We start from the raw sequence: 52,520 nt of genomic DNA, 5'->3' as shown, positions 1-52,520 counted from the left end.
TCACTGGGTTTCTATAATATACCTCACAGATTGACCTATAAAAAGTTCGCTATAAGAACTGGGATCGAAGTTATTCGGTTTCTGAGGGCATGAATAAATTGGATACGACTTGGAAATATACTCGCACCCGCCTCTGTACAGCCTAAAATGCACGTCAACAAATACAAGAAAGGTTTGACGTCGAAAAGCTGCAAACACAGCGGACAGCCGAACGCAAAACCTCCTGCCCTCTGAGAACACTCGTCAGCAACTCGGTATAGGGTAACTGTGGAACGGCATTTAAAGCGCAGTGGAGAGAAAACAGTTACAGTCGACCACAACACGTGCGGGATGGGATAGATACCAAGAGTTGAAGAGGAAAGCGAGACGCATTTACAGATAAAAAAAGAAAGAAGCCGAAACGAGCTGGCCGAGAGGGATAATACTCGAAAATTCTACGCAAAGATGCGGCGACTAACAGAACCCCCCGAGGTAATCTAGTGACTGATGCCCTGAGCATACAAAAATTATGGAGAGAACACTTCTCCAGCCTTCTGAATGAAAGTGAATCATAACTGTTGAAATCATAACAGTTTAATTATTTCAATCAAGCGATTAAACGTAGTGAGTAAGAATAAAAAACGTTGCTGGGAATAATATTTTTGTCGCGGGAATTTTTAAAATTAGAGAAGCCAACTTTTTTAATATGTGTTAGTTTTTTATTAAGAAACGAAAATTAATTAATAAAATTTTAGTTTAAACGAAAAAAAACGAAAATTCCCATGTAAAATTAATAGGAAACTAAGAAACAAAGAGACCCCTTAGAGTTAAGCTACAGCGCCGGGCTTGAGGGAGGATTTTTTTGTCAGTCATTAACATTTGAGGGGGTAAGAGTTGAAAAAAAATTAAAATTTTTTTTGAAGCACCCTAATATACATAGACACTTATTGGATCATTCCTTTCATTTATTGCCTTTTGGCTTCTATTTTTACAGGTTTATATGCAATCATATTTATTGATATGAGAATAATTTTGCTAATTTGTATGAATGAATGCAATGTAATATTTATAGCTAATTTATACAAGTCCAAATTGACTATAAATATTACTTTGCATGCATTCATAGAAATCAGCAAAATAATAATTTTGTTTGGTTTTTAAACAAATATTTGGTCCTTCATAAATATTTTTGTATTATATTACTTGCTAATAGAAATTAAATTTATCACAACAATATATGTATATGTACATCAACACACACACCACATCAACTCCACCTCACAACACTCACACGCACCTTCACCACACTCACCATATCACTGCTAACAATCCACACTACTCATGAGAGCACCACACTTCGACACTAACACACAAGTACACCAACCAACCACAATCACACCACCCACATCACGCCATCTGATCCCACATACCAAAGGGAAAAAAGGAACCGACGAGGAGACCCCATCACTTCGCTTGCGACCTCAACAACGATTTGTACACGTGTGCGATAATATCTGCTCTTTTTCGACCTCATTAAGATCGGTGCGCGTTTTCACCCGTTCTATCGCATTTATAATTTAAACTTTTCATAAGCTTTTAATAAAACTCTATTGGGTACATACCGGCTGTGCTATACGCATGTATATATGTACATATACAATCGTTTTTCGTTTATTTCGAAAAATTTGTGGCGGAATAAAAGGTGAGTGCGGAAAATATACATGGTCCTTCGAGCAATAAAGAACGGCACATTGAAGAAAACAAAAAAAAATTGAGCGGAAACAAAAAACCAAAGTTAAGTGCGTGAAAAATACATATTAAGTACATGAAAGAAATAAAGAACAAATATTATAATAATATATAAACAAAAAAGAAATACATGTACATACATATATGCACGTATATAAAAAAATTAAATAAGTGTATGCAAATTGAAAAATAAATTAAAAATAAAAAAAGCTTAAAAGTAAAAGTGAAATAAAGGCATACATACATACTGTGCAGTGAAGTGCATAACAATACAAAACACAAAGACTGTGAAAAATTAACGTCTAAAATAACAAACCTATCGAAATTTCACTACCATAATAAAACGGGCACAAACTCAATAAATATAAATAACTTAAACTAAATACAAAATTAAACAAAAGTAAAAAACCGCAAAAAAGCAACAACACAACAAATTGGAACGCCGGCGTAGGCTTAATTTTAACTCAATACTCATCCTAAAAATCTGTAATTTTGGTTTGTTTACATTCTCATCTGTCAAAATGAGGTTTCTCGCTATTGCCAACTACTTTTTTTTGGGTAAAATCATTATTCCTGGTACAAGCTATGATACATAGCTTATGACAAGTCAACATAATTATGTTGGCTAAGTCTTTCATACAAAATAAGCTAATACATAGCTTAATTTGCTGGTCAAATAAAACACGCCTATTATATGTATATATGTACATAAACGTTTTGTACTAACGGTCAATACCATAGAACCAATATAAATTAAGCCCGTTTAGTAAAATCGGTCAGTAAAGGCTAAATTCAAGTCCCGATAGAAACCAATACGGTAAATACTATATGTGTATATATATATATATATATATATATGTATCCACAGTATACATATATATATCTTCTTCTTCTTAATTGGCGTAGACACCGCTTACGCGATTATAGCCGAGATAACAACAGCGCGCCAGTCGTTTCTCCTTTTCGCTACGTGGCGGAAATTGGATATTCCAAGCGTAGCCAGGTCCTTCTCCACTTGGTCCTTCCAACGGAGAGGAGGTCTTCCTCTTCCTCTGCTTCCCCCGGCGAGTACAGCGTCGAATACTTTCAGAGCTGGAGTGTTTTCGTCCATTCGGACAACATGACCGAGCCAGCGTAGCCTCTGTCTTTTAATTCGCTGAACTATGTCAATGTCATCGTATATCTCGTACAGCTCATCGTTCCATCGAATGCGATATTCGCCGTGGCCAACGCGCAAAGGACCATAAATCTTTCGCAGAACTTTTCTCTCGAAAACTCGCAACGTCGACTCATCAGTTGTTGACATCGTCCAAGCCTCTGCACCATATAGCAGGACAGGAATTATGAGTGACTTATAGAGTTTAGTTTTTGTTCGTCGAGAGAGGACTTTACTTTTCAATTGCCTACTCAGTCCGAAGTAGCACCTGTTGGCAAGAGCAATCCTGCCTTGGATTTCTAGGCTGACATTGTTGGTGGTGTTAATACTGGTTCCAAAATAGACGAAATTATCTACAACTTCAAAGTTATGACTGTCAACAGTGACGTGAGTGCCAAGTCGCGAGTGCGACGACTGTTTGTTTGATGACAGGAGATATTTCGTCTTGCCCTCGTTCACTGCCAGACCCATTTGTTTTGCTTCCTTGTCTAGTCTGCAGAAAGCAGAACTAACAGCGCGGGTGTTAAGGCCGATGATATCAATATCATCAGCATACGCCAGCAGCTGTACACTCTTATAAAAGATGGTACCTTCTCTATTAAGTTCTGCAGCTCGAACTATTTTCTCCAGAAGCAGGTTGAAAAAGTCACACGATAGGGAATCGCCTTGTCTGACACCTCGTTTGGTATCGAACGGCTCGGAGAGGTCCTTCCCGATTCTGACGGAGCTTTTCGTGTTGCTCAGCGTCAGTTTACACAGCCGTATTAGTTTTGCGGGGATACCAAATTCAGACATCGCGGCATAAAGGCAGCTCCTTTTCGTGCTGTCAAAAGCAGCTTTGAAATCGACGAAGAGGTGGTGTGTGCCGATTCTCCTTTCACGGGTCTTTTCCAAGATTTGGCGCATGGTGAATATCTGGTCGGTTGTTGATTTGCCAGGTCTAAAGTCACACTGATAAGGTCCAATCAGTTTGTTGACGGTGGGCTTTAATCTTTCACACAATACGCTCGATAGAACCTTATATGCGATGTTGAGGAGGCTAATCCCACGGTAGTTGGCGCAGATTGTGGGATCTCCTTTTTTATGGATTGGGCATAGCACACTTAAATTCCAATCGTTGGGCATGCTTTCGTCCGACCATATTTTACAAAGAAGCTGATGCATGCTCCTTATCAGTTCTTCGCCGCCGTGTTTGAATAGCTCTGCCGGCAATCCGTCGGCCCCTGCCGCTTTGTTGTTTTTCAGGCGGGCAATTGCTATTCGAACTTCTGCATGATCGGGCAATGGAACGTCTGCTCCATCGTCGTCGATTGGGGAATCGGGTTCGCCTTCTCCTGGCGTTGTCCATTCACTGCCATTTAGCAGGCTGGAAAAGTGTTCCCTCCATAATTTAAGTATGCTCTGGGCATCGGTGACTAGATCACCTTTGGGGGTTCTACAATAGTACGCTCCGGTCTTGAAACCTTCCTTAAGCCGCCGCATTTTTTCGTAAAATTTTCGAGCATTACCCCTGTCGGCCAGCTTATCAAGCTCTTCGTACTCACGCATTTCAGCCTCTTTCTTCTTCTGTCTACAAATGCGTCTCGCTTCCCTCTTCAACTTTCGGTATCTATCCCATCCCGCACGTGTAGTGGTCGATCGTAACGTTGCGAGGTAGGCAGCCTGTTTTCTCTCCGCTGCGACACGGCACTCCTCGTCGTACCAGCTGTTCTTTTGCACTTTCCGAAAACCAATGGTTTCGGTTGCAGCTGTACGTAAGGAGTTTGAAATGCCGTCCCACAGTTCCCTTATACCAAGTTGTTGATGAGTGCTCTCAGAGAGCAGGAGTGCAAGCCGAGTAGAAAATCTGTAGTCTGTTGTGATTGCAGCTTTTCGACGTCGAACCTTCCTTGTGTTTGTTGGCGTGCGTTTTTTGCTGCACAGAGGCGGGTGCGAATCTTAGCTGCAACAAGATAGTGCTCCGAGTCGATGTTAGGACCTCGGAACGCACGCACATCTAAAACACTGGAGACGTGTCTTCCGTCCATCACAACATGATCGATCTGGTTGGTAGTTTTTCGATCCGGAGACAGCCAGGTAGCTTGATGAATCTTTTTGTGCTGGAATCTAGTACTACAGACAATCATATTTATATATATATATATAACTAAATAAATTATTATTTCTTGCCTCTTAAGCTTATCTTCGTTTATACAAATACACACAATTCTCAAAGAGGAAAAGCACTTCAAGTATTTATTTTCAAATCATTCTGACAATACCGCTTCAGCTTATTAACTGTGAGAAGAATTACTTGCAAATCCTAGCAATACCGCTTTTGATTATTAAGCTGTGAGAGGGATTACTTCCAAAAAATAAGCAAAAGGCAGAAAGAAGAATAAAACATAAAAGAGAACAAACACAAACGTACACATATATCCGTACATATCCTTAAACAGATTATACATAACTTAATACTATGTTCGGACCGACAACGAAAACATATTTTCGTGGGAAAAACTGGTTTTCGCACGAAAACTTGTGTTTTCGTCCATGTAAAATCTGTCAAACGAAAACACAGTTTTCGCTGAAAACTACTTGAAAACTTACATTCCACTCATTATAATCGGTGCCTGCTCTAGTTTAATCGATGTTTTTGGAAGACATATTTTGCCGGCCCTAAATTGTCATTTGATATTTGTTTACATTCCATATACAAAAACAGCTATCGCTTGATATTCTCATATTAGGGGGATTCTCTTGCTCTTGCAAAACCTTGCACGGTGCAGAAATTGCAGAATTTTCCTCTTGGTGTAACGGCACAACAACAAACACACGCAGAAAATTATTTGCTATGGCTATAAATATGTCAAACTAAAACCCACGTTTATTTTGCGTGCCGTCATATATTACTAGATTCTGCAATGGGTGCTCTCTTGGCCTTGCATATTTCGGTATAGGATTTTGCATTTTATGTCATCGTGCAATCTTGCAAGAGCAAGAAAATGCCGCTTTTGATAGTTGTCGGTGAAAACTCATCGGAAATACACACTGTCGGTCCGAACGACTTAGATTCCACAACATACAAATGTGTTTTCAAAATGTTTTCAATGTCGGTCCGAACATAGTATAAATTGATATATACATATGTATGTACATATATACATTAGCGCTTTAGGATATATTTCTTAACGCGAATATTTGGCAATACTTGTATACCTATAGAAAAAAACGGTGCGGAAAATCAAACATTGGTTGAACAAATTAAATATTTCACATACTAATTACCTTTGTACATACATACATACATATGTATGTATATAGAAATTCCAATTTGGTGATTTGTAAGCATTGTTCCATATCAAACAAGAACAAGCATACTTGCACATAAAACATCTAACGCACGCTATATGTATATAACGTCCATACGTAAGTATGTACAAAGGATATTGACCTAGTTTCAGTGCGCGCTGATACAAGGGCATACGAACAAAACCGTAAAAAATATTAAAAAAAAAAAAACAAGTAAATACAAACGCGATCAATAAAAACGATAAGCATGTTCTTGAATTATTTTTCGAAAATAACAACTTTAATTTATTGAAATGAGTTTTCGCTACCACATTTCTCTAGTGTAATGATATATATATATATATATATTTTACCAATTTAAATTTTCTGAATGAGCATAGATTCAAAAAAATCTAAAGAAGTATTCTTAAGAATTCCGAAAATGATTACTGACGACAAAATTCCATGTACACCTGCAGAAGCTGCACGCTCAAAGCAAGGTGTTACAAAGCAAAAAAGGGGTAAAGACATTTCGTATAGCAAATTCATTTCTGAGAAAGACAGCTTAATTAGAAACCGGCCCCTATTTGCATCTTTACCGATTCAAGACAACTCTGTCTGGCAATGAGATCAGATAAACTAAAACTTATAAAGTCAATTGTACCTACTACCCACAGTAGAGTAGAGCTGCCACAATTACAAGCCCAAGAGGCAAGTTCAGGCATTCCTCTAAAAGTGCCAGCGTGTGATACGGAAAGGATATACAAAAAAATAGTCAAAACTAAAAATGTTCAAAACGGCCTAAATCGAAGCTTCAATAGACCCCAAGCCGGAAGCAACAATCATTTAAACAGAAGTTTTTTCAAAACACAATCATTCACATCTGAAAAAGATAAATACGCGCCAAGCGAACTACGTACAGGAGTGCATAAGTCAAAAACATGCGAGAAGTTTAAAAAATTGAATGTTAATGAAAGAAACAAGTACTACTACCCACAGCAGTCGTCTTCATCGAACATCGAGGAGAGCTGTTCAAACTTAGAGCGCTAATAAGGAACACAACGATCATTCATATCGTCTAGGGCACAAGACAGGCTACAGTTGCCAACAAAACCAGCCAATTTTGAAATCACGGGAATGCGTGGATGGGTAGTTCAAAACTCAAATAAAATCTGCCCCATTACCCTCATTTTCCCGCAATTAACAAATATGCTGCCCAGCTATCATACAAATAGCAAGCATTGGCAAAAGGTTTCACACCTAAAGCTGGCAGACCCCCCGTTCAAATATATCTTCTATTAGGCAGCGATCTCATACCATAGATAATACAAAAACACTTCTGGCGTAAAATACCATTTTCGTATGGGTCCTAAGTGGACTAGTTGCGGAACCAGTCACAATAATGACAACTCAAGTTGAGGAAATCTCAAAGGAGTACCTCAATTCACAACTGAAAAAATTTTGGGAATTAGAAAAACCATATCAGTCACAACCCCTTAATATCAGTATTGTGAGGACTTTTACAAAGCCACAGCTACTCGATCAGATAAAAAAATAAAACAACAATTTCCACTCGCCTTAGGTCACTCTCGCACCTCTGCAATACAGTAGTTTCTAAGGTGAGCTCAAAATGCATTATGATTGTGTCTTAGAAGAATACCTCCATTTAGATCACATGGAAGAAGGTAGCCCATGCGAAAAACTCATGAAAAGCAAATATTACTCATTCTACTTGCCACATCATGTAGTAAAGCCAGACAAGGAAACAAAAAAAGTGAGAGTTGTCTTCAACGCATCAAGATCCAAAAGCTCGGGGAATTCCCTGAATGGCATTCTATTCACGGGACCCACACTCTAACCAGACTTACTGCTCCTCATATTAAATTGGCGTATATACAAATATGTTTTCAATGGGGATGTCGAAAAGATGTATCGACAAATACTCTAATATTTTCCGAAAATCTCCCAATTGTCCACTACGCGACTTTAAGTGAAACCTTTTCGCTTAGAAAAATAATCCCAGTTCGCTAATAATCTGACCGACATTTCGCAGATACAAATTCCACGGTGGGTAAACTATTCCTCCGAATACAAAGTGGAACTACACGACTTCTGCGAGGCCTCTGAAAAGGCATATTGTGCCACTATACATATATGTGCGATACCGCTACTACAAGCTACCTCCTAGTGGCAAAAGCAAACGTTGCGTCTCCGACGACTTGAACTCTGTGCGCTCTGCTACCAGCAAAACTAGCTTCCATGGTGTATACCCACTTAAACATGGCGAAATACAAATTATATTTATGGTTCGATTCCGAGATAGTTCTAGTCTGGTCGCCTATATGCCCAAGTTCTTAGAGCGGCTGAAACTTAAAGTTAAAAAAGCAACTTACCCCCATTGGGATGCATTGACGCACCAAGTCTTACAAAAGGCAAAGGTCGCACTTATCGCATCCACTCAAACGCGCTACTTCAGCAGCGAAATATCATTACTAAGAGAATCGAAGCCGATTAACAAAAAGAGCTCACTCTTAGTTCTAAACCCATTTCGAGACTCAAAGCCGCTAGACATGCGGCATTTGCTCGCTTCGTCGGACGACGAGGCTTTCCATCAAAAATCATGAGCGATAATGGCAAAACATTTATTGGAGCTCAAAGAGCTACCGAAAGACAGTTTGTGGACTTCATAAAACAAGTCTCACCTGAAATTGTCCAAAAATACGCTCCCTAAGGCATCACTTGGCAGTTTATCCTCCCAAACGCTTCTCATATGGGTGGCTTATGGGAATCAGCTGTAAAAAGCTTCAAATCTCATTTAAAAAAAATAGTTGGCAACCACAAATTTAATTATGAAGAATTCACGACATTGTTAACTAGAATTGAAGCCGTTCTTAACTCACGGCCTCTCGCTGCACCCTCAGACTTTACTGCCCTGACGCCAGGGCATTTTCTTAAAAGAGCGCCCATTCTGGCCCCACCTGAGTCAGGCGTGGAGTCGCTTTACTTATTAAACCGTTGGAAAAGAATTATAATTTTCCAACATGATTTCAGTCGCCGATGGAAAGATGACCCACATGACAACTCACTCGTGCCACTTTACGTGTCACCAACGCCATATGAATATATACATACATATATATATGTGTGACAATTAAAATATTATCTCTTAACAGATCAATACGGATGCCGATTGCAGCGCCGCGAACAACCATAGATCATAATTTGTTCACTTATCAATATGCTACATGCGCGCGATCTATATAGACATACATACATGCATATATGTACATTTGTATACATTGCCGAATAAATAAAGCGCAAGCATACAAACATACATATGCGTACACATGTTAATATGTCACAAACAAAAAATTGAAACATTGTTCTAGAAAAACAAAAATTGTCTCAAATAGCATGAGCATCACAAGTCAATATGGCATCCAAATTGGTGAAGCCCAAATGTAGTAAATCTTACAACCAAACATTTTCATTCATAAACGCAGATGCACATTCAACAAGCGACCTCGCTTCATTCATAAAAACAGACGGCGTAATATCTCCCCGTACATGCCTTTGCCTACAAGCGTCGTTTCGTGACTATGGCAAAAGCTAAAAATCACAAATTGAACAACTTCTTCTGGAAGGGAAAACTGAGAACCCCGCAAACTCGCAAAACAAAGAAAAGAGTGGCAAAATTGGCAACATAGGTCATGGCGAAGTTGTTACAGCGGCAAGGGAAGCGGTGACAATCACTGATCGTTTGTAAGTTTATTTCGGAACAGGTCGGATTTTTTACCAACAACACAAAGCTGTGACGCTTTGTCGTCGCGTCAGTGCTTCGACACAATGACTCTTTGACAAAACGTGAGCTTCGGCCATTGGTTGTCCGTGACAAATGTGATGCGTGCAGCACTTGTCATTCTCTTATGTATGTTTGTACATATGTAAGTATGTAGCTCATATTTGATTTCGTAAACCTACTGACGAATGTGGAAAAGAAAAAATATACCTACATATGTATGTATATAGTCCAGTCATTTAAGCTTAAATTAGGTAAGAATCTCGGAATTCGATATACCCATTTATATGTCTGTAAATACTTGTATATTGTCTGGTAGGTATACCTTACCAGATGTAGGTTTTGAAGTAAATTTTAAAAACTTTATTGAAAATAACATGAATTTGAAGATATATTTATGTATGTATTTTTAAAAAGTTAATTTATTAAATCGATTATTATCGAAACGATTATTAAGCGAAACAAGTCAAAGAAATAGAGATATGCTGACCTCTATACATATGTATCTACACATATTTGTACTTTACATAACTACACAATTCCCTGTTTAAGAAAATATGTTGATTGCACACAGAAAATGCCGACGGCAAACCGTAATTCTATGCCTGTTAGATTCCCTCATGGCGTCATTGCATGAAATACTATATGTGAGGAAATACATACATACATATGTATTTTTCAATTCGTAATTTTTTTAACTCATAATGAAGATAAATTTATAAAAAATAGCAAAAACAAGAAATTAAAAAAAAATATATAAGAAATTCAGAAATCACATGGTATAAATAGAATTCATTCCTCGGTTGGTCTACAATATTCCATGGTTGATAATAAAATTTTATAGATTCCCTTCTGCTAAAATCAAAACAATGTTAACATTTCACGGGGTGAATTCCATGGTTGTGAGGTGAATTCCCCGGTTGAAATTTTACAAACGTTTGATATCGAACATGTACTTTCTTATTTATGTTCCCTGGGTCCTCACCCACCTTGGGAATAGTATGAATCGATAACTGCCATAGAGTTCTCCGTGCTTATAGGTGAACACAATTTCCGATAATATTGTATTTGTTCTTTTAATGTTTACCTATAAATAAAACTACTACACTACACTACACTAATTGTTCCTTTAATAAATTGCTGAAATAATAGAATATAATATCGTTACATATTTTATTTTAAAAGATTTTCTTGTCAACTTCAAAACAACGGCACGATTACGATTCTTTTGGCGCCGCGATTTGAGGGTATAATCTGAAGGAGGATGATCTCTGAATTAAAAAATGTACATATAACCTTTTCAGATTTATAGTTTACGAGATATTTGTATTTAAAGTTCGACAATTTTATATGCATTTCACTCTCATTTTATTTTTATTTACATGACATGACAAATACCAGTGTTATTTAAAAAATAAAGATAAAAAAATAACCTTCGTTGGTCCAACAACGGGGTGTTCATAGTTCTATTGTGTAGAACTACTTTCTGCACTGGCGCCCTCCGGCCGCGCTTCAAAAAAATAACCCTGGTCTTTCAAACACCGGGGTATTCATAGTTCTATTGTGTAGAATTACTTTTGGCACTGGCGGCTTTCGTTCGCGCTTAAAAAAAAAATAACCCTGGTCGGTCCAACACCGGGGTGTTCATAGTTCTTTTGTGTCGAACTACTTTCTGCACTGGTGGCCTTCGGCCGCGCTTAAAAAAAAAAATAATGCTAAATAAAATTTTAGTTAACGAAAATCGTTAAAATGTTAAATCAATTTTTGATTATTTTTTCAGGACACAAAGTATGGCAACACTGCTATTTGTCATAAATGTAAACATACAAATCTCTTGAAAGTTTGAATGTGCAAAATAGTTTTTAAAGTATATTTATTTTCTTAAAAAATACACAATTAGTGTAAATTTTGGATATATTTGAACGTGTAAAGTGTAATTAAATATATATTAATTGAAAAATTTGTGAAAAGTGGGTTAAACATAGGGAAATAACGAGCATTGTTTTTACAAATTTTTGAACTTTAAATAGAAATATCTCGGAAACTATGAGTCTGAGGAGGATAAATGCGTATATATTTTTTAATCCTGAGGACCTCCTCCATCCATCCTTACCATCAAATCGCGGCGCCAAAAGAATCGTAATATTGCCAAAACAAACTATAAACAATAGGGGTATTCTCTTGCTCTTGCAAGATTGCAGATTGCAAAAATACTATACCGAAATATACAAGAGCACGAGAGCACCCATTGCAGAATCTAGTGATATATGAATGGCTAATTCGGTCAATTTGTTGTGAATGACTATTAAGCATGGCTATTGTGAATTGGCGCACCTTCTGCATACATTTTTAAGAAAAAAAACTGTAACAAATCTTTAAAATTTAAATAGAAATAATAAAATCCATTTAAAACTTATCTTCCTCAACAATTTAACGACGTAATATGTCTTTATGTAAAATGGCAACTACAACAGGGTTGCAATTATATTTTTACGTGACATTGCACGCAAATATACATAGGTTTTGGTCTGACATATTTTACAGCCCTTGCAAATATTTTTCTGCGTGTGTTTGTTGTTGTGCCGTTGTAAATCTGCAATTCTTGCACCGTGCACCGGGTCTTGCAAGAGCAAGAGAATACCCCTTATATATTTTTGTCTTTTATAAGCTAACTGAATTTTCAAATATAATTATTGCAGTATTACCTTAAGCCAAGCGTATTATTGTTGAAATAATAGTGATGTGCTTTGACTTTGAATCAGTTAATAAATAAATTCATGAACCATTGAATAAGGGCTGCGAGTTGCTCGCATTTGGACATTACTTCGTAGTAAATACTATTTTTGGGTATGATTAAAAAATTACATACTGATGACTTTATATGACTTCTGCAACATTAGTTTTAGTCACATACATATGTAAGTTAATTTTTACATACATAAATAGAACTTTGATTTATTATTAATGTAACCCTTTTTATATTATATACATGGGATACTTTATTTAAGTAAAATATGTGGCAACAATGTCATTCAGCGACTGTTAAACCTTCCACACTTTGTGTCAGCTGATTCTTCGCTTGCTGTGCTACTTTATATAAATTTCCCTCTTGTGTCTCTGGATCTTCGTATTGTAGTATGTCCACACAATCATTTAGAATAGCAATAACGTCAAGAAGTTTAAGCTTTAATGCATCCGCTGTTAGGACGCCGCTTATGAAACCACTCTTGGCCAATAATACTAATGGTACATGCAACTCGTATAGCATCATAGCACGTGTTCGACTCAACCCCGGTTCAAAGACATTTAAAACATGTAATACTTGTCGACATAGCTCTTCTTTGTGTTCAAGCATAACATCGGGCAATTCAGATAATTCATATTCTGCAACACGACCATACATTTCGATAAGATTTTGACGCAATCCTATTTGTATGAAGTGTAGAGGGTGTACAACTACACGATATTTTCTCATTAGCTTTTCTGTTTCTTGTAATTTCTGAGGACTGGGATCCATTGCTTGTAATGTGGCAACTTCGGATTGCATTACAGATAGTGCTTTCTGTATAGCATTATTAGATGTTTGAAAGGTGCAAAGCGTGCATTTCCAGTAGCAGGAAGGATCTAAAGTCAAGAAAATATTAAAAATGTTATAAATATACAGAAATCAATATTAAACACACTAACCTATTGGATTAGTTGACAGCAACCACCCTTCTTCGCATTTACTACACTTGAACGTGCTAAAATTTGTACCCAACTCGGTGGGGTCTTTGCAACGTTTGCATTCGCAAGTGAAGAATTTACCATTCTTTAAATGTTCCTGTCGTTGGGAAGTGCCATTCAAAGTGTATGTATAAGAGTGCTGCAACTGTTGGCCCTCGTTTAAATTGCACATGGCCCTTAGGCGGATCCTTTGTATTTTAGTAAGTAAATGTCAATATTTATTTATTTAACTTATATATGTACATATAATATGAACATTATAATTACTTGAAGCCTTCACTTGGATGTATTGTACGAAATGTATTTGGTACACAATTATGCGCTAATATTCCAGTGATTGGGTATAAACAACGCAGTGCATATCCCAGTGTTGTTCGCGCTTCAAATGCATTAACTTCCAAAATACCCACTGTTTGCATAATAAGATCTTCAGAAAATCGTTCGGCCAAACGGCATGGTCCTCGAAGGTACTGTGCGATATTTACAAAATCTGCATTCCAAACATCAACAATTTTTCGGCGTTCCTCGTTGTGGTACTCCATTGGTGCGATTTCACGCTCCCATCGATCTGGATCAGATTCCTTGACAAGAAGAACCCTATAGAAAATGGTGGGCAAAACATTTAATCTGAAGTCTTTTCAAATGGTTTATGTGTGTCCGATCCACTTTTCAATGCTAATGATCTGAAGAATTAGTGAATGGTAAAGGTAATATCCAGATGTACATATGTATACTATCGAAAAGTTAAGTTAAGGGGGCATTCAAACCTGCAGGCTCAAACTTGCCGTTTATTTGGCCATTAGTATAAAAATAATAATTGATAGTTTTACTATAAACTTTGTTATCAAGTGTTTATTCATGTTTAAAGAGCACAACAAATGAGACTATCTCCCAAATAAAACAAGAAGAAACGTTAACTGCGGTTGCACCGAAGCTATAATCCTCTAACAAATACAAAATATTCCATACAAAAACGATCGTTCAGTTGGCATGGCAGCTATATGCTATAATGGTCCAATCTAAATAATTTCTTCGGAGATCGCTACAATGCTTCGGATAATAATCTATGCAGATTTCGTGAAGATACATAACCAAATAAAAAAGTTTTCCATACCAGACTCAGGCTGGATCGGTCAGTTCGTATGTCAGCTATATATTATAGTAGTCGGAACTCAAACATTTATTCGGAGCTTATGGCATAGACTTGGCAAAAATCCATGCCAAATTTCGTGAAGAGAGGGTGTACATATTTCCTTTTGGGTTTTACACAATTTGTGGTAAACATAATGTACCCTGCTTGCGATATAAAAACCAAAATTTCGGCTGCACCAACGCCTTAATACCCTCCAATATCCCATGGCAGCTAAATGTAGACCTAAATCTGAACATATAACCGACTAGTGGTTTACATCCAACAAAAAGTACTTGCAACATACATCTTTCTAGTTCTTTTGTGGAGATAACATTATCTTAAATAATAATCCATGCCATATTTCGTGATATAAAAAATAATGCTACACAAGGTGCTGAAAGGCAACACTTTACAAATGCAATTGCCTCAAAACCAACCAACCTCAAGCGTTGAAACAATGATTTTCAACCTTACCCAATGTATGACATAATTTATGTCTACAATGCAAAATATAATTCAAGAGATAATCAAATCACAAAAGCAGATGATGCAAACTTGTTTAAGTAAAAAATGAATGTATTGAACATTTGTATATGGAATGCTAACGGTGTTAACCAACATCAGCATTATTTGATTTCTTGATGTAAATAATATAAATGTTATGCTACTGTCATAAACTCCTCTTACGAATAAAAACAATTTATTTATTCCGCGATTTAGACTCTATGTACAAAGAGCGTTCCAAAGTAAACAGGACTTTCTGAACCTACCACTCCTGGTGGCGCCATCTATGTATATGTCTACTGGTGCGTTAGAATCTGCTATCTTTACCGATTGTCCAGTGAGAATCATGACATTTCATAGATTGGAAGTGAAGTTATTGCGTTTTAAGTGTGCGTATGTTTGTGTTATGGATGGAGTCATGTGCAAAAGTTCACGCAAGTGAGAAAAGTCCTCTGATCGCCATTCACTTGGGAATGGCCAGAAATGATTCTTTTACATATGGCTCAAGCAGCTCACGACTTCTGGTCTTTGACCAAGTATCCTCTGGGTAGCCTAAAAACATCTGTTTGAAGGCGAGCTAAAGTGAGAAGCGAAACATCCCCTACATATTGTTGTGCGCTGGGTTTGGGACCCGCCGTGTAAAAAAACACCCCCAATAAAAATTAACAATCAGTCTCGGATGAGAGACCCCCCTTTTGATGACGACCATGGCAAACGAAATAAGGATTACGAATTGAGGGCATGCACCTTGAATGTCCAGTCCCTTAATTGGGAAGGTGCCCCTGCCCAGCTGGTTGATGTCCTCGTGAGAGTGAAGGCTAACATCACCGCCGTCCAAGAAATGCGATGAACGGGACAAGGACTGAGACGAGTAGATCCTTGTGGCATTTACTACAGTGGCCATATAAAGGAGCGCAAGTTTGGTGTGGGATTTGTGGTGGGAGAGAGACTCCGTCGCCGAGTACTATCATTCACTCCAGTGAATGAACGTCTAGCCACAATCCGCATCAAAGCGAGGTTCTTCAACATATCGCTGATTTGGGCCCACACCCCGACGGAAAAGAAGGACGATGTGACCAAAGCTGCCTTCTATGAGCGCTTGAAGCGCGCCTATGAGAGCGGGGGCAGCTCGATGTCAAAATCGTGCTTGGCGACTTTAACGCCAGGGTGGTCAAACAAGGTATCTTTGGCACTACGGTCTTTAAATTCAGCCTCCACGAGGCAACACCCCCAAATGAGCACATTTGCAGACAGAAAGAGAAAGAGGCCGAAATGAGTGAGTATGTAGAGTTTGATACTCTGGCCGACAAGGGTAATGCTCGAAAATTCTAAGAAAAAATGCGGCGGCTTACAGAAGGTTTCAAGACCGGAGCACACTCTTGTAGAACCCCCCAAAGGTGTACGTACAACTCTAGGAGAAGGCGAAACCGACTCCCCAATCGATGAGGATGGAGCAGACGTTCATGCGTCAAATCTTGGAAACGACCCGTAAGAAGAGAATCGGCACTCTTCGTCGATTTCAATGCTGATTTTGACAGAACGCGAAGGAGCTGCCTTTATGCCGCGATGTCTGAATTTGGTATCCCTGCAAAATTAATACGACTCTAAACTGACGTTGAGCAATACCAAAAGCTCCGTCAGGATCGGGAAGGAGCTTTCCAAGCTTCCAAACGAGGTTTCAGACAAGGCAACTCCCTATCATGCGACTTATTCAATTTGCTATTGGAGAAAATAATTCGAGCTGCAGAACTTTGTCGAGCAAGTACATTACTCGTATAAGAGTGTACAGCTGCTGGCGTATGCCAATGATATTGATATCAAGGCATAGACGATGACAACATCCGATGAGTCGACCTTACGAGTTTTCGAGAGAAAAGTTCTGCGAAAGATTTATGGTTCTTTGCGCATTGGCCACGGAGAATATCGCATTCGATGGAATGACAACATTCATTTAGTTCAGCGAATTAAAAGACAGCGGCTACGCTCTCCAAAGTATTCGACGCAGTACCCGCCGGGGGAAGCAGAGGAAGAGGAAGAGGAAGAGCTTCCCTCCGTTGGAAGGAGCAAGTGGAGAAGGACTTGGCTTCGCTTGGAATATCCAATTGGCGCCACGTAGCGAAAAGAAGAAACGACTGACGCGCTGCTGTTAACTCGGCTATAATCGCGTAAGCGATGTCTACGCCAGTGAACAAGAAGAAGATGTTTGTGTTATCGGTGCGAAAATGTGCTTCGAACAAAGAGCCAATATTAAATTTTGTTTTAAAATTGGTAAGACTTTTACCGAAACGTTTCAATTGATGAAACAAGTTTATGGCAATGATTGCCTATCCCGTAGCACAGTGCACTAGTGGTTTCAACGTTTTCAAAGTAGTCGTGAGGACATAAATGACAATCAACATGTGGGCCAATCAAAATCCGCGATCACCGGAAATTCCATCGAAACTGCGTGAATTCATCAAAAATCAACCGAAATCATCATTGAAATTCATGGAAATGGAATTGAACATCTCCAAATTCCAACGTTCGAAGGACGATTATTTTACCAAAAATCACATTTTAACCATTAACCAATCCCCGTATTTACCTGATATGGCACTGTGCGACTTCTGCATACTTCTACATACCGGCCAACGAGCTAAAACACTCGTTCGACATACTTTTGGACCGTGAAAAAAGCTGTATTGAGCAGAAGGAGACTATTTTGAATAAAATAAATTGATTTTGCCGAAAAAATCATTTGTTCTGTTTTTTTTTAAGTCCTGTTTACTTTAGAACGCTCCTTGTATATTACAAATTACCCAGATGGAAAGGTACACGGTGGAACAGCAGTGTTGGTTAGAAAACGGTTAAATCACCTCGGATTAGATGGCTACAGCGCAGTTACAAGCTACAAAAATATCTATAAACAAGTAAGGAAGGGATAAGTTCGGGTGAAATCGAACATTTTATACTCTTGCAACTTGCAAGAATCAAATGAAGGCAAATACCAATCATGTAGAGTAAAGTCAGCCGAATATTCGAAAATCCTGCTATTAGTTACATAGGGGCTAGGCCAAGTTTTGGCTCAAATGTATCTATTTTAGGCACAAAGATACACTTTTATGAGTAAAACACGCTAGCTTATTTTCATTAGAATAACTCAAATTTTGACCGATATATGCGGTGCAAAGTCACCCGGAAGTTCGAAAATCATTAAGGGAAGTATAGATGGGATTCAACCCATTTTTGACATACATATATACCGTTATAAGAGAGGGATTATCCCTTTATTTCAGTTATATATATCGCACATCGTCCGAAATTTTCGATCAAAAGTCAACTATAGGTACCAGGGTCTACATATTCAGTTCCTAGGGGCTTGAACACTTTTCATTGGATTACAACAATTGGTGGACACAATTTAATGTCTCTGGCTTATTTAGTTATCGATTTATCGCTCTTTTATTAGTTTTTAACAGTACCGTTATATGGGAAGTGAGCGGGGTTATTTTCTGATTTCATCCATTTTCACACTCACACTTTCGGTAGCAGTTCTCATAAAATTTGCACTCAGCAAGTTTGGTTGTTGTAGCTTAAGAAGCTTAGGAGATATGTGCATTAAACTTGTTAGAAGGCGGTTCCACGCCCACTTTTTAAACAAATTTTCCCGACAGGTGCCCCTTGTTACTGCGATCCTCCGTACCAAATTACAGTTTATTATCTTAATTTAGTGCTTAGTTATGGTATTTTATACGTTTTCGATTACTGGCGATTTGTGGGCGTGGCAGTGTTCCGATTACGCCCATCTACGAACTCGAAATTTTTTTTGTACCAAGGAACCTACGCACCAAGTTTAATCAAGATATCTCACTTTTTACTCAAGTACGGACGGACCGACAGACTAATATATAACGCTATATCTATCTCGTTTAGTTTTAAGTGATACGTACAACCGTTAGATGAACAAAAACTAGAATACTCTGTAGAAACTGGTTACAAGAGTATACAAATCGCTGCGGGGACTTAAACTTGACGGCTATATACTGCCCACCCCGGTTTAAAATTACAGACATCCAATTTAAAGAGTTTTTTGAACTTTAGGTCATATATTTCTAACAGGCTATACTACAATTCAAAACACATGTATTGGGGCTCACGACTAATTAAGCCGAAAGGATGACAGCTGTATCAAACTGTTATAAATAGGCACAATAACCTTGAAATAATATCTCTTGACAAGCCGACATGTTGGCCTATGGCAGATAAATCGCCCCCTTCAACTCAGCTTCAATTGAATAATAATAAATTAAAAAAACCGCTTAAACGTGAGGAAGAATTCAACACTGAAATGTGTATAAAGAAGCTGTGTCGAAATTCTAGCAAGCAAAATTACCTTTGGGAAGTCGCCTATGAAGCCACCAACTGACTCCAACATGTCTATACGAGACTCTTTAATGCAATTCTTAGTTTCGGATACTAGATAAACCTGGAAAACACTTAACACAGCCATATTCAATCAGCCAATCAGTCTTCTAACCCGTCTTTTCAAAATATTTGAAAAAGTGTTACTAGCTACGTAGCTCAGGTGTTTGATAAGGTAAGCCCTTTTACATAAGATTAAAAAAATTCTACCTTTAGAATTGTATAAAATATTGGAGTCTTATTTAAATAATAGACAATTTATGGTGAAAGTAAGAGATTTCATATCTGATGAACGACAGATAAGGACTAGTGTTTTAGGCCCAACTCTATGCATCATATATACTGCAGACCTTCCAACAGCTAATAATCTATTGACTTCAACTTCTGCGGATGACACAGCTTTAGTGAGCCGTAACAAATGCCATTTTGTAGCATCAAGAATATTAGCATGTTATATTTTCGCTAAGACCAAAAATATGCCCGGAAGTAAAAATTAACAATATTTTAGTACTCCAAACGAACGAAGTAACTTATCTTGGTATTCACCTAGATAGAAGGCTCAAGTGAAGAAAACATATCTCTAGTAAAATAACTTGCATGAAGATTGAAGCTACTAATTTAAATTGGATTGTAAATAAAAACTCTAAACTTAAAACAATCACATGTTCGTCTTGGTACATGCGTAATGAAAATATCCATAGAGATCTTAGTATTCCTATGGTAAAGACAGAAGTAGAGGACAGCAGAATGAAATATACTTATATCTGAACTCCGAGATCACTTGAGATTGTCTAGTTTTTAAATACACTTATGATTTTATAACTTATTGTTAGGATTAAAAAAAATCAGATCCAATAAATAAAAAAGATATAGAAGATACAGAAGATATTTGATCAAATAAAACAGATACCCAAACAAAAACTTGATTATGATAAGCCAATTTGTATCGCAGTCATATACTATAGTGGTCAAATTTGGCCAAATAAAAAGGTTTTCCATACATTTGGATTTTGATCGATTAATTTATATGGCAGCTACGTACATTCTATGGTGCTCTGATATCAGCAATTTCGACATATAAACTTGAAGCCAAGAAGACGAACAAAATTTTAGATCGATATCTGAAAAATTGAGGGACTAGTTTGCGTACAACTCGACACGCTGGTCATTTACATATATACACTTAATATGACTTATTATGGCTATAAAAACAAAAAATAATAATATATAGCAAAAAAATATAATGTTTAGTTATTTCGAAAATACTTGATACCAATTTTATTCAAGACTTGGTTAAGAAAACGGGAATAACGTAATGCTTACGTAAATATATAGTGTCATAATAAATCAACAGTTAACTCTTCTGCATCGGCGGTGTACATGGCATTTTTGTATAGTAACGCACAGAAGATAATATTATACATACATACATATGTATGTATTCATATACATCAAAGAATTTTCTTTTGCCTCTGTTTTAAAACGTTTGTTCGCACTAGTATTTACATAGCAAGCCTTAAGCATTTACAAAATTTTTGTGAGATTGCCAAAAACCGTTTTACTTATAATTTAGTATATTTATTATTGTTTGTTCAGTTATATATGACGCATATAGTATTAAAAAAGGAAACCATCATTGTCAGTTCATTTATCATTGCATATAGTAAAATAGAGCTCTTTTGATAACATTTACATAAGTTAATCGTCTTTTAGGTAAACGCTTAACATTGGGCTACAAAAGCAGTATGCTATTGAGCATTGCTCTTTCAACCACGGTAAACATGTGTATCGTTGCGATTGTTATTTGATAAAATATGTGATAATTATGAATGTGTACATATCACTCATTTACTAGAAGACCGTCACTATCCAAACAAAATTGTCTTTAAAAAAATATATATTTAAGATTTTTTATAGATTACTACATTTCGACAAAATGACAAAATACTACAATATAAATATGCTTAAGTTAATTGCTTAGATATGTCATACATATGTACATATATATCTTTATATTTATTTCTTTGGCTTCTGGCAAAATATATCTCTATGGGACATTGTTGTTAAAAAGGCTTAATTTGCATTCGTAATCACATTTAACTAAAAAATGCATATTATTTAAAAGATAATAATAATAAGGCAAATTTAATTAAAATGCATTAATATGATGGAAATACAATATTTGACGTAAGGTTAATTGAAAAAAGGTACTTTACAAAGAATCATAAGAATTTTCGAAAAAAGAACCTTGGTGTATAAGATTTTGTTTATATAATCGATCATTTCCAGAGATTTTTTTCCGAATATGCAACTTAATAAAAAGTATAATTTTGGGATTATCGTCGAACTTTAAATCAAGATCATTTCAAACATTTTTAGCAAGCCAATGTCGTTATAAAGTGCTCTTAAGTACCCAAAACAAAAGTCCGATAATTATAATCAAATGGTTTATTTTTAGTTGCCCGACACTGTTATCGGATCCAACTATTACATCGTCTTCTTTAATCCTGTTCAAATCTTCAATACATTAAAACTACAATGATCGTTTTATCCGATTTTATAACGTGCATAAGAGAGTTAAAACAATTTAGAAATTTGTTTTCATGACAAATTAGTGATCAATGTTGTAATAAGGTAATATTTTCTGGAATTTCTTCAAATTACTACCTTAACACTGTTATACAATCCAATTGTGGACACCCCTTTGCATCGCTTTGCACGGGATAAAATTTCGCTTTTGCCTGAGAAAATACTGAACACTCCCAACCGTAATGGTAAAACGCACCTCTATCAGAGCAATTGGAGCACAACGGCCAACTGCATTTCGAACAATATTGATCCGCTATACAGCCTTCTAAATTCACTGGAGCATAGCACTCTAGACACACTGTCGGTCCATTACATTTTGGGCCATGTACCAAAGGTAACTCTTCCACTAACAATTCATTTGCTTTTGTATCACTTTTCGCTATCAAATAACGTCCATAAATTGAATTGCTCCGCACGACTGTACGATTTAGTAAATTGTGAAGTGCTTTTGACGTCTCCATTTCATTGACTAAAATTCTTTTAGGGTGACTAAAAAAATTTGCCAGCAGTTCCGAGCCGCTTTGAGTAGTGAATTTTGTAGCAATGTAGACGGGTATAATGGAGGGATATGTATCTTCATGTGTACGAGTATATGTATGTTTGGCGTAGAGAATAATTTTAATAGATAGATTTTAAGTTGAAACGCCTAGTACGAGCATTAGTATATATATTTATTTTTACTTGTATCAAAAAATTATACACTTATCCTATGTTTAGTATTTTGAGCTATGTACATTAGAGCGGGATGAATTAAAGGGAGCCAAAAAACTGAAAAACCGCGTATGTCGGAAATGCTGTACGGACCATTCTGAATAACTTTGCTTTTTAAGAGACTATGTTGCTTTATAGGAGCAAATGTACAAATTGAACAAAGTTCCCTTAAGACATTTCATCTTACATACTTCCAAAAATTGTTAAAATCGGGTTATAACTTTTCAATGACCTAGACACGAAAGGCAGTATGTGTATTCCAGTGCATATAGCTGACAGAGATAAAGAGATGTCCAACTCATTTCTGATTGGAAGTGAGAGAGCAATTGCTTAACGTCAAAACTTCCTGAACTTTGACCGCTGAAAGTGGTTTAAATAGTTTCTTCATACTATATATTAAACGATCTCTATTTAGTAATTTTTTATAATAATAAATGTTGGCGATTTTTATTTAAATGCTCAAAGCAATTATTTTGTCCGATATAATCATAATGGAAAATGTTAAAAAAACGCTAATTTTGAGGCGCTCTCACACTGGAATAAGTTGGACATCCCTTTAATCCTGTACCTGATTTTTCCCCGAACATTTCGGTCAATCTGTGAGGTCTAGTATTGAAATTTGGGGAAAATATTTTTGTGATGACAGCTTGCCAAGAATGGGTAAAATCGGGTCAAGACTTCTATTATCCTTCATTTAACTAATTTAAATATCTTCGCACTTCCGGTTGATTTCATACCGCATTTATCGGTCAATATTTAAGAAATCTTAATGAAATGTATGCTCTTGTCTAAAATGGAAAAATCAGGTTAATACCTTCTTTAGTTCGTATTTCCTTAATATATGGATTATCAAACATCCGCTTGATTTTTACATTATATGTTGATCAATCTGTGAGATTTCTTAGTGAAATTCAGATACCCTTTATTTCTTGTAATTCCAAAACTGCTAACATTGGATCAAAGTATACATATTTTAATAAGTAGGAAGTGTTATATCTATTATTTACAGTCACTGCAAAATTAAATAGAGAAAAATGCAAACTTGTGTTTTTTATACGCTTATAATCGATTTTATATAAAATGCATTGTAAATATAATGAGAAACTTAAAAAGATATTGTGTTGGACCAAAAATACAAAATTTCATTTTTTAAATCAATATTATTATGTCTAGCTAAACATTAATAAATATTTTCAACTTTAAAAATTATATTATACATATAATTTAAATATTGTATATTTATTTAGGAACATTTATCCAATATACAAGTACATACATTTTATTTGTTTTTAAACCATGTAATTTGTATCTAGTATTTACACAAATTCTTAATCAGCCTTATCGTACACTTCACTAGAATAAATCATTCCCATGTATTTTTATTTTCACGCGAATAAAGAGGTATTAGCTGCATATGCAACTTGAAAATCGTTAGTTACCTTTTTGTACTCTTGCAACCAGTTGCTACAGAGTATTTTAGTTTTTTTTTTACCCAACGATTAGCGAGAAAGATCCTGATCTTTTAGACATATGTAAGTCACATATATAAGTCTAAAAGATCAGGATGACGAGAAAACTTGAAATCCTGTCTGACTATCGGTCCATCCGTCTGTTTGAATAAAAATTGAGATATATTGATGAAACTTGGTAAGTGGGTTCCTTAGTACAAAACAAAAACGAGTTCATAGATAGGAGTAATCAGACCACTGCTGCGCTCACAAATCGCCATTAACCGAAAACATACATATAAAGGGCCATAACTAAGCACTAAATTAAGATATAAGGCTGTAATTTTGTACAGAGGATTGCAGGAGCACGGGCATTTGTGAGCAAACATTTTTGCAAAAGTACCGATAGTACGAAAAGGGATGAAATCGGGACCCGACCAACCGATTCCCACAAAATTTACTACGCGGCATTCCTCTTACATTTTTATATCACGCCTACTTCCCACACTTGATTCGTTCAGTTTCCAGTACACAAATCAAGAAGCTATTAATATAATGTTATAAAACTTTGCAAGAATAATGTTCAACCTATAAACTAGTATCAGGATTTTCGAACATCCGGCAGATTTTGTTTTGGTTTTACACCTTAAAGTATTTCCCTGCCTTTGATTATTGCAAGTTGCAAGAGTATAAAATGTTCGGTTGCACCCGAATTTAGCCCTTCTTTACTTGTTTCATTCTGAAATCGATATTAATGTTGGCGCCTTGCTATTGGAATAATCATCTATATTCATTCAAAACACATGAACTTTCTCGTTGTTTTCTTTTTTAAAACCCTATCCTTTATCCGAATTTTCGACCTTTCTGCTCACCAAATAAGTCAACTGTATTTTGTTAATAATGTTCATACAAGAAGTTTTTAAAATTGAATATATTGTTAATAAAGTACGATAACATTTCATTTTATTTATTGATATTTTTTAAGTAACAATTTTGTGAATAAATTTCATGAATTTTTCAATGGGGAATGGCGTTCGAGCGAAGTTTACGATAAAGCTGAATAACAAATAACCCGAGTGATTTACAGTTTCATAATAAGGATATTTACATATTAATATATTTTATTTTATTACATTTTTCTCAAAAACTGCTGTCAGAATTATGAAGGAAAGGAATGTTGCACTAAATTAACTCGAAATATTAGTAATAGTATGTAAATATTAACATGGTTAGGATCCAATTTAGAGAATGCCCAATCAATTTGTCTAGCTGCTGGTGTAGTGAAATGTTCCACACCGAGGGAATTTATGTTTTTTCTTAACGAAGATATCTAAATTTGTCTAAAGTCTACAAAGACTTCAATACCCTGTAGACTTAAGACAAATGTTAAAATTATCAACAATTATGATATTTTGATTGCGCAACTCAGTAGTAGGGACTTCGTAAAGTTCTGCAATTAAATGTCTGACAGAAAAAGCTGAATATCTGTATAGCACCAGAACATTATTGTTGAAACATTTAAACAAACATATAAAACTTTGCGGTGTAAATAAATTTTCCTTGCAACCTTCGGTCCAATAGAGCTCCCCTTTTAGAACTGCCCAGTGTCTCAGTGTTTTCTACTCTTTTATGTTTTCAACTCTTTTATTGAAGGAAATCCTGGTAGGCAGCAGGGTCCACCAAACTAGAAACAGTTATTTGGGGAGAAATACGTGGAGATTAGGGGAAAAACAAGTTGTGGGTTGTTGAAACTACGTAATACGTATTGAGGAAGATTTCAAGGGTGAAAAAATATATAGAGCGAAATTAACGGATGAACCGATAAAGTCAGACTATCAAAATGCTCAACCATATTCCAAATTGTGAGACATTTTATCAACGGAGTTGATGCAAGACCAATCCGCCAGGCACCTCGAAGCGTTCCATTATCAAAATGTGAAGTTGTAAGGCAGATCACACATGAAATTGACGAAAGCGGTCTAATCGAACCATTAGCGAGTCCACAGGGTTCACGAGTAGTACTTTTGAAGAAGAAAGATTGAAACATCAGTTCCAGTGTAGGCTACAGAATGTTCAATAATGTAACAAAGAAATACATGCTGGACTCGTTGTCAGGTACAAAATGGTTCTCAACACTTGATTTGAAAAGTGGGTACTGGCAAGTGGAGGTAAACGAGGAAGACAAAGAAAAGACGGCTCTCAGCGTTGGAGATGGTCTATGACAATTTACTGTAATGACTTTTGGATTATATAACGCTCCTGCTACCTTTGAGAGACTTATGGCCGAGATATTAAAAGGACTTTTGCACTACAAAACCTGTTGGATATACCTCGACGATATCTTCGTTTTAGGTAAAAGCTTCGTAAACCTAGTGCTGGAATAAAGGTCAGCCCGAGTAAGTGTTCCTTTTTAAAAAAGAAGTAAACTACTTGGATACAAAGTGATAATGGAGAGCATTTGCATATCTATTGAAGAGATAGATATAGTAAACGATTGGTCCACTCCTAAAAATTTAGATGAATAGTGAAGTTTGCTTGGACTGTTTATTTGTTATCGATGATTCGTTCTGAATTTTGCCAACCTAGCCAGTAGCCTCCACGAACGCATGAAAAGGAAGAGAGCCTTTGAGTATAACAAAGAAATTATTGTATAACTCGAAAGGATTTACTGCCCAATAAATTTATATTTGGATTTATTTCTGGAAGTGCCAACCCTTAACTCTTTTTCCACAATAGGCAGTTCATTTTGTCTACCTTTTTCTACGTCTGTTTCATTAAAAAAACATTCGAAGTCATTTTCAAGTTCTCTTTGTTTAAATACATCATATTTGCTTTGATTTTCCTCAATTGAAATGATGCAAAGGCAGCTAAACCAAGAGTTTCTAACTAATCGATTTCAGTCGAACCTGAATGAAGATTCTAAAGTTCTGATATATGTATGTAAGTTTTTTTGAGCACGTTCCTCAGATAAAGGTCTAAATATTTCTGCAGTACTTGCTTTCGAAAGATGGAGCCCAATGCCAAATAAATGTGTGACGATATGTTTTGGTATAATTTCCGCCATTTACTCCTAACATAACTTCATTTAAGAACCTAGAAACTCCTCTGTTATCATTGTTACTAGAATTAACTAACAGATGAACGGCAAGCATATGCATCCAGTAAACATAAAATTTATATCATTATTTGATGTATGGAGTTTTAAAATTAGAGGCTATAAAAGATCTTGTAATTTGAAAAAAAAAATTGGGTTTTTGTAAGCTTGTTCCCAGAGCTAACATCTAACTAAGAAGAACCGCATCTGATCAGAACAGAAGGCTTGCAATTTGAATGGTGTCTAGGGTTAGTATTCACCAGATTTTATGAGGTATAAATTAACAGTTTATCTTAGAAAAACACTTATCTGATAATCTAAGTCGTCACATGTGAACGGCTCCGCGTTCTCTCGTCGAGTCGTCATTTATCATTTGCATTTTCTGGTTCGGAGTCTATTGTTCGAAACTTCTTGCGAAAAAAGGGTTTTTTTGTTTTCCATTTGCATCTTTAATAGTTGTTCTTTTGTTGTAGTATTTCGTCTCTTACTTCTTGGAACTGTGATCTTATATTATTCGACTTCCAGATCGATGTTCTACCCGAAAATCGTATTCTTGCAGAAAAAGGATCCATCTCGTCACTCTAGTATTAAAATTCTTTTTCTCAGGCTTTTTCTTTAAAGCGTTATAACCAGTTTTTAATTTCAGTATATATCAGCGCTTCTGTTACAGCTAATATCTCTAATCCGTAAATGGAATACTTACTTTCAGCATCAGAAGTCTTTTTACTCATATAATATATTGGCGGAGGCGTCTGTTTGAACTTCAGTTTCATACTCTGATTGAATATACCTAACACCGGTTTTTCGCTCAGAATTTTCTTGAGTAAATTAAATGCTGTTATTTCGTCGTGATTCATTTGGTACTTCTTACGTTGTTTAGTCAGATCAGATAATGGTTTGGAAATTAACGCAAATGATGGTACAAACTGTCAAAATATCCGGCTAAACCCAGAATACTTTGTAATTGGTTTAAATTTTTCGACTAAAGCTTAACAAAAATTCTACTCTCTTTTTTAAAAATAGAAATTTTTTCCAATTAATTACAAGTTCATAGCCTTGACACTTATTCAAAACTTCTTCATAATACTACTTTTGGCACACAAACGAGTATTAGTTATTTCGTTCTTATTTTCAACTTGTAGACATTTTTTTGAAATATGCCCAAATTTTTTACACTTTCTTGTGCCGTTTTATATCACAATTATAACAATTTTAATTTCGAATGGTTACACTTCCTTTTTTTGCTTTTTTCGAATCGATTCATACACTTTTAGTTTTTCTGTAAATTGTTTTAAATCTAATATATTGCAACTGTTTTATTTATGTTCAAATCACTTATACCATCGATTACGTACTGTAGCAATGCATTGTTTTCTACGTTACTACGCGTTGTTAACTTTTTCATACACAAAAAAAAATTCTTGAACACTTTCCCTGCCAGCCACGGCCAACCACTTTTCTCAAATAATTCAATACAATTGCACATTTTTTCTCTATGCACTAACACCAACGCACATATTCGGGTTAATTGTCAATTGTGTTAAAATAAAATCCCAAAAAGGGTAATAAAAAAACGATTGAAAGACACGTGCCATTCGCGCTCTTACAACAAGAAGGTAAGTACTATTGTGCCCAAAAAATAAGGTGACATTGTATTTATTTTGAAAATTCTTTATTTATTCTTCCAAATCAATTTCATCCCCTTCAAAGTAATCCCCTCCCGATGCAATGCACTTATGCCAACGGATTTTCCAATCTTCGAAACACTGGTTGTAGTCACTTTCCGGGATGGCCTTCAGTTCCGTCTTTATTTTATGGGATTTTTTTTTAAATAATTTGCAAATAATTACTTCATTTGTTTTTATAGCATTGGAAATCAGGAAAACAGAATTGGAAAAGCAGCAGCAGCAAATAAAAATTGTTAAGTAAGTATGTGAAAATAAGTGTGTGTTGTTTGAAATTGGCCTGCGCAGTCCAACATAATACGCGAAAATAAATACATACATATGTATGTACATTTGTGTTTTATGCGTTTAAGGCGGCCTGCACAATCCAATATATACATATAATATGTAAAAACAAATGTTTGTTTTATATATTAAATGATCAGATAATATTAATCTTTTATTTCAGATATTATTATCATTTTATATAATTAATTCTTTTTCTTTTAGATATTACGAATTCAATTTAATTATTCTCTTTTTTTTCAGATGTTAATTATTTTTTTTAAATTAAATATATTTTTATTACACAATGTTAGCTTTAATATATTTAATTATAATAAATTTTATGTAAATATGTATGACAAATAATAAAATTAATAATTTCAAAATTAAAAAGTTTGGTTTGAAATTTTAAAAAATTTTAAAAGTAGGAATCAAAAAATGAAATGTCAGCTGACGATTAGGGTAATTAGTGCAGTTCAGCTATATTTCTACATAAATAATTTATATGATACTGCTGAATGAGCGCAACAGAGATATATGATCACATGTATACGTACGTACAAATATAAATTAAAACAAGTAAGGAAGGGCTAAGTTCGGGTGTCACCGAACATTTTATACTCTCGCATGATAAAGTGATAATAATTTACATATTTTTTTATTTTGCTGTAAAATCAATTAGATTAGATCAATTTGTGTACTTTGAGTATTGAATTGTATTTTAATTTCCTAATGTGTATATTATACAGAGAAGGCATCAGATGGAATTCAAAATAGCGTTATATTAGAAGAAGGCGTGGTTGTGAACCGATTTCATCTACATATATTTCGAACATGTCATCGGGGTGTTAAGAAAATATTACATTATTACGCCCACTTTTCCAAAAAAATTACGTCCAAATATGCCTCTTCCTAATGCGATCCTTTGTGCCAAATTTCACTTTAATATCTTTATTTATGGCTTAGTTATGACACTTTATAGGTTTCCGGTTTCCGCCATTTTGTGGGCGTGGCAGTGGGCCGATTTTGCCCATCTTCGAACATATCCTTCTTATGGAGCGAAAAAATACGTGTACCAAGTTTCATCATGATATCTCAATTTTTACTCAAGTTACAGCTTGCACGGACGGACGGACAGACGGACGGACGGACAGACAGACATCCGGATTTCGACTCTACTCGTCACCCTGATCACTTTGGTATATATAACCCTATATCTGACTCTTTTAGTTTTAGGACTTACAAACCACCGTTATGTAAACAAAACTATAATACTCTCCTTAGCAACATTGTTGCGAGAGTATAAAAACGAGACATTTGTAGCACTCCAGAAAACGTTGTTGCAGTTGTCTCCCCTCTTCTGCACATTGTAGGTTTATCGTCGTTTCTGTCCGTCATATTTCTTGCAACACGTTCGCTTTCAGCATATCTCCTTTGTTCTCGCCGTTGTTGACATTCAAATGTGATGCTACTTGCGCCAGCGTCGTCAACTGCGCATAACGAAGCACATCGACAGTAAAAAATTTATTATATATCATACAAATTAGTATGCCATATATTGAAAGCAATGAACTGTCACTTCTGAACGCATATACCGACGGTAGTTTCATTTCGGTAATATAAAACATAGTAGAGCGAGTACTAAAAGGGGTTGTGTTAAATAATAAAAATAAATTACCTTCTTAAAATTACTTAATACATTGTTCCAAAAAATTTATATTTAGTTTGATATTGTTAATTTGCCGGTTGAGCGAAGTCTTAAATTACTTATAATAAAACTTATACTTAAAACTAATATTAAATTTATTAGTTTAATTGGAATATAAAATTTATACTACAATTATTATAGTCCAAAAATATGAAATTATTTTTTCAAGAAATACATTTGTAGAAAAAGGTATATTTCTCCTTTTTTATAAATAACATACATTTTTTTCATCCATATAAAAATAATAGAGTTCAAGACCTCAAAATATGCGCTACATCAGCTCGAACCTACCTACCCGACGCCTTTTCGGAAATGATTACGTTATGATAACAAATGCCCACATACAGATTTAGCAACGGCAATGGCAATAGATTTGACAGTTAGTATGCCATAAACTTTAGCCTGTCGAGATGTCCCGTAGCATCACCATCATTTTCGTTATCATTGTCTTCGGCATCTTCGTCGTCACATTCGACATCGTCGTTCTCTGCTGCTGCGCATAGCAACGTAGCGCTTTCCTAATTTCGTATTATGTGCAGTTTCAAATTACTTTCACTACATGTCAAACTTTATACGTTACAGATTGACAACAAATCGGCACCTCTCAAACTGTTTTGTATGTAGATCAATTTCTGAACATAGCGCTCGTCGTATCCAGTAAGTTCCCGTAAGCATTTTCTGTTCAGTCCATCTCCTTCTGTTTTAAAAATGAATCTGTGTAGAGCCGTTATGCATTCTTTTCGGCTTGTTCTCAGCTTCTGACGAACAAATTCGAATTTCTGCACACTCGCCATGGTGTACAATTTTATTGCGTCACATTATTTGTTTTAAACTTTGAGTTTTATGCTTCATTTCTTTTTAACACTATTCACTTCGCAATTATGAAAAATTTACCCTATTTTCTTTGGTTGACCCCCCAAAACATGTGGGGTTTGTAGCCACACGCTTGTATGTGTACTAACTTCTTTTATCAAATTGAATATCCTGTGGTTTAATATTATTTTCCAACAGTTTAAAACATACAAACTTTTATTAGTTAATGAAAATAGTTTTTTATAAAAGTAAAAAGATTAAATAATTAAATTAACAGTTTATTTTGGAAAAAAACTTCGCTGATAATCTAAGTCATCACATGCGTACGGCTACGCGTTCTCTCGTCGAGCCGTTATCTATCATTGGAATTTTCTGGTTTGTAGTCTATTGTTCGAAACTTCTTGTCAAAAAGGGTTTTCGTGTTGCTCAAACCCCACATATAGTATATGTACATTAGGGCGGGTCGATTTAAAAATCGCCTATTGCTCTATGAAAATCATATTCTAGGGATCAAAATAAGAAACTTTGCCGAAGGAACCATACCTTTAAAGCGAATTTTGATGTCCCCCAATTTGGGTTGAACTTTTGGGTAGGGGCAAATTTTGAAAAATCCCACTTTGACCCATTTAGAGTGCTCCAATCGAGTCCAAATGTATGACCGACCCCCACTAACTTTGGACGGTCGATCCACCCATGCCAGTGGCACACCCCCTGGAATTATCCTGGGGGCTTACCCATACAATCATTTCAAAAAATCACCATTTTTGGCCTTTACATGAAAAAATCAGCTAAATGGCTATGTTTTTTTCTTTATTTTTATTTATTTATTTATAATAATATCTATTTTTTCTTTTAAGAAATTTATTTAGTCAGAACATACGTAAATGAAAAAATTAATTTAAGTGAGTTATAGAAAAGAAACTAAAAACAATTATTGTTTGAAGTCTTTTCTTTCAAGTCTGGGCAATTTCGCACGGCTCTGTAATGTCGTCGCCATAACAGCCTCTACATTTTCCGGTATAACCCGTTTGGAAACGCTAGCTAGCAATTGAACATGTCGTTCCGTTCCTTGTGTGTGTGATGGAATTTTTGGATCATTAAACGGTGCATCATCTTGATTTAAATATTCTTTCAATGTATCGTACGAATTGCTTCGCGTGAATGGTGGTTCAAATACGATATTTATATCATTCAAATTGATCATTTCCGTATAACTTGTGCAATTAAAGTTTATATCTGGTTTTTTATAAACTCTAAGTTCCATTGGCTCGTCAACATCGGTTCGATAGCGTAAAATTTTCTTGATGGCACAGTCTCGCTTTTCTTTCCTATCATCAAACAACATTGATAACAAGATATTTTCCGAATGCGCATAATATGAATTATCTTTAATTACTTGATTGACAATTTTGCGTAAACGAGGTTCTAGAAATCGTGACCAACCAATGAACTTGAAAAATAATGCACTGCCGTACACGACAGAGCTGTAATACTTGATATTGAAGTACATTGGTACATAATATTTAATTATACATTCAACCAGAATTCTTAAATTTGCATCTGGATTTTCCGTTGTCACATACATATAATCGCAATAATCTAGCGGCCTTGGTGAGCCACCGAGAATGTACAATTTTCCCTGGTTTGATGTTAGCCAGATCCACCGGAACCACGCCGCTAGAAATTTTATGGGCCATGTCGTATAAGTACTTCGAATCGGTGGAAAATTCTTTTTTTTCTGGAGCAGGGGGCATATTTTGCAATTCAATTTTCTGGAAGCCGTCCACCACCTAAAAAATATAATAATAAAATAATTAAAAATGGTTGACAATTATAATAAATGAGTGATAGCAATAACTTACCGGAAGAGTTTCACAAGTTTCGATTTGACGGCTCAGTTTACCGGCTGCCGATCTTGGTCCAGTGCTGGTTGATTTATCCAAAGCTTCAAACAAATGCCGAAACGGAAGTTCGTTGAAGTGTAGAAGGCAAACAAACCAATGCAATGGTCTTTTTAACAGCAATTCGAATCGTCGTATAATTCCACCGTTTGGGCCAGTGTTTGTTGGCTCACCGTCAGTGCATATTCCAATTAATGTATCTAGTGATATATTTTTATCGTTGAAAAAACCATTTAATTTGGTTGTTTTGTGTTCAGCGGTTTCATGTTCCAGTCTTACGTAACCAATCAATTCAGAATTGGGTTCTCTCAAAATAACAAGATGAGGTTCTTTTACCATCCTAGTATGATACTTCTCATCAATTTTATCTTTCGTTAAAGTATCATCTTTTCTGCCATCGAATGAAAACGCTAACAAATTGGTATCATCTAACCATTTGAGAAGCACTTCTTGTCTGCATTTCTCTTTTTCTCTGCGAACTTTCGATTTATCCATGATGAGAGGTTTCCCATGCTTATCTTTAATTTTAAAATCTTGCAAAAGAGCGGTTCCCAATGCTCACGCTACTCTGTCAGGCACACCAAATCTGTCACATACCAAGGCAAAGTTAAAACAATCGTATCTCTCAAGCAATTTATTCAATTTATTACATACACTTTTTTTCAGCATTATTTCCATACCAAGTTTTTCCCAAGTTCCAATCAACTTATCTTGTACTTGAATAGTGAATGATTTATGGGAAAACTTTTTTGTTCTGTTTTAGCACGTTCGCTTAAGTAAAAATAATATCTCAAGATATCCAGATGGGTTGGTAAATTAAGATCAGTTAAATCAGTAGACACACCAAAAACAGTAACATCATGCTTGGGTATATGACTCATTGGGTTTTCGATAGTTGTTGATGTAGTTGCTTCATCTTGCGGTGTAGAGGATGGTGGATTCATTGTAAACTTTTTGATTTGGAATGGTCACTTCACTTATTATTTTTTTTAAATACCATAGTGGTTATTGCTTTAGTTCTCCTAACTTTCAGAGGTAATAAGAATGAAATGGTAATTTCAATTCTATTTCGAAATTTGCCCCTACCCAAAAGTTCGACCCAAATTGGGGGACATCAGAATTCGTTTCAGAGGTATGGTTCTTTCGGCAAAGTTTCTTATTTTGATCCCTAGAATATGATTTTCATAGAGCAATGGGCGATTTTTTTGCCTCCCCGCAAATCGACCCGGCCTAATGTACATATATTAAACTTATTAGAGGGCGAGGCCACGTCCACTCCTTAAAAAGGATTCATTGTGCCAAAATAAGAGTTTTATATCTTAATTTAGCGCTTAGTTATGGTACTTTATACGATTACGCCCATCTACGGACTCGTCCTTACTTAGTTAATAAGTAAAACACTATTTAAACTGCAACTTATTTATTACTTTATTCACTTACAAGTAAATCCGACTTCAAATATATTATGAATATGAATATAAATGTGCGACAGAACACGTGTGGTCTTGTACGATGATCAAAAGGAATAGGAAGAATTAGAGAAGCTAATGTGAGGTGGTTAATATTGTAACGGGATTAAATGTTTTAGTTTGCTGAATACAGTGTTAACAGATGCAAGTTTTTAATTACAATGTTAGGAATAGTTAATAAGTAGATATATTACAATTTGGGGAGATGCTAATCGCTACATAGACGTAACGCTGTATCTATTTCGATTATTTTGGGTGAACAAAACTATTATACTCTGTCCTGGTAGCCCAAGCGCATGAAGCAACATATGCGAGAACATATAGAGAGTAAAATAATTTGCATGAAGTTAAGTGCAGCAAATTTAAATTGGCTTTGAAACAAAAATTCTAAACTTAGCCTATACAACAAAGTCCTGTTTATAATGCAATCATAAAACAGATTTGGATGTATGGCATTCAACTGTGGGGTACGACCTGTGCAGCCAACATTGATATATATACAAAGGATTTAATCTAAAATGCTTAGAACAATCACGGGTTTATCAGGTACATGCGTAATGAAAACCTTCATAAAGATCTTGATATTCCTATGGTAAAGAAGGAGATAGAGGACAGCAGAAAGAGACATATTTCTAAACTTCGCGAACATCCAAACCCATTAGCCAATGCCTTGGTAAATTCCTTCAATCAAACACGTTTAAAAAGAAGTAATCTACAGGGTTTGTCCGGAAAGTAATTTGGACTGAGTCGATTTAAAACAAATTTATTGAACCAATCGTTACAATTATTTAAAAATTTTCAAAATAGGATCCTTTTGCGACGATGCAGCGCTGCCAGCGCGAGCTCCAAGTATTGAAGGCGTCACGAAAGGCATTCACCAGAATAGCCTTGAGAGCTAAGGTGCATGCTGCTTGGATCCCCTCTCATCGGCCTTTGTTAGGTAGCTGTTCACAAGCCCCGGTGTGAGCCGTGGCGTTCTCGTGGTGCAACTTCCAATCGGCTGCGATGTCTTGTCGGACCCGTTTGACTCTTCGCTTGAGTCTCTTGAGGACTTCCTAGTCAAACTTGGCGTTTACGGTTTGTTCAGGAGGAAGAAATTCATGGTGGAAGATGCCTTTGATGTCAAAAAAGACAATGAGTATCGATTTCATCATGTCAAACGTCTCTGTCGCAGATTTACCGAGTTTTACACAGAATTTAATCGCGTACCTCTGCTCTAACGAACGCTGCATTTTCGGCTTGCACCATTCATAGAAACTCGTCGCGCGAAAATGTTTGTCCTGACTTTCCAGGTGCTCGGAGACAACTGACCAACCGCTCGTTCGTTAGCTAGGAACGCCATCTATTGTATCCAGTCGGTGCGCGAGTTAATTTTTACATTAAGTAAAAATGAGTCAAAAGAATATATTTTGAGCTACACCGAAATGTGTACTCTTTATTTATACTCTTAAGACTAACTTATTACATGGTTCTTACTTCGATTTATACTAACTAGTATGTTTACTTATTATTAGTTGATAGTTTGTTAAGGTACAGATTATATTATTTGTTTAGGTTTGTTTACATACATATATATTGTTTGCTTAGATACATTTGGTTTGTTTTAAGATAAGGTTGTTGTGGTATTCAAACTCAATGTTGTTTTGATACTTGTTTGTTTAGGATTTTTTGTTGTAGTGATAGTGCATTTCAATTGTTCCAACTCAAAGTTGTTTCTGCATTCTGTTTACTGAAACAAAAGGTTGTTTTGATGTTTGTTACTATTATAAGGAATACATTCCTTAACTCGCGCACGCTCCGAACTACAGTCGCGGTGGTGGAAAATCAGTCGTTTGTGATTGCATTGATAGTTCACAAAATATCACAGTTCAAATTTGCTTGTATGCATAAAAAAGGAATTCCCCTAAATTTGTGCTATTTACAATTGCGCCGACCAGTAAACTTACTTGTATCTACAAAAAGGGAATTCGTCTAAATTTGTGAAAAGAACATATTTCGCACAAACTCAATAAAATTTAAACTCAAAAAATTTAGAATCGTGCTAAATGGAATGAAATCGTGTAACAAAAACAAAATTAGGCATACTTATATATACCACAATATCCTTTTCGAATTAATTTTATGTGCAACAAGCTACCATTAGGTGAACCGGTATCGCCGGTATATATGTTGCACTTGCGGTCAAATTAATGATTGATACAAATTCTTAGAGATGATATTAAGTACCAATCATCATATTAGTCGTACGTTCAAGTTTGTAACAAATGAGGTAGATAGGGTATAGCATTAACTACTTTTATAATAACTTATCATATAGTTTTGAAGAAGGCTGTGCGCCAAGAAATTAGAATTGTGACATATAAAAATAAAATTTTGGCATTTTTCGTGGTGAATCCGAATGTCAGAATTTCACCCAGCTAGATACAATTTGGACAACTTGTAAATATGATATGTATTCAGGAATAAACGAATTTAAAATAACCGCTAAATATATAATAATTATGTTATAAAATATGTTATTAATACGTAATTATTCATTTGTTTATTTAATTATTTATTTCATTCAAAACAAAAATGATACTCTAAATAAGGAAAATTCAAGATCCGTTTGAATTTTTGCTGTTTGTCCAAAATATTGTAAACAAAATAAGATGAAAGAACTAAGTAAAAAAATTATTTGAAATAATATTTTTGTAGTTGATTAAAAGATCTTAATGTAAATGTATTTATTTGTATATAATTATATAATTATGTGTGTACATAAGTAAGTGCACCGAATGCATGTAGTTTGTAGCAGCTTCGCACGGCGGCTAAAACTCTCCATTAGTAAAAAACCTTCAAATTAGTGAATTTTTTTAATTTAATTCATATTACGAATATATTTGATATAATTAAGAAAGCAAACATTCAAACGACGCAATTAGGTTTCTTTTGAACTCGAACTGACATTTTAAATATAAAACTTGTTTACGTCATAGGGAAATTTTTCACCACAACTCAGCATAGATAAAAATATTACCATTTCGCACGTAGCCTTATAAAAATTTAAATTTTAGTTTAATATTTTTAGTTTTTCGGTGAATAAAGTTCTTGTTTAATATGTATGTTCCTAGCTGGCACAATTAGCCGCCAAACAAAAGTTGTTGTAAAAAGTAAGCCTTGAAACTTATTTAAAGACACGGGAAAGCTAAAAGAATTGGAAGCTAAAGCCTTCTTAATAGAATTATATATTCTGATGACATCATTGACATATGTGGCAACAAAGGAAACATGTCCTTTGAAATTTCTGTCAAATGGTTGCTCCAAGAATATATTAGATGATCTTTTTTTTATAATGAAATTACTTCCATTGCATTATCTAGGTGGTTTCAAATTACGCAGAAGGTAGAAGATGAACCAATGTTCCACCAACGAGCGGTATTCCGAGTATATTTGTAAGTAAAAAAGTCAGAAATCATTTGGAAAATTTACACTTTTCATTCATAACCGTTTCGATTGATTTAAAAGTTATCAGATCACCAGGCAAGAACTCGGAAAGTTAATTCCTCATGTACATTTTTGGCTGCCAATATAGCTCAATTACTGAACCAGTTAGGATCAAAGTAATTATTTTTCTTTTGTCCTGTAAATACTCTCAATTGATGAATTTTTTTGTGGGAACAACAATGTAGATTTTCTGGCAGAAAGAATCAATTACCAATCGATGTGTCATAAAAATTGTTCATAAAAATAATTGCATTAAATATTCAATCGGAAATCACAACAAATTAGTAACATAGCACCACCTTGTAACTATCGATGATGAGCATGAGTCGATTTAGACATGACCGTTTAACAAGGTATCTTCACGAAATTTGGCACGAATTATTTTCAAAAGCAACGTTATAACCGTACAACTCGAGTTTATAGCTGCCATACAAACTGGACGATCGAAATAAAGTACTTGTATTGAAAAAAGAAAGCTTCACAAAATTAGGCATGGATTACTGTGTAAAGCTACAATCTCCGAAAACGTTTTTGAACTATAGCATATAGCGGACATACAAACTGAACGATCAAGTTCAAGTTGTTATATAGAAAATTTTTTGGCGAAATTTTGGGTGATATTTGACCTTGATCATAGTCGGTATGATGTACTATAAGTAGGTTTGATAGTATAGGTTAGATAGGTATGTACGTAGTAAATTTGAGTGCAAAACTTGAACGTTTTAAGTTTTCTTGTGTGCGTCCTAATAAATTGCCCAGGGGATAGTTTAATTGTTTTAATTTTTTGTCAAATATAAATCAGAAGCAATTAAATAAACTCTTTCACTAACCTCAAAGGTGTTATGCAATCAAGTTGTGTACAAACTCCATCCTCGCTTACATTTCCCGCAAAGTGAACTTTAGCTTTGGTAAATATCTCACACTCACCCAGATGATCGGGTATATCACAGCAGGCACTACACAGTGGCCAATCACACCTTTCACAACGATCCAACGAATCACCATCTTCACCGAAAAATAAATCACGATAACAACCCAGACAAACAATACCGCTGTTCTGTTTGGGGCCAATCGCGAATGGAGACTCCTCTACCACCATTTCACCCTTCTTTACAATTTCTGTAGTCACTAATGAACGACCCATTAGTGGATCCACTACGATACGCCATTTAAGCATAATTTCGGCTGCTCCGCTTTGGGCAGTATATATTGAAGATAATTCGTATAACTCAATTATTATTGAATTTTTCAATCGGAATATTAATATCTATGTAATAGAAAATTTGAAAGTTGTAATCAAAAATAATAATTATATTCGGTTTTGGTTTATTGAACCAATTTGTTAACATTCAAAAAACCTCTCAATGAAAATATTAATAAAGTGTAATTGCTTGTATTAACTGATAGATGTGTTTCCTTGATTAAATACACTTTTCGATTAATACTTTTCTCAGGGAAAATACTCAGTGATGGGTTTTATATGCCAATAGTATTGCAACGACATCATGTAACTTTGTATGTTTCTACAGAATTTTATTTTTAGTTTTGGTGTTTTGTGCTCACATGAACTGTAGCCTAAAGGGAGCTCCGTTCTCTCTGCAACTAAATTTTTCAAAAAAAGATGTTCATTCATTTATTTTTAAGTTTTACATCTACTATATATAATGTTCTGCAAGAAATTTGTTACTTTTTTGTTGACTTCGAACAAAATTATTTTTTCACAATTTAGGAACTTATACATACATACCTGCAATGTAGTTATTAGCGAATTATAGTGGTGGCCGGTAAGAACATTTGTGTAAGTTTAATTTAAGTTAGTTTTCATGTTATTTTCTATATTTAAATATCACTAGAAATCTCTAGCATATTTTCCGAAAAAAAGTAAGTGAAAGTAAACACAACAAAGAAGAGAAGCGGAATTCACAAATATACATATTCTTCTCATACATACATATGTATGTATGTATGTATCACCACCCCAAAATTGAAAGGGTAAAGTCGGTCAAGCACCTAGTAAAGGTGTGTACGACAAATGTAAACATATATTTGTATGTACATATTTGCATTAAATTTTGCATTTAGAAAAAGCATAAATCATGATAGCTTTACGTTGCAAATTTAACTTGAAATATTTAATAATGTGCATGTACTCTTCAACAAAAATTATAATATTATTTGTTAAAAGAAATTTTCGTTATTGTTATATTACTTTGACCACTTATTCTAGAAAATAGATGTTTAGTTGCTTTGCAAATAATAACCGACCGACATATTAAGCATAAAACTTGTTAGAAAAACGAAAATCATTATTAGCAGTATTGCCTAGATTTTATCTATGTTTGCCAGTACTACAATCTACTCATTCAAAGTCAACATAGATACTGGGGTCCACATATTTGATACCTAGTTTTAATTCGACTTGGACAATTTTTATTATTAAATTATTATTAATTGCTTCTTGATTTGTATACTGGAAAATAAAGGTATCAAATAGAACTTAAGATTGTTTATATGAGAAGTAGCCGTTTTTGGTAGTTTTTAACAGTACCTTTATATGGGAATGAGCGGGACTATAATCCGATTTCGTTCATTTTCTCACTGTCGGTGGTGATTTCTTAAGAGTTACCTTGAGCGATTTTTCTTGTTGTAACTTAAATGGTTTGGGAGATATGTACATTAAACCTATTAGGGGACGGCGTCAAGTAGACTTTTTCAAAACTTTTAACCAACAAGTACCACTTGCCATTGCGATCCCCTATGCCAAATGTATATGTGACCTAGGGGATCGGTAAAAATAATCGTCAGTTTCTCGTTATCTCATTAATTGTTCTCCTTTTTTTTTGACACCTAAGCCCACTTTCCGTAGACCAGGTCACATATTAGAGGTGTCAAACTATCGATGGGACTATTGATAGTATCGATAGTTTTTTTTTTTTGACTATCAATGAGTATTGATAGTTTTTTTTTAAATAACTATCGATAGTTTGACATCTCGCCCTTCACTACTCTGCATTGTGAAATAACGACATCGAGTCAGTTTGCTATTTTTCGTGTTTATTATATATAAAAATATATTTGAATACAATATTAGTATTAGTTGCAATAAAATACTAAGCTGTAGATTTAGGTGACGGTTCCTTCCAAAATGGAAATCGGGGACAGCAATTCATAAGGTGGGTACATTTCTTAAAAATAATTTCTCATACTAAGCGCCTTTTCGTACGCAGATGCACCGGCGAACAAAAAACAAAAAATTTCGGATGTTTGGAAGCATTTCCAACGAAATGCTGACAAAAAATATGCAAAATGCATTAAGTGCCAAAAATTATATAAAACTAGTGGAAATACTTCCAACTTAATGGACCACCTTAAGCGTGCTCATCCTCTGCACGCCGAGCAGGCGAAGCCCGGCAGCACATTGACAAATTTTTTTAAAAAAGATGACATCTACGGCAAACTATTTCCACGCGGAAAGCAGACATTGATTTGGCGTTGGCAAGAATGGTTGCTATAGATGTACAACCATTTCGCACTGTCGAAGATCAAGGATTTAGAGAGCTCGTTCGGTGTCTTGATTCTCGATATGAACTACCATCTCGAAATACCATTCTGAATGTTCATATACAAAAGCTTTATGAAAATGGTAAAACTAAATTACAGGCCATTCTTAATGAAATTGAAAGCTGTGCTATAACCACTGATTGTTGGTCGTCGAAGGCAAATGAAAGCTATTTGACCGTTACGTGTCATTTCATTGATGGCGATTTCAAAATACGATCGGCAGTTTTAACGACATCAAAGCTCGCTAATGAACTCAACCATTCAGCTGCAAACATTTCAGTATCGTTGCGTGAGTGCCTGCAAAAATGGAATATATTCCAAAAAGTCAACTGCGAGGTTACAGACAACGCTGCATCAATGATTAAAGCCTGTGAGCTGCTTCAGAAGAGGCATCTGCCGTGCTTTGCTCATTCCATCAATCTTGTAGTACAAGACCTTTTGTGTACTGAAAAAGTAAAAGCATTATTGTCGAATTGCAAACACATTGTAGCATATTTCAAAAGCAGCACTATTGCATATGCAAAATTAAAGAAAGAACAGGGTAGTGAAAAACAGTATAGCCTGATTCAAGAAGTTTCAACAAGATGGAATAGCGCGTTTGCTATGGTTCAGCGAATTTTACTTATTAAGGATGCCATCTTTGCAGTGCTTTTAAGAACACCAAAAGCGCCACCAGTTCTAACAGCAGAGGAAATAGAGCAACTTCAAGACGTATGTTTATTGTTGGAACCATTCAACACATATATAAGTATTTTATCGGGTAATAAATATGTGACGATTTCGCATGTAATTCCCATTGCATGGGGATTGCACTCAACGTTAATGAAGCTTCAATCAAAATTGAAAACTTTTTGGCTGTTTCCATATGAATCCAGAAGTGCAACTAGATTAGCCACCTTGCTAGATCCGAGATTTAAAAAAGAAGGGTTTCAGTCAGGTCAAAATGCGGCCCAAGCGTCTATGTTGCTGGAAAACGAATTGGTTGAAATCGACAGAATTGCAGCATCGTCATCGAATGACAACAGAGAGGGACCGTCGACATCAAAAAGCGTTAAAATTCCACAGATTTATGAATTTTTGAAAGAGAAACTATCCAGCAAAGTCAAATTCAACAGAGCGGATGCTATCATCACACTACGCGAATACACTGAAAAACCCAATGAGCCGCTAGATGTAGACCCATTGGAATACTGGAAGGTAGCAATGGCATTTTGTGTAACGCTTATATAAACAAACATTTATCTCAATTTCTGACTAGATCGACTGAAATGAAGTCAATGCAAATCATGGCATGCAAATATTTGTGCATTCCGGCAACTTTAACGGAGTCTGAGCGTGAGTTCAGCAAAGCTGGAGAATAAGTCTCAGACAGACGAACAGGACTGAAGGAAAAAAATGTCGATATGTTGTTATTTATCAACAAAAACCACGAACTGTGCTAATATTGATCTCTTTAAAACCACTGAGTGGCTCTTTGATCTCCGTTTTAAGCTTTCAACTTATGTTGTAAATAAATTTATTAATGTTTTTTTTTAATATGAAAATAAATATGAGTTATTTTGTTCTTGGAAAGACAGGTTTTTTGTAATGCAATTGATTTTTTTTCAAGATATTTTTTATGAACCTTTGAAGTACGATAGTACTATCGATAGTTTTTTTTTTGACTATCGATGAGTATTGATAGTTTTTTTTAACTTTTGAAACTATCGATGGTGCGACTATCGATAGTTTGACACCTCTATCACATATAGTACTTTATACGTCTTCGCTTAATAGCGTTTTGTGTGCGAGGAGGTCCGATTAAGCCCATCTACGAATTCGTTCTCCGTTTTTTGCCAAGTAATACGTGTCATTACGATATCTCAATTTTTACTAAAGTTACACAGTCAAACGGACGGACGGACAGGCAGACATCCTGATCATTTATATATATGGTATATAACCCTATAGCATACTCTGTAGAAAGCGTCAAAGAGAGGCAAGCTGTTGCATGGATTTTTGAGATGAAGAGTTCCCATATTGCGAAAGGTGTGGTTGACATATCTGGGAACATATCCAATTAATGAGCCAAGAAATGTAAACAGTGAATTTAGCATCTTCTCTTTAGAATTGCGCCAATATCCAGACAAATTGTATGACCACAAGCAGGGCCGGATTTAAATTTTTGCCCTTGGGCACTGGAAAAAATGCCACCCCGTCACTGAAGTTTCACTCAAAATTATTTAGATTTGATAATGGTCGTTTGCACGCAAAGGTTTCAGAATATCGGAAGGTGAGTTTTGTTTTATTAGATTTGATAATGGTCGTTTGCACGCAAAGGTTTCAGAATATCGGAAGGTGAGTTTTGTTCCATCTTTTTTTCAGTGCAAAAAGCATGGAAGTTCACAAATTCGTCCTCCAATGAGGACTCAAGATCTGAAGAATAAACATTTTGTAAACGTTTAGCTCGGTTTTTCGCAATTCAGAATCTAGATTGTCAAGAATGACATTAAAAGTGTTGACTCTAAAGTGGTCTCGACCTGACAGTTGTACATCTCCATCCCGTGATTCATCAGCATGTAATTTTCTCTTTCTTTTTCTAGAAACTGTCGTTTTATATTCTTTTATCTCTGAATTATTTAAAGCAGTTTTTTCATAGATTTTGAATTCATTTCTCGTATCAGCAACAACTTTGATCACACCACGATAATCGTCGATCACGTCAGCAATGCTACAATTCACTTTCTGCAATCTTTGACTAACAGCATTGATTCGTGAGAGTAAAAACTGCCAAAGTATCTGCATAAATGCTGTTTCAAGTCGCTCCAATTGAATTCGTAAACCTTTAGCTTCTTGTCTTGTAATTGCATTTTCTTCTATATTTTCTTCAGTAATAATAAAAGTCTCGATTATTTCGTCGAAATGTTAATTATGTACATGATCAGCTTCATAACGAGCTGACCATCTGGTTGCAGATAAAGATTGTAACGCAATTCTTTTTCCAGTATGAAATTATAAAACTTCCCAGCGGTGCGTCGATGCAGTAAAGAAGTTATACAGTATTAAAGTTTGTACAGTATTAAAGAAAGAAGCAGCTTCCGGCGCGCATTCTACTGCGTGTACTCCAACTAAATTCATAGAATGAACAGCCCAAGGAGCATGTTCTGCAAGATCATTAATTTCATGAATTCTTGCATGTAAACCTGAATAAATTCCTAATACTTTGTTAGCGTTATCATATGATTGACTTCGACAGTCGGTGAGATCAAGATCAAAAAACTCGAGAATCGATAATACAGCAACTAGCAAATCTTCAGCTTTATGTCCAGAATATTCAATTAACATCAGAAAATGTTCAACAGGCGTTCCATCTTTTTGCACGTATCTGATAACAAACGAAAGTAGGTCGACATGAGATATATCAGGTGTGGAATCTACAATAATCGCATAATATTTCCCTGATTTGAATTCTTGAACTATGATAGAAGATACTTTTTTCTGATAAAAGCTGTATACATTCTTCGTAGATAGTTTTTGATAAGTAACTCGTACTGCCAGATGCTTTATTGCCAAATTTTCGAATATGCTGTTCTAGGAATGATACAAAAGAAGCAAGAAATTCAATCAGCATTAAAACATTTCCATTATTTGGTAACCCAAACTTTTCATCACTTCCTGGGAATGGAAGTCCTTGAGAAGCTAAAGCTTTAGTAGCAGCGATTACTCTTCTTAAAACATTTCTCCAATAGGAGATTTCTGTCTCTGTTTGAATGACTAAGTCAAGGTCTATTCTATTCCTAGTATCCGATCTTTGCTTAAGGATTAACATACATTTTTTATGATATTTGGATTTCTTATGCTCACTAACACGAACGCCTGCATGCTTCCAGTCATTAAATCCGTTTTTGCCATTAAATGAACAGTCTCCATCAAAAACAAGACAAGCTGCACAGAACACAGACCCATTTTTAACAGAGTAAATGACCCATGGGCGAGGAACTTTCTCACCGTTGATAAGTTTTCTTACAAATAGTGACTTTGACAGCCACCGTGAAGTTCCATCACTGTAATCACGTTTTGTACTGGAGAAATTCAAATTTTCATATTCTTTACACCCATGGGTAGCTACATAATCTCTTGTGGAATCGTTTATAACCCATTCTCCTGGATCATCACTTATCATAATGTTTCCATGCTCATTATCTTCTATATTTATCGCTGTATCTTGAAGTTCGCTTCCATGACGGATATTCTGTGGCAACGAAGAAGTCGTGGTTCTATCAGCATTATGACTCGTAGACGGAGTTTGTTCTGAAGTTAAAGTAGAACATGCATCATCACCTGTCAAAATTTACTATTATTCTATTAACCTAATAATACCAGTAAATAAAAAAGAGTGAGCTGTCAGTTGACAGCTGGCAGATGTTAAACATCGAAATTATTTTATACAAGTAATAGGTTAAAAAGCACAGATTATGACAGAAAATGATGACAGACAGTTTATTCAAAAACATTTATTTTCTTTATATACAAAATTTTATTCAAATATTTGTTTAAAATCACGTCAACTCAATTATTTTCATCAGTGACTTCCGTAAAAGTTACATTCGAAGTTGCCTCTGACGGTATTACTGTGACAATTGGTCGATGATATCTGAAGTATGTTACAAAAGAATTAGACATCACATTATCAAGATATCTAATAAATACAGCATCTATTGTTGTTCCATATCTTGTAGCACATTCTCTTGGATTGATGTTTGTTTCCAACTAAAATTCTTCTTGGAGGAACGATACTAATGGCATTGATTCATTTTTTGCAAAATTAACATTGAAATCCCCAGCCAAAATTAATGGTAGCTTATCTTTATCTGTTTTAAAAATAATTGAAATTATGTTATTGAAATGCGATGTACGGAAATAACCGCTCATGTAAAAATTAAATAATATCATTTATTTTTTTATTAGGTGAAATGTACACAACAATCATAATTATTTCACATCCATCTTCTAATTTAACATGTGAAGCACACATATCGCCAATGGGTCTTTGAGAGACTTGAATTTCTGTAGCATTTTGGACTGATAAATCCAGGTTAAATGTAGTAGTATGTGAAGTATTGTTGTTTTTATAAATAGCAACTCCAGCTTCTCTAACACACATAGAGCGCGACAGACTGCAAACGACATCTGTCAAACATTAAAATACACAAGTTCTTAGGGACACAGTTATTGAGGCAGCTGCACAACTACATAACTGTATCCATAAGAACGTGTGTATTTAATATTTGACAGATGTCGCTTGCAGTCTGTCGCGCTCTATGTGCTCAGCACTTCAAGCATTGAGTGTACATATTTACATGCATACATATGTTGCATGTTGACAAATTTACAAACATTATGCGTATGGTCTGTCATATTTGTTTACATGCATACATAATTATATATGAGCACATGTGCGACCACTAGATCTTTTAAGATGATATCAAAACTTTTAATGTAAATGTATGAATTTAAAACTAATTACCTTAAACTTACTTATATTAATTACTAGCTGACCCCGCAGTCGTTGTCCTGCGTGAAATTATGTGTTTAGAAATGAAAAAGTTGAATTTATCATTTCACTTTTTTTCAATGTATCGCAGCTTGATAAACAAAATTTTTGGTTTCTGTTCCGGTGTATAGAAAAGATGGTTTTCCAACTCGTGAGCAGGCCACGTATATCTGGCCGAGTGAAAAACATAGCATTTCCAAATGTATACCATACACTATGCGACTATCCTTGTGTCTCAAATGCAATTTTCACTGGAAACTGAATACGTTTGAACTGAAATGGCAAATCGTTAGAACTCAGAGGAATTCGTAGAATCAAGCATTCTGCCCCTTTGTATTCGATAGCTGCGTCACAATCAGTCAGGTTCCATTACTCAGTTTCGGCGCCTGAAGATTGTGGAACATAATAACGACAGATCCAACTTTGAGACGCAAATGATGCGGTGGCATACCAAGCCTATTCAAAGAATTTAGAAATTCCACGATCGATCAATTTGTATGAGCGCAAGTCTCCCCGAATTTGACTTTGAATCTTCCAGTTTAAGTCAACAACATCGGTATTTTTGGCAGCTAACATTGCGCGCGCACTTAAGGAATTGTATTAGTTACGATAATTTGTCCAATGACCGAATATTCGTGATGAGTTCATCTTTGGTGAATTGGTAAAGGGAAGATGGAATTGATATCAAACCACCGGAAGTATCAACCGGAATTTACCCATTTCCAATTCTTAGCGTATACGATGTAAAATGTCTTAGGCAATGTCATTTTTGTTCGTATTCCATAATTGACGCTAATTTGATGGCTGAACATCGCGAAAAGTGTGCGAATTTCATTCCAGTGATTATCATGTTCCAGCAATTGTAATTGTAATTGTATGTATAATATCAAGATATTTCCGAATAGAGGAAGTTCTCGCAAACTGTTCACTGACGAAAGTTGAGAAAAAACTCGTAAATGTTAATTTTGTTGCGGGGGGTGTTTTCTATGGCTGTACTGTATTCTCTGTGTTGAAATAGACAATATGGTCATTCTCCAAATTAACTGCGAGACGCACAACAGTCGGAAAACGTTAATGAATCGCAAAAGTAAATATCATACAATGCGCTTTATTGCAGTTCACGTATCGACCGTATCGTTCAAGATCAGTAACCGCTATGTTGCTTCCTTTGGTGACGTATTTACACACGTATTTTATCGATTACACCGAACTGCAATACGCAACATTGACATGACTTTTGAATGTGAATTAGACAACAGTGGCGAATATGGTACGATCCATATGTTGTCGACTTCGATGTGTTGTTAACTTCGATATCCACGCCTCTAAATTGAATGCTAAATGTTCTGCCATTGTCATCTGATGAGTGACGCTGATACATTGGATATCCATCATTTTTACAAATGACAATTGAAAAACAAAAGGAAAAAAGTTGAAAAAAAAATTTTTGTTCGCTGCACTTAGTTTCTATGTAGTTTGCGGGGTATACTTACTTTGCCTTTAGTTAAATATCTCTTTGCGTATTAATTGAAATAAAAGATTTCCGAATTTTAGTGGGGAAAAAGGTAACAATTTGTAAATAGGTGTTTATTTCCCTTTGCGGGCGAAACTTCAATATTTGTACAATACAAATTCCAAGATTTTCCAGATATGTACAATTCTTTAGGGTTTTTTTTTATTACACTGTTCACTATTCACTATTGATGCTCCTGATGCTCCTGTGTCCTGCACTCACACACGCGACCGGATTGGGAATCCAAATTTGGACCAGAACTTTGAAACGCTTGTAAGTTGGCGGATCAACGGGAACGAGTTGGCGATCAAAAAAGAAGGGCGAAGTGCTTAGATTACCGGCGTAAAACGAATTGTGGGCACCCCGATCTAACCCATCCTTTTTGATAGGTTAGGTGGTGAAAACGATGTATGTTGTGGTATGGTAGTGTTTGGTGCGTGGGGTTGCGTGGTGTGATGCTGTATGTTGTGTTAGATGAATGTTGTGTTGTATGATGAATGTTGTGTTGTATGATGAAGGTTGTGTTGCGGGATGTAAGTTGTGTTGTGGGATGAATGTTGTGTTGTGGGGCGAGATACCATGAAGTCGCATGAACATCCCAGCCTCCCTAGGCGAATTAATTGCCTAGAAGCCTCTGTAGTTTTTGAAGAGTACTCACTACAGCACTGAATCCCGTCGCTTTTCGCTGGTTGCGATGACTATGTTGTGGTGGTGTATGCGAACGTGCACCTCGAGACTGCTTAGCACGATGGGCTCTTCGGCGTTGCACTTGACTGTGCCGCTGTTGATTATGCCGGTGACTGGTGTGCGCTGACTGATCAGCGCGTCGAGGGAAGCGGTGAAATAATGTGTGATGCGGTCGGTGGCAGTACTGACACGACCCGTCTGACATGCACTCCATCGTAGCGTGCGTGTCTGCCAAGCATGTCATGCAGTGGCCGTGGGCTCTAGCGATCTGTTGGCGCTGAGCGGGCGTCATCGTTTTGAAGATCGTACACTTCTTTAAGAAATGGGGTCGACGGCATAGGCTACATCGTGGCGGTACGTATTCCTCGAAGTGCTCCTCGCCTGCTTCCCTGACTGGTGGAACGGAGGATTGTTGCCTCCTTGGTGCGGCGATGGGGGTAGCGGATGCTGCATTTGCGGTGATTGCGGACCTCACCGACTGGGGATTATTGCGTATTTCTTCTACGTCCATTTCTAGTGGAATAGGAATATGTATATTAAATATGGTTTTGCTAGTAGTATGAAGTATGCTACTCATTATATATATGTGTATATATAGATATATGTATTTTTGTCTTTGTATGATACTTTTATTTATATGTATTACATATTATTTATATATAGATTTTATTGTTTATTATTAATCGCGTTCATTATGGTTTTGGTTTGTACGTACGGATTGTAAAACGGTGTATTTTTAATTAATTAGTGTTTGATTTTATGTATGCGTTTGCGTTCGCTTGTTTTCGGTGATCGGTTCTTCGGTATTTGGAAGAAAACACAATTTCACTAGTGGTCAAGTTAGTAGGCCAGTTTGTGGAGTACATCTACTACTCTTATATGACCATCTCGTCCTCGATGTACCTTTTCAATGCGACCTAGTCGCCATTCGGTTGGGGGAAGGCATTCGTCCTGTATGATGACGCATTCGCCTGTACTGCGTTCCTTCTGGATCGTTTTCCATCGATATCTCTTATGGAGATCTTTAAGATAGTCCTGCTTCCATCTGTGGCTGAATTCATGATGGAGAATCTTTCCCATCGATTTATTAAAGTGAGTGAGTCTCCTTCTGTCTCAGGTATGGCGAGAAGAGGAGGTCCTCTGAGGAAGTGTCCAGGTGTAAGAGCTGTGAAATCGGAGGGATCTTGCGAGAGTGGTGATATAGGTCTTGAATTTAATACGGCTTCGATACGAGTGAGTAGTGTAGTAAACTCCTCATAATTGAATTTATGATTACCAGCCGTTTTCTTTAAATGGGACTTAAAGCTTTTCACGTCTGATTCCCAAAGTCCACCCATGTGTGGAGAACATGGAGGTATAAACTGCCAATCGATCCCTTGGGGTGCATACTTTGTAACTATTTCAGGGGATACTTCTTTCATAAAGTTAATGAACTCTTTCTCGGTGGCTCTTTGAGCTCCGATAAAGTTTTTCCCATTGTCGCTCATAATCTATGAGTGAAATCCGCGTCGTCCGACAAAGCGTGCAAATGCTGCGAGGAAAGCCGCAGTTGTCATATCTGAACAAAGCTCGAGGTGTACTGCCTTTGTCGTAAAACATACAAAAACAGCCACATACCCTTTTCTAAAGGAAGAAGATCTTAACATCGAGGCCTTTATCTGGAAAGGTCCAGCAAAATCAACCCCGGTAATAGTAACAGGTAGAGCATAATTGCAGCGTTCAGGTGGTAAAGCTGCCATGATCTGCGTACGCATTTTATGTTTGTACAAGGTACATTGTTTACACATAAAAATCGTCTTTTTAAGTTGTGGCTTTAGTCGCGATATATAAAATTCTTGTCGGACCATTTGCTGCATCAAGCGATGCTCACCATGTAGTGTAAGCTGGTGAAGGTTTATTAAGAATAAATGAGTAAAACGGGATTTCTCAGGTATAATAATGGGATGCCGTTCGTTGTAACTGAGGCTGGAATTCGCTAATCTTCCATTTGCCCTTAGTAATCCCTTAGCGTCCAAGAATGGATTTAAGACGAGAAGAGAGCTTCCCGTTTAAGAGTGGTCGTCTTTCGACCAACTTTGCTTTCTCTCGGCTGAAATAGCGAGTTTGGGTGTAGGTTATGAGACTAACTTTGGCATGTTGCAAATCGGTATGCGTTAGTTGTATGCAAGGATCATTTGGTATCCCTTTCATTTTTTGTTTCAGTCTTTCGGTGAATTTGTGCATGTAAGCGACTACTCTTAGTGCTCTAGGAAATGAAGAAAATCGTATCATACTCTTCTGGAGTGATATGAAAATTTGAAATTCTCCGACTTTCCGGCGGTATTATATTACGAGCGGGAGAC

The 52,520-nt window shown here is 35.8% G+C and overlaps 2 protein-coding genes across 3 annotated transcripts; one reads left to right on the top strand and one right to left on the bottom strand.

The window, feature by feature from the left end:
* Positions 1-12,743: 12,743 nt before the first annotated feature.
* LOC120767908 (SET domain-containing protein SmydA-8) lies at positions 12,744-40,261 on the bottom strand. Of its 2 annotated transcripts, none has more exons than XM_040094260.1 (4): positions 39,715-40,261; positions 13,947-14,276; positions 13,641-13,867; positions 12,744-13,577 (listed from the first exon to the last, which is right to left on the bottom strand). In XM_040094260.1, exons 1-4 carry the CDS (start codon positions 40,059-40,061, stop codon positions 12,982-12,984), a joined length of 1,500 nt encoding a protein of 499 aa, XP_039950194.1. In that variant the 5' UTR covers positions 40,062-40,261; the 3' UTR covers positions 12,744-12,981. The 2 variants fall into 2 exon arrangements, with proteins under 2 accessions (XP_039950194.1, XP_039950193.1); XM_040094259.1 differs by lacking the exon at positions 39,715-40,261 and adding an exon at positions 22,384-23,396.
* A 3,006-nt stretch (positions 40,262-43,267) lies between these two features.
* LOC120767830 lies at positions 43,268-43,923 on the top strand. The gene has a single exon (XM_040094118.1). It carries the CDS (start codon positions 43,268-43,270, stop codon positions 43,673-43,675), a length of 408 nt encoding a protein of 135 aa, XP_039950052.1. The 3' UTR covers positions 43,676-43,923.
* Positions 43,924-52,520: the final 8,597 nt, after the last annotated feature.

This window comes from Bactrocera tryoni, chromosome 2, assembly GCF_016617805.1.
Source record: "Bactrocera tryoni isolate S06 chromosome 2, CSIRO_BtryS06_freeze2, whole genome shotgun sequence".
In the NCBI taxonomy this organism is placed as follows: domain Eukaryota; kingdom Metazoa; phylum Arthropoda; class Insecta; order Diptera; family Tephritidae; genus Bactrocera; species Bactrocera tryoni.
The sequence above is the reverse complement of the archived record's forward strand: the minus strand, read 5'-3'. Positions and strand labels throughout refer to the sequence as shown.

Excerpts from the sequence above, each read along its gene's own strand:
- LOC120767908 (XM_040094259.1), bottom strand. The coding sequence starts at position 22,766 with ATGGAGACGTCAAAAGCACTTCACAATTTACTAAATCGTACAGTCGTG. Across the intron at positions 13,868-13,946 it reads CATCCAAGTGAAGGCTTCAA|GATCCGCCTAAGGGCCATGT; the intron begins GTAATTATAATG and ends TAAAATACAAAG. Across the intron at positions 13,578-13,640 it reads GCTGTCAACTAATCCAATAG|ATCCTTCCTGCTACTGGAAA; the intron begins GTTAGTGTGTTT and ends TCTTGACTTTAG.
- LOC120767830 (XM_040094118.1), top strand. The coding sequence starts at position 43,268 with ATGAAGCTTCAATCAAAATTGAAAACTTTTTGGCTGTTTCCATATGAA.